The 71,402-nt window shown below is 52.4% G+C and overlaps 1 protein-coding gene across 1 annotated transcript; it reads right to left on the reverse strand.

Moving 5' to 3' along the window:
• Nucleotides 1–6,583: 6,583 nt before the first annotated feature.
• Nucleotides 6,584–48,202, reverse strand: LOC128627558 (protein TUNAR). Its single transcript, XM_053666075.1, has 3 exons — nt 47,777–48,202; nt 47,182–47,502; nt 6,584–8,904 (listed from the first exon to the last, which is right to left on the reverse strand). Exons 2-3 carry the CDS (start codon nt 47,191–47,193, stop codon nt 8,719–8,721), a joined length of 198 nt encoding a protein of 65 aa, XP_053522050.1. The 5' UTR covers nt 47,194–47,502; nt 47,777–48,202; the 3' UTR covers nt 6,584–8,718.
• Between the last annotated feature and the right edge of the window lie 23,200 nt (nt 48,203–71,402).

A 71,402-nucleotide genomic window follows, 5' to 3' on the forward strand; every position in this document is an offset into this window, starting at 1 on the left:
AGTCTTAGGAATAAGGCAGGCTTGGGCTCACGATCAGGTATTTCTTCTCACCGGACCTCATCTGAGGACGAAGGAGGACCTATTCCATACTATTAATTGAGCTGGCATGTGAAAAGGGTATGTGACTGTGCCTGGCATGTGGTCAATGCGATTTATGCTAGTAATTGGTCACTGCAGGGAGTTAGGATGCTGGCAGAGATGCGTGTAAAAGGTGTCACTCGGGCTGCTTATCGCTTGTGCTACAAGGCGCTCACTACCTTGCTACGAGCTGCTGTTTATGGAGTTGCCCCCCTGTGCCAGACACCACTCTAAAGGCCTGTAATACATCAATGGATTTAATCATCATGTTGACTCTGTTCTGCAGGTCAGGATGCCCAGATAATCTGAGTAACAACCGAGGTCCACATAGCTAGGGTATAAAATCACTGTCCTTCCTCTGAAGCTGAAGTTTTAACCACCATACTCATCTGCATCTTGCTGTTTAATACTAGTCACACTGTTGGGACATTGTTGTTATTATATTTTCTATCATTATTCTTACTGTGATGTTTCACATCAGTGAACATGAAACCAATGGTTGTAGGTTTTCCAAGAATCTTGTAACTGGTATTTCCCCCCACGGTTTTCTTCCTTCGGTCTGGGTGTCTTACCACCCTGTGAGCAGTGAGTAATGGGTGAGATCTGGAATGGATCGCCTTGTTGGGGAAACATGTGTGCTTCTTCTGACTGTAGATGCTTGCTGCAGGAATGCCTGTTCTTGACAGGGAACAGAGGCTCCCAGCTGCCGTAAAGCAATCAGCACCATGAAGAGCTCCTTCCAGTCGCCAAAATAGAAAAAGGGCTTGTGGTTAATGCAAGTAATTTTCTCAAAAAACTAAAAATGAAACTGCATTTTGACCCAGTGATTCCAGTGCTGGGGATATACCCTAAGAATCCCCAAATACCAATTCAAAAGAACTTACATACCCCTAGGTTCATAGTAGCGCTATTTACAATAGCCAAGGGCTGGAAACAGTCTAAGTGCCCATCAGTAAATGCGAGCATGAAAAAATGGTGGTACATTTACACGATGAAATACTACACAGAAGAAAGAAAAAAGAAACTCCTACCTTTTGCAACAGCATGGATGGACCTGGAGAGTATTATGCTAAGTGAAATAAGTCAGTTGGTGGAAGACAAATACCATATGATCTCACCTATAAGAGGAACAAAAATAAACTAGTGAGCAAAATAGAACCAGAGGCATGGAAACATGGAACAGCCTGACAGTGACCAGAGGAGAGGGGGAAGAGGAATAAGGGTGGAAAGAAGGGGAAGGGACTAGTCAAAGAACATGCTTTAAATGACCCATGGACATGAACAACAGAAGGGGGGAATGTCTTTGGGGGGCTTGGGCTGGGCAGAGGACAGCACAGTGGGAATGGGACAAGTGTAACAAGGTAACAACAATTTTTTTTTAAATGCAAGTGACATTAAAGCTATAGTTCTATCATGGTAAAAACTCCAATTTATAGGACGACTTCTATGTGCCACACACCTTGCATGGCTCATTTTTAAAAAATTCTTGCAACTACCCAGCACAGTAAGTGTTATTCCCATTTTCCTCATAAGAAAGACTGAATTTCAGAGGTGAAGCAACCTATTCTTGGTCACACAGCTAGTAAGAAAGGAAGCCAGGGTTAAATGGGGTCTCTTAGCCTCAAATCCCCTGCTTCTTACACTAGATCACAATGCTTCAAATTTCCCTGGGAAGCCAGTTGTAGGTTTCACCCTGGCCCCCAATCAAGAGCCACTTCCACAGGAAGCCCTTAGCTGTCCAGGCAAATAGGGGTTTGTACTGTTCTGCCACCCACATCTGGGCACTCGCCAGGGCTTATCCTCATGGATGTGGCCCTATATGAGAGTGGGCCAGTGTCTATACTGGTTCCTAGTATAGCTCTGGCCAGGTTTCAGCATCCAGCAAGCACTCAACAAGTATTTGTTGAAGGAGCAAATGAGCGAGTGGATGAATGAATGAATGCCTTGCCTCTGAATGCTTTTTTCCAAAGGCTTGGCCTCCATGCTCTTGCCACCCTCCTTCCGCTGCTCCCTGCAGCTTACAGACCTTGCTCTTTGTTTCTGGCCTTGTGGTAAAGACAGGGTGGGTGATGGACAGGAAGGAAGATGGGTCCCCAAGGGACACAGGGAGCTGTTTGTCTGAGGTGAACAACAGGACCCACTGAACCTGTGGGGAGACAGGGTGCTCCAGGTGGAGAGGACTGTCCTCCCTGAGCATGTGCGGCTGAACTGAGACTGTGACTTTTGTCCCCTCGCTGATTGCAGAGTTCCTGCTGTGTACCAGAGACCGACCTGGGCACCGAGGAGGTGCTCCAGGAGCCACACTCAACTCCTTTTACCGCCCTGTCTGTGCCATCCTCTCTCACTTCTTGGCTTTCTGACAGCCCGCTCCCTCTAAGGGAGTACTTTTCCCCCAGTCACCGACACCCTCTGCCTGGACAATCCTATTCCTCCTTGGGGTCAGAAGTCAGACAGCTCCTGAATCTGGGCTCAGTGCTCTCTGGAGCCCCATGTCCCCCTTGACTTTCCTCATCTTTGCATTTCTGAGTGTTTTACAATGTAATTTTCTGCATCCTTGTCCATTGATGGGGCTGGGGAGGAGGAGGGTCCCTGATACACTCCCTGTTATATTTCCACAGTGCCTGGCTCGGGTGCCCAGGGTTTGCAGACAAGCCTCGATGGACCTGGCCACTTCCCAGGTCAGAAGGTGAGGTGTGCTGACCCTTTATACCTCACTGTGGAGACGTCCAATCATGACTCTTACCTTTTTCTACAAATGTTTCCCTGTCATCCTCTTTCAGAAATAGAGAGAACACACAAGCATGCCTGTTATAGAGTCTCGTCAGAGAAAATTTACACGTTATGTGACCTTATTTGTCATGGCCGTATGTGGCCTTTCTTCTGCATAAAGCACACATGGTTCTGTGTGACTTGTTTACACAGCACAGAAAATATTCATAGTCTGTCCCTTCCATCTGCTTCCCTTGAGAGGGGACAGTCATCACACAGTGATGTCAGAGGGTCCTCCAGCCCTCGGGAGGATCCTCCTGGGGTGTCCCACACAACAGAGGTCCTGCCTCTAGGAAGGCGGCGACCACAGGGTCTTCTAGGAGAGCTCTCTCAGGACAGGAGTCCTGAATTTGGCTTCTGGAACTTTCTCTTCCCAACATGCGGCATTATCATAGCCAGTCTGGGCTCTGAGGTAGCTTTTAGGAAAGTACTAAAGTGACAATGAAATCATTTCTGTATAAGAATAATGACAAGAGGGGACGGGTCAGCTTCCTGATGTTCTGCAGGCAGTTGATGGGACAAAGGTGCCCTAGGACTAAGCATGAATAGTCAAAACATTCAAAGGAGAGGGAGCTGAGGCCCTGGTGCTTAGAGGAGAGAGAAGAGAAGAACGGAGGGAGGGGGAGAGGGGAAATGGGATGGGGGTCCTCACAGATAGCCCCTCCCCCACCCCCCAGGCATTCTGCCGGGGCCGTGCCTGCTTTGTCCCATGTGATGCTCATGCTGACCTGGCCCCAGGTGTTACTGTTAGGTTTTTACAAATGAGGAAATCCAGGTGAAAGAAGTGAATGGTCTTTCTAAGACCATTGCAGCCACCAGAGTCCCGGGGTCTGGGGATCAGGCTCCAGCTGGATCAGCCTTTCCAGATCTGCCCGACCCTCCCTCCCCTCAGAGCCACCACCCAGGGATATGGGGAGACACCTGGAAAAGTGTATTTTAAATAAGCATCCAGGAGATTCCCACCGTCAGCATGGGTGGGAGATAGTGGGTTAACTAGACGCTGTCCTCAAACTTGTTGTAAAGGACACCACCTGAGAGCACTTTAAGGGGTCGGGGGGCAGCAAAGAACAATTCCTGGGATGTTTTAAGAGCAAGGACCAGCTGTTCACAGCCAATGTTGACAAAGACCTAAAGGTCCAACAGTAAGGGCTGGGCAAAGGCCTGATGAGACGCAGTACCGAGTGCAGAACACGGAACAGCCATTATGTGTGTTTTGCCAACACAGGTTCATTGATATGGAAGCATAGTCATGACTGTTAATGAAAAAAATGCCTGTTCATAGCATGGATATTAGGATGGATACCATAATGTGTAAATTATAATATTCCTCCTGCAGTCTGTGGGGAAACGACTGAACGTCCCGTCGAGGGAGGGTGGTCACCAAGAATGTGGGGACAGTGACCTACAGAGTGTGCCCTGCCTGAAGGCAACAGAAATTTAAAATTTCAAGAAAACGATCCCACCAGATAGACAGATGGGCCACCTGGTGTACACACTTCACACCAAAAATTAACAGTGGTGGCTTCTGGGAGCTGTTGGGGACCATCTAGGTTAATTTACACTGTATACAGTGTGGTGAGGGCTGGTAGACAGTGTGGAGGGGATGTAGGGTGGTTACATGGTAATGGGGAAAATACAATAAAGATTAAATCAAAACATTAAAAAGTATATAAAAATTTTAGAAGATTGTAACTCTTTTGCCACTGTGACTGTGTGCATGTGATTTATGAAAAGACAATGAGAAGTCAGGACTCAGTTGCTGGGTCAATGGGGCCCCTTCTGTTATTGACAAGAAAATCCCCAAACCTCTGCCTGGCCCTGCCTGTGACAAAGGACTCCCCAAAGCCGTGATCTGTGGGGTTAGGGTCCCCCATTCCTGAGGGTAAGGCAGGGGCTAAGAAGGATGCTTTCAGAAGCTATTTGCTTTGCATAGAAGGCACAGAAACACACAGTGGGAGGGGCCTGGGGGTCCAGCCCCAGTGACCACCAGCCCTTAAAGAAATCTCCACCGGCTCCTTTCCCCAGACATCCCTGGAGGCATCTGCACTCGGTGAGACTTGGGGGCTGGAGCTGGGTGTCTCAGTTGGCTGACTGGTTAAGAAAATGAAACAAAAATATTAGGAGAAGGGTCTCTGAGCTGTCCCTACCCTACCCTGTAGCATCGGTGGGACCCCAACCTCTCCTTCGCCTTTGTAGGGTCTGCGTCCCTCCCATTGCACTTGAGTCTTCGAGGACCCTGACCCCTCCACTGAACCCCAGACCCCTGGGGCTCTTTACTGGGGGGCTTATATGTCATTCTCGGGCCACCAAGGTACAGGCAGTAGCACCTGGGCCCGACACTCCCCTGCAAGACTTCATGGCCATGGAGCCTTTGCTAATTTACTTTCCGCCTCAGGAAAGAGAGTAAAGTGCCCACCTGAGGTGAGTTAAGAGCATTCACAGTGGCCTGCTGTTACGGGTGCAGGAAGGTCAGGTTCTCAGAGTTGGTGTGACTTGCCCTGTGGTCGGTCACCCAGAGTGTGAGACACAGAAACTGGATTTGGGACCAGGCGTTTTCTGGTCCTTGACCAGCAGCCTGCAGCCCCAAACCAGCGGACCACACTGCCCTGGCACGCCGGCGCTCTGCTGCCAGGCCCAGCGTGCTGAGTCGATTTCCCAGGGCGGAGGTGAGATGCGCCCGCTCAGCCGTGCTCCTGGGCCGGCCGTGCTATAATCAAGGAGAGGCAGGGGTCGTGGGAAGCTGTGTGCTGTGTGTGCTGTGAGACCGAGCTCGCCACACGGCTGCAGCGGGGCTCATACCCACAGTCTGGGCCACGCAAGGCGCTGACGGCACATGGACACGCGGCCAGGGGCCATACTGGGCTGGTGTCCAGCTCCGAGGACTTGGGAAAGCCAGTTAGCCTTCTGGAGCTTTTTCCCTCGTACTGTAAAGTGGTGAGAGGGGTACAGGTCTCACAAGTTGTTGTAATGATCCCACCGGCTGTGCGGGAAATGCTGGTCCAATATATAGGCCTGGTGTCGCTCTGGTTCCCGCTGCTGTTGCCGAAGTGGGCCCAGCACACTTGGACTCCCGGGACCCAGGGCCCCCCGCAGCCTCTCCCTTCCCCTTCCCCCAAGACACCCCCAGACCCTGAGTGTGCCCAGAGCACGCTAAGTGAGCATGGGCGCAGGAGTCGTGCCGGAGCCACAGGACAGAGGGAGGCCACCAAACGGGCCGCGTCGTCTCCAGCCCTCGGATATGGACAATCCAGGAGGACCGGGGAGCCATTCGGAGCGCGGCAAAAACAGTTTTTCCCCTCAATAAATTTCAAATTAGTATTTGAGAAATCACTGGGGTTGCTACAGTCTAAATAAAATAGTCTCAGTTAAATTGAGTCACATTCTTTTACAAAAATTAAAAAAAAAATATATATATATAGACAGCCCTGGCTGGTGTAGCTCAGTGGATCAAGCTGGGGCCTGCGAACCAGAGGATTGTGATTCAATTCCCAGTCAGGGCACATGCCTGGGTTGCAGGCCAGTTCCCAGCAGGGGACGCATGAGAGGCAACCACACATTGATATTTCTCTCCCTCTCTCCTTCCCTTCCCCTCTAAAGATAAATAAATAAAATCTTTAATATATATATATATATATATATATATATATATATATATATAGACAAAGGAATGAGACGGAAGTTTAAAATACCCCATGGTTAAAAGAAGGACACCAACACTATTTTTCCATTGCACCTTTATTGTCTGCTCAGTTCACTGTTCAGAATTTTCATACAGTCACGGAATCACACAGAACCTGTTGGGTAGCCCTTCCCCCGACATTCCGTTTTATTTCTAACCAGCCTCCTCTTGTTCCTCACCCTTACTTGTATGATATTCTGCCAGTGTCTAAGGGGTTCCCAGGGGTTCTTTGTTTTTATGGGGAGAGGAGAAGAGAGGCGTGCAGAGCTGGCCTTCGGCGGAGCCATCGGGGGGCCCTTTTCTGTGACGGTCCCACGTGTCTACCTCCTCTCCTCCCAGCAGCCTCCAGGAGGCCCTCCTGGGCCCAGGAATCGGGCTGACTGAGGTTGGAGTCCTGACTCCCTACCAGGAGCCCTGCGATCCCTGGGGGGCTCTCTGAGCCCCCCCTTCTTCTACAATCTGGGACATGACTCCCTCTCACGGGTCACTGCGGGAATTCAATGACTTAAGGAATATAAAGTGCCTGGCACACAGCGCACCCTAAATTAAACGTCAGCTCCCTTCCTCCTGGTGGGGAAGACACCTGATGAACGGCTGTCAGAGCCAGGTGCTCGGGGGTGTTTGCTTTACAAAACAGCCTAGTCCCTTAAAGGAGCCCAAGAAATGACTCTCAAATAGTAGAGTTTCAGGCACCACACTTGGGTAGGGCCGGGCCTGGTGGCAGAGACCGCCAGGTATCCCTCGAATCCGACTAGGCAGGGTGCTGCCGCTTTTGCCCATGGGCAGGTCTGGCACCGGCCGCAGGAACTCTGACCCTCTTTTTAAGGCCACGCCGCTGAAGCCAGGCAGGAGCCAGGAGAACAGGGTCAGTTCGTATGTAGGTAGCCGTGCCTGCCAAAGGGCAAGGGACTGCACGTGGGTGCAAACCAGGGGCTTTAAGAAGCGCAGCAATCCTTTAGGGCAGTTCTTATGTCCCCTCTCGTGCCCTTGAAAAGTCACCCGTCCCGGGGGTGTCCTCACAGCCAAGGTGAGCTTTCCCAGTGGGAAGTCCACATGTCACTGACACCCACCTACTCTGAAAAGGATCCCAGGTGGCTGGCCAAGGAAGGGGCTGTGCACCTAACACTGAGCTTTTCTCTCATCCTGTCCATCTCTGATGGTACGTGGCCATTAAAATCAAAGTCGGATCTATGCGTGGTCACGAGAATGAAATGGGAATGCCGTTCACACGCTGACCCCCAGGTGCGGCTGCGCTCCTCCTCAGCGACCGTTCAAGCTGACCCGTCACTCAGCCTGTTCGTGCAAAATTCTCATTGAGGATACAGTGCACCTGTGCTCGCATGCCCACAGTCACTTTACATCCCCGAGAGAACAACAAGACGCTGCTCCACAGACAGTCTTACGACATGCACCAACCAAGACACCAGGGCTGGCATTATGGGAAAATGTCCTCCAGACCAAACAGAGACAGAGAGAGAAGGTCAAAGGTTCCAGGTCGCAGAAACAGGACGAGAATGACTACACAACAGAACATCTACACTGTAGGGGGCAAAGCAGATAAAACTGGAGAAAGCCCGAGGCCTCCAGGAGCGCCTCTCCAAGTGTTTGGTTCATGCTAAAAAATAGAGCACATTTATTAAAAATATATATTTATAAACCTTGATATGAACAGACACACATGTCAAGCCAATGGAAAAAAAAAAGAAAAATATGTCATCTTCCCCTGTATCAAATAGACACTTTGGATGGACGGGATGCCTGCCCACGGCCCCTGGGGTCTCTCATACTCAACACTCGTCTTGTGAAGATGAAATGCGTGTCCTGGGAGACACGCCAATGAGCCGCGTTAGTCCGCCCTGCTCCTCTTTTCGAACTCGTGATTATCTGTCAGCGATCCGGGGTGATGAATTTCTGTACCCATCTGCTCACTGACGGCGTCAAAGGCTGGTCTTCCGAGTGCTCCTCCAGGGCCCCTGCCAAAGACGTTGAGTTCCTTGGTGTGTGAATGAGTTTTGTTGGATTCATTGTGCTTTAGTGTCTGCTCCTTGCAGCAGGATCGGTTTAGTTTTGTGATCTTTTATAAAGTTCGAAGGTGCATTGGACTGAGCAGTGTGTGTAGGTCGAGCCTGCTTGTTCACACAATGTCTGGTCACTGACTGGCCGACACACAGCTTTTGGCCATCCCGAGCCATTCACAGAGTGGTGTATATGTAGACAAAGATGATAACGATTAGGTTCAGGATGGTTCCGATAATCCCCAGCATCGCCAAGACACTCTCCTCTTTACTCTCCTTCTCTTGGCCTCCTCTGTCCTCATCATTTCCGCTCGTGATTACCATCTTGGTTGCAAATGTCTTTATCTTCCTCCCCAGGCTAACCTGTAATTAGAAAGAGGCAGCGTAAAGATCATTTCTAAGCAACCACTCCACAGCTGGGCAGCTCTAGTGGGTGGTGTTTTCATGCCAAGGGACCAGGTCATGAGTGGAAGGAAAAACCACCCAGGGATCCAATCTTGGGACACACTGCTCTTGGTTGTGGAGAAAGAGCAGAACCTGGCTTATCAATTTTAAGGCCGAACGGTCCTGGCAGAGGCGTAAAGAGATCGGCCCAGGAATCTAGCTGGGGCGCCACCCACTCCACTGAGCTTGTTTATCCCTTTTCCTTGAATCGGAAACAAAGACAGCTGCATGGCAGTCAGACTAAAACACGTGTGCTCTCCCACCAGCAGCAAGGATCTTACACACAGCATGGACTGGCTCACACGCAGGCAACATGCCGTCTCATATGTGCACGAAGCATGTAAGAGGGCATCACGGTGGCATCTGTTCTGGGTGTTGGCTCTGACATGGGCAGGGCTAGACAGGACCCACACAAGGCCATTTACTGAGACCAGATAGGACCATGGGGGTGGAGGAGAGCACCACAGATTGACAGACATTGCTGAGCTCATTCTGGAGAGACCCTAGGTTTTGCCTAGAAAAACGAAGTGCATGTTTTACAATTGGGCTGGGCACCTGCTCTCCTAGACATAGGTCCTAGAAACCCTGCACCTGTGCACCTGCAGACATGGGCAGGATGCTTCTACAAGCTCTGTTTGTGACAGCAGAGGACTGGAGGGTACCCAATGTGCACCAAGAGGAGGACAGACGGACACGTGGTGGTCCACACCATGAACTCGCCCAACGATGGAATATAACACAGCGGTGAAGCAAACAGACTATTTTACTGCTGAGGAGCAGTGGCCGTGGCTCCAGCCTGAGGCCATTATCCTGCCATGACCATTCCTGTCCACATTCGCTGACAAACGGACCTATGCACTGCCCACCCCCAAGCTTCACAGGACTTTATTTTTAATATTGTTTTATTTCATTGATTATGCCTTTACATTTGTTCTGTTTCCCCTCCTCCATTCCCCTCCACCCTGCACACCCCTTCCCCACCATTCCCCCCCTTTAGTTCATGAACACGTGTCTCAAGTTCTTTGGATTCTATATTTCCCATACTATTCTTGCCCTCCCCCTATCTATTTTCTACCTACTGTCTATACTACTTATTTTCTGTACCTTCTCCCCCCTTCTCCTCCTCCCACTCCCCTGTTGCTAACCCTCCATGTGATCTTCATTTCTATGGTTCTGCTCCTGATCTAGCTGTCCTCTTAATTTGCTTTTGTTTTAGGTGTGGTTGTTAATAACTGTGAGTTTGCTGTCCTCTCACTGTTCATCTTTTTTATCTTCTTTTTCTTAGGTAAGTCCCTTTAACATTTCATATAATAAGGGCTTGGTGATGATGAAATCCTTGAATTTGATCTTATCTGAGAAGCACTTTATCTGTCCTTCCATTCTAAATGAAAAGGGGAAGTTCTCTTTTATTATTTGTTCAAAAGAGGTTTCCACTCGTAACTGTTCTTCTTCCCCTTCTGGTACCCCTATAATTCGGATGTTGGAGCGTTTAAAGATGTCCTGGAGGTTCCTAAGCCTGTCCTCATTTTTTCGAATTCTTGTTTCTTCATATTTTTCTGTTTGGTCATTTTTTCCTTCCTTCTGGTCTGCTCCCTTGATTTGAGTCCCAGTTTCCTTTTCATCACTATTGTTTTCCTGTGCATTACCATTCATTTCAATTAGTTTAGCCTTCATATATTCCTCTAATTTGTGACTAAAATCAACTAGTTCTGTGAGCACCCTGAAATAGACTTCCAGGAAATCCAGGAAGCTCAGAGAGTCCCAAAGAAGTTGGACCCAAGAAGGAACACACCAAGGCACATCATAATTACATTAGCCAAGATTAAAATGACAGGAGAGAATCCTAGAAGCAGCAAGAGATAAGGGGTGTCACCTACAAAGGAGTTCCCATCAGACTGTCAGCAGATTTCTCAAAAGGACTTTTTTTTAACATACAGTACAGTCGAAAAGTTTTCACAGTGAGCCCCCCCACACACATTCACGATCTAAATTCCACAATTAACATGCTAAATAACCATCCTTTTTTAAGATCAGATCTCTGTCCATCTTCTGTCTTGGGTACACTTCAAGGTAAACTGCAAATGTTATTACTTCCTAAATACTGCAGCATGCACAGAAGGTTCAACTAGGGTTCTATGCAGGTGTGCAGTTTTTTTGTTTTGAAGTACAATTTATATGGGTGCAATCTCCTGCAGGCTACATGCCCCCAGGAGAGGAACGACTAGGGTGTGGAACACACACGAGTTCGGCTTTTGCAGATTCTGCTAAATGGGTTTTTGAGTGGTTGTGTCTACCTCCGTGTCTGTGAGTACTGGGTCGCCTCCCTCTCTTATTTTGGCGACTCCATGGTCCAGTGTTCTCGGAAAGTCACAAAAAAGAGTAAGTGCTTTAGAAATCCACTCCCTCCTCCACTCTGGACAGATGCTATCTCTTTAATGGGTCTCTCGTTTCTTGTTTTCTTTCCTTCACTAGGCTTCAAGCCCTGAGAGGGCCAACTTCGGAATCTCACTTCCAATCCGAGAGCAGCATCTGCAATGGACTAGGCGCTCGGGGAAGGTGCGCAGAAGAAATGGACTGCAGAGGGAATCTGGCATCTCCCTGCTCCGCAGGGCTGGGAACAGATGACCAAGTTCGGTCTAAAGAGACACAATTAGTGCTGCCCTTAAAACACCCAAGCCCGTCATCGCAGTCACTCAAGCAAAACAAAGTGCTTGTCACGGAGGCAGCTTGGTTTCAAGGCTTAATGAGCCTCTTCTTGCAGTTAACCCCAGATAACGCGGGCTCAGAAGGAAATGCAAGGGAATGAGCAGGCCTCCTGGACTCACAAACGAGCTGCATTCCAAAAGTGTGTTTCTAAGGTGCTTGAGTCAACTTGAACTTCTCCAGAGAAACTGGTGGCCACTGAATATCAAAGGAGCTACCGAGGGCTTCCAGGGACAGATGTGGTTGGAACACAGTTGTGTTTGGAAAAAGTGGTGTGGCCAGGGTGTGGAGGATGAAGAGTGGAGAGGAGGAGAAAAGAGGCTGGGAGATCAGCGTGGAAACCAGAGCAGTAACCAGAGCAGGAGGGGAAAACGGAACCACAATAAAACAAAACAGCAGAGGCTGGGCAGGCAATGGCAGATGTGCAGCCCGCTGCACAGGTGCGCTGCCCAGGTGCGCTGCACTCGCTCCGTCCCTCCCTCCCTCGCTCCTCCCTGCCAGGGGCTGGCTGGAGAAGGGGGTGGGGAGTGACGGCTGGTTGGTGAAGGTGTTTCTTCAAGGGTGGTAAAAACTTTCTAAACTTAGATTTCGGTAATGGTTGCGCAACTCTGTGAATATACAAATCCACTTTAAATAAGTGGATTTTGTTGGTTTGTGGATTGTACCACAATAAAGATATTTACTTAAAAGAGGTAGGCTTTGTAATACTTTCCGAAATACAAAGTGAAATAAATCTAACAAAAGTGAGCAGAATCTTTATAAAGATCAGAAAACTTTACTAACAGACATAAAAGTAAGACCTCTGTAGAAAGGGAGAAATACCATCTTCATGGAATGCAAGCTTCAATACCTCAGAAACATCAGTCCTACCTATGGTGATCTACAGGTTCACTGCTGTCCCAGTCACAATTTCTACAGGCTAATTCTGAATTGGGTGTCAGGGGGTCAAAAGAATGGCAATGGTGGGGGACTCAACTTTGGGTGCTGAGCATACACCGCAAAATACAGATGATGTGTTACACAGCCATGCACCTGAAACGTATGTGCTGTTTATTAACCAGTGTTACCCCCACTACACTGAATACAAAATACAAATTAAGGTAAAATTAAAATGTACATCAAGGTGCAAAGGAGTAATAACAGCCAAGATATTTACTGAAGAAGAACAAGGCAGGGACTTGCCTTGTAAGACATTGAGAGTCATCATCCAGCTTCAGAAACAAAACCTTAGATGACTCAGTCAACAGAACAGACACAGAGAGCCCCCCACAGGGACACGGACGTCAATGTGGGGCGGGCCCTCTGGAGAAACAGTGCTGCAAGAACTGGGTCCGTGTGAAAACTTAGTGGAACCCAACCAGCATTTCATCAATTCCAGGTGGGCTGTACATGACCATGGAAAGGAAAACGTAAGGACTTTTAGAAGACAATGTAAATGAATATTTTTATAATGTTGGGGTAGAGGGTACCTTAATAAGACATAAAAGCTCAAACTCTAAGGGAACATTAATAATGTTAATAACACTAAGCTATATCTCTTTTTATAAAAATATTTTAAAAACTGAAGAGTTTGGCCAGAAACTGGTAGATTGCATACACACACACACACACACACACACACACACACACATTCATTCATTCATTAATCATGCAATCATGTTAGTATCAAGTCAATAAGAAAATAAATTTCTGGTAGAAAACTGGGCAAACACTATGCCCACGATCCTCTCAGAACAGTAAAAACCCAGGAAGAGGGGAAAGCTCAGTGATCAGAGAAAAACACAACGTGTCTGATCGGCAAGACCTAAACAATTCCACAAAACCAGCAAACGCTGACAAAGCTTGTGAAGCCACAGGGACTCAGGTCACAGTTGAAGGACCACAACTTGGTTACCGTCACTTTGGAAAATAGGATGACACCCTCCTGCAAAGCTGAGCACGCTCAGACCCTGGCGACCCACCACCACCGCCGGCTACAAGCCCTAAACACACCTGCACTTATGCGGGTTCAGGCTGGGTAGTGGGTACGTGGGTGCTTGTCCTCTGTATGTTACATAGGAAATGTAACATATTTCTGTTGTCTATCCAATAATTAATTAATCAGTTAATGAGTTAACCATTATTCCGACTGGTGGTTTCCTTTGCTGTGCAGGGGCTTTCGCTGTCCCAGGGCCCATACCCTTCTGTTGGTATCAGTGTCTTGATTTCCTCCGAAAATTACTCGGCCCCATGGACGCTGTCAATCAAGGCATCAAGGGGTGGACCTGGGTGGCAGCTAAGCCCATCAGATGCTCTCTCCTGAGCTGTCTGGGGTGGGAGTGGGGTGATGGGCAGTAAACGCCGGTGTGCGCTGGCCGTGGTGCTGAAGTGAGATTAACTGCCGCCGTCCAGATTTCTGCCCCTTCTAAAGCCCAAGTCACCATTTCCTTCTACCCCACAGGCTACCCCATGTCCCTACAAAAACGGTGCATTTTGTGTAAGGCGGTCAGAACCTATTTCTCATCAATATCTGCTCCTTGCAAGCAAAGAACCTTTATTCGAACAGAAGGGGTATTCAAGACTCTTTCCTTTGCTTCCTCATTTGACCTCTGAGTCCCTCCAGAGGAGCTCCACTTTGCTTCATTTGACCTCTGAATCCCCCCTGAAAAGACCCTCCAGCCTCATGAACACCTCCCATCCGTCACTCTGCAACCTGTCACCTGTGAGGACAGCTTTATGCTACCAGCCAACAGCCGTGGCAGGAAAGGTCTCCTCTGCTTTAAAACAAAGTGTCCTCACTATGGCTTGCACCCACCGCCACCGCTTCTGTAACCAGGAACTGAATGAGCCCCTTCATCCTCTGTGAGGCAATGCCTCAGTTGAAAATCTGATGCTCAGCGAGAAGAAATTGGCAACGCTGGCCTCCAATGCCCCCAGGGTCCAGCTGTGGCTCTGTGGTCTACCAGCTGTGTGACCTGGGCAGGCGGCTTCTTCTCTCTGAGACTCAGTTTCCTCACTTGTAACGTGGGGGTGATACTGAGCTTGTAGGATTAAAAGTACTGGCTGTGTGTTATCTACCTCAATGACTCACAGCCACTACGATTAGATGATGATGATGATGACGACGACGATGATGACTGAGGCTCATTATCAAGGCCCCATGAGCCCACTTTTCTCCACCTAAGCACCCATTCCTTATTGTCTCTTAGGCCCCTCCTACACAGGGCCCCACTCCTGAAAAGGGTCCCCCTCAAATCACAGTATACCTGAGGAAAAGGTTGCTCCAAGCAAGTCTTCCCCAGCCCAAATGGGGCAGGGCTGTGAGAGCCCCCTCCCCGACCCCGGTTCTGATGAAGCACACTCTCTAGAGCCACTGAGAACCACAGCACCCTTGGGGCCGCCACACTGTGTTGCAGATTCGAGATGCTGCCAGGCCGCCTTGCCCCCTTCTCATCAGGGGGACGGAGTGTGCTGAACCCAAGGACAGGACTGTATATTCAGGTCAAATCAGCTGGCTGACTTCTGCTCAGTCCCAGGTTCAGAGAACCCACAGCCTGAATGTGCACACACTCCCCACTGCTGTCCAGGTGACCCGCTTACCAACTTTTGACCAGCTTTCCAGGTTAACGCTAGCTCGTTAATCAGCACTCTTCCAACACCATCATTCTGTTGCTTGCCTCCTCCTCCTGCCCACACCTCTGTCATTTTTTTTGTTATGAAGTCTTTTTTTAAATTTATTTATCTTTTAGAAGGGAAGGGAAGGGAAGGAGAGAGGGAGAGAAATATCAATGTATGGTTGCTTCTCGTGCATTCCCTGCTGGGAACTGGCCTGCAACCCAGGCATGTGCCCTGGATGGAAATCGAACAGCGATCTTTTGGTTCGCAGGCCCGCGTTCAATCCACTGAGCTACACCAGCCAGGCACAGCTCTGTCTTTTCTACAAGGTGCCATCAGGTCCAGCTAGGACTTCTAGGTCTGCTGGACAGTGACCTTGCCACAGAAGGACATGGTGGAGAGACGCCTAGTCTCAGGGACCCTCACTGGGTCCTGGTGCTCTCTGCCCCCCACTCACTTGCCGAGTGTCCTCTTTGCTACTCCTCCACCCCAATGTCTCCGAGCCACTGACCAAGAGTCAGAAATCTCCCTCCAACAAGCCATTCGGCAAGTGATCAATAATAATCAGGGAATGAAAAATCACTGGGTTAGGACCCACTGAGTCACTGCAAGCAGTTAAGGATGATGGGGACAAAGTGACATGAAGGAAGATGCCCCCACTCTGACAAGAGGAGACAGCACAACATATTAAAATTCAGGCCCACTCAGGGGTGCAAATAATATTTTCAAAGCCTTGCTTGTTCAGGGAAAAAAAGTGCCTGGGGAGGACATTCAGAGATTTTCTGTAATGTCCTCGGTTACGTTATTTTACTTTTATCACGTTCGAAGCGCACATACATGGGAATGAAACTAGAAAGACTCCAAGTGCTCCTGCCTTCCTAAAATCCTGGGAGGACCTCCCCACTCAGGGGGTGAGAACAAAGCCTTCGGTGCCAGCTGTGCCAGGGGCATCTTGAGACAGTGTCTGTGTGGCAGAGAGGCTGGGGTCCAAGACGGAAAAGGGCCATTGCTCCGCGTGGGAATGGCACACAGCGACAGTCTCTCTGCCGCACAACAAGGCTGTTTAGGCTGCACGAAGTCGGCTTCGGTGTCATTTAATTCCAGCAGAAACTTGTTTTTCTCCATAACACCAGACTTGGAACTAAACCCGGGCTACTACTGATAGGCAGAAAGGTACCACACGGTCCAGACAAGGGGGAGGGACCACTGCACCCAAAACCTTCCCATGACTCGCTGACTGCGTTCTCGGGAATGGCTCTGGCTCCTTGTGATTCCAAGGGCTTCTCCGTCTCGAGAACGCTTCTGTGTTTGGGTGAAAAGGGTTCATTCTGACCTCACTTATGAGGATGAAGCCTGGAAACTCAGAAACGCCAGGTGACACGTGGAGGAGATGCTGAGGGAGCAGCAACTTCTCCCTGGAGCAGACACCCTGCTGGTCCTCGAAAACCCAGCACACCCTAGAGACCCCGAGCGAAGAAGCCCAGGCTTCCAGGGAACACCCTGCCTGAGCGAGCACCCACACTGAGCGGAGTCCCGTGCTCAGCACTGAGAAGACCGTCAGTCCCCAGGGACCTCGTGGCCCAGTAAAGGGAAAACACAAACAGGTCACTGTGGTCATGTGAGCCCAGAGCATTGTGGGAGTCCCCCCCTGCCCGGGAGGCCACACAGGCAGCTGTCCCTGGAGGATGGGGAAGGGGAGGATCTAAGCTGGGACCTCAAGGGCTAGCAGGACCAGCACGGCTGATGCTGACCGAAGAAGGGCACCCGAATTGGGTGACAGGCACAGAGGCCATGACTGTGCAGAGGGCTGCTGCAGGCCTGGGCCATGAAGTTGCGCGGTGGGTGTGGTAGGAGCCGAGGCCGCAGAGGCTCACGGACGCTGTGCAGAAGAGTTCTGGAATTTACTCCTGTTTATTCTGTAGATGCCATGGGTACGCCGATGTTCGTTTCCTACTTATTTTCCCAACCGTACAGGCATCCTGTTTATACTCTTTGATATGCATGAGATATACTTCATCATACATTAAAAAACCCCACTGAGCTCCTCACACCAGACCGTAGTAAGTAACCATCGGTAGCTTTCTCTCCAAGATGGATGTTTGAACTGGGTGCCCTCAGCTCTGTGCCAATCCACAGGGAGGCCTCAGGAAGCCGCGGGAGGGCTTCTCTGCAGTGAAGGGCACCTTGCACCCAGGGAGGTCCTTGGCAGAGGCTGGGCAAGAGTTCCCTCAGGGCCCAACTGCCCCACACATGCTCATGCCCAGCCCAGCCCGGGGGCCACAGAACAGCCCAGCCCTCACTGGGAGACTGTTGAAGGGAGACAGAGCCGGGACATGCCGGTAACTGGGACTCACTCCTGGGAGTTCCCAAGAGCCTCTGAAGAGAGGATGCTGGAAAAGCACTTAGCCTGATCGCCAAACACTCACAGTTGTCATGACGAATAACAAGTGGAGCGCTGTCTCTCACTAATCATCAACAGGTGCTGGCTGCAGCTCTGCGCACAGCGCCAGTCCCGACGTGGCCAGTAGCTGCCTCTCCAGCTACAGAGACGATCACAGCAGCTAATTGGTGAGGACGTCCAAGCACTGCAGCATCGGCCAGCAACCACTTGGGTAATATTTATTGAGCACCTACTATATGACTGGTCCTAGTGGAGAATACTGGGATATGGCAGCAGCAGCAGAGACAAAAACAAAAAGTGCTACTCCCATTTTAGAGACAAGGAACTGAGACACAAAATAGTCACCGAGCACCTACAGTGTACCGGGCACCATTGCAGGTACCAGGGACAGAGCGGTGAATAGAACCAAGGACTCATCAAAAACTGCATCAGGATTTAACCCAGCGGCCGGTTCCACTCCCTGACATCGCCCGTCTCCTGCCTCCCCACACAGCCCCCTGCCCCACGCTCTCCGACCCCAGTGCCTTTGCTCACACTCTCTTCTGGGCTTCGACAGCTGCTGCGCATCCTTCCAGGCTCTGCTTGTTTGGCAGCATCTCCAGAGACCACCTCTTGAGGTCAGAGGCCTGCTGCAGACCACACCTAGGTATCTTCTTCCCTATTCTGTAAATATTCCTTTGCCTGGGCCCTTCCCCACTGAAGTATGAGCTCCTTAGGCGGCATAGGCCTGGTCAGATTCATGTCCATGTCCCCCAGACCCTGTGCTGGGCCTGGAGCACCAGAGGCACTCAGGGCACTGAGTGAGTGAGTGAGTGAGTGATGAAACTCACGAGAGCCAGCGGGGGGCGGGGGGAAGCAGAAGTCCTGGCCAGCCGCTGGACCAGTGATAGGAGCGGCTCAGCTGGCCCCACCTAGCTGGACCTCGCTGTATAGAGGCAGGCAGAACTGTGTCAGACATGCATGCCATTTTTCTTGACTATCTGAGCAGGAGTCAGCCAGGGTGGGCTGGTTGGGCCAGTTTGTGTGTGATGGGGAGCAATGCACAGTGGGGACAGAGAGGGGTCATCCACCCCAGGGCAGGTCCAAGAGTCCACTCCTCCTGCTCCAGCAGCTCCTGGAATCTTCCTTCTCTTGTCCACCACCATCTACAAACACTGACCCTTCTAAGGGTTGTGCACACAGCACTGAAGAGACTGGCACCCACCCCGTGCCCTCCTCCCACCTGGGGGAGCGCCGGGGCAGTCTCCCTGCGCTCGGCCTGGACAGCATGGACCCACGTGCTAAAGGCTGTTGGCAGACTCGCTCACTGTCTCTCCCACCTTGAAGTCTGATGAAAAGGAGGCGTCGTTTACTGAGTGTGGAATAAGAAAAGCTTAAAAGCTGATAGAGAAAAAACAGCTCCTTGTACCAACACTTAAGAGTAAATTCATCGGTCTTCCCTCTGATCGGATGAGAGCACGTTTCTGAGTGGTGGGAAAAATTAATCATGCCAGCCCAGCCTTCCCTGAGGAACACACGTCCCCAGTAGCCCTGTGTCCCAGCTGCTGGAACGGGCAGTGGGAATGCCCGCAGGCCCGGGGCACAGCCCTCCGCCCCCACCAGCACCGTGTCCCACCTGCCAGCTGCTTCTGCGGGGCTGTGCACCTGCCAGTACACCTGCCCCCAACCCCCAGGACCAGCGGGAGGGAGTGAGGGAGGGAGCCTGGGACTTTTAAGAGCTGGACTTGGGTTTGGGCTTGGCCCCCAGTGGGTCGTGTGGCCTTAAACGCATCCCCCTCCCTCCCCAGTCTGGGTCTGTAACTGACTCACCACGGACGCCAACCCCCCGATGCTCAACAGGAAACAGAAGTTGCCCCACAGCTGAGGGCAGAGCTGACTGCAGGGAGGCTGGGCCGCACTGACAACACCGGGAGCACGTACACTCCGACCCCGCGACACCCTCCTCGGACTGTCCTCAGGAGAGAGCCTCCAGCTCTCGTACACACGTGCACGCCTGTTCACTGCAGCATCCCCTGTAAGTGCAAAACCAAGGGAAGCAACCCGAAGGCCCAGACCGCGGAGGGGGGGCTGAACAGGCTCCAGCACAGACACAACGGGGGCGGGGGGGGGAGGGTGTGATGTGGCTGCAAAGAAGGAAGCGGAAGAGCGTGAGGGGCTGGTTTGGGGGGACTTCCAGGACACACTGAGAAAGTAGAGAAGTGACGAGTGAAGAGTTCGCTCGTGAGCGTTAAAGAACCCAACAGTTCACGTAAGAAAGGGGCCATGAAATACATAATCCCCTCGTCGGGTGCCAAAGGAACACGGAGAGACTGGGTGAGAAATTACAGGGCCTGGGAACCTGGGGGAGGTGAGCAGAGAGAGGAAGGGACAGGGGACCAGGACGAGGAGGGAGTGACACAGCTCTGAGTCCCTCTTTTGGTCCAAATCTGGCTTAGAAGCTTTGTAATGACCTTCATATACCCACAAAAATATGAGTCAACCCAACCCTGGGTGGAAGATAACGAGTAACAAATGCACCAAAGTATTACAAGCAGCATAACCACACAGAGGGGGCGGGAAAGAACAGGCCTGGCCTAAAGGGCTCTGGAAAACAGATTTTGGCCGGGTGGCCTAAGTCTGGGACAAAAGGCTGTACCGAGAGGCTGGCATCTGCTCTGCACAGGTGTCTGTCACAGGCGGAATGAGCTGAAGGACCCGCGGTTGATGGTTCTTCCGTCCGTCACCTGTGCTCCATGTGTGGGAACAATGTGGGGGGAGGGGTTCACTGTAGGATCCTCGTCCCTCGGTTCTGAGTTCTCACAGATCCATGAACCCACAGGGACTCTGAGAGTGGAGTCTGGTTGTCCTTCTCCGGATGATCCTGCTGGGCTATGCCATCACCTCACATCCTGGCAGCCCAGTGACCTGGGACACATGGAGAGCAATCAGCAGGGACCCCGGGTTACCGAGCACATTCTAGGGACCAGGCAGAGTCCTGAGCTCTTCATATCCCTGACAGTCTTCATTCTCCCGACAGCCAAACGGGGAGGGGTTCCCACCACATTCGTAAATGAGCAAAGTGGGGCCAAGTGAGAAGAAGGGACATCGATGGCGGGTCCCACAGCCGGCAGGGTAAGAGAGCCAGGACTCGGACCCACAGGTCAGGCCCCACGCTCCCCAGTACCCCTTCCACTGCACCTTGGCAAGCAGCCACCAACCTCCCTCCTCTCCCCTCTCAGCTTCTGTTTCCTCGTCTACCCAACAGAGAGGTAACGCCCCGGAGAGACGCTGTAAACGAAGTCAGTGCACATCCTCAGCACACGCACGTTCTCCCCGCTCCACAGCTCCTCTTTATGGCTCAAAGGCGCACATAAAGGACTTTTACAGAGACGTGGACATTCTTTTACGCCCTGCCCCCAAGACCCACAAGGAAAAAGGATAATCTCTTTAAGGAGCTCCACCTCGAAGACCTTGATCGGATCAGAAACAGAGGCTGACGTGGGTGTGAAGGCACGTGGACATATGGACACCCCTGGTCCATGGTGAGAGGTCCCGCCAAAATATGACAGGGAGGTGGCCAGAACCATCTCACGGTCCCCCGGCACTCGGGTGTGACAGTCCTAAATGCCCGGTGCGGGTGCCAGGTTTCCGGAGGGCACAGCGCACAGAGGCCCCTGAGATTTCTCAGTGCTCTGTCTCTGTGATCCACTCGGCACGGTTCTCAGCACCGGGGCTCTGGCGAGGACAGGGGCGTCACCATGGGGTCTAGCTTCCAGGTGGGGAGGAAGAATGAAAGGAAAGAAACGTTCTAGGGCCTGGCTGAGCAAATGCTGGGCCAGCTAGCTGTGGGCCCACGGCCTGTATCTCATGAATATTGTGTTTTCGAGGGTTGTAACCACCAATATTTCACTTATTTGGGAGCATTTGCATTTTAATTTGACTTTTTTTGCCCCTCGCTCAGACAGCTGGGTGGGCTTACCATCCTGGGAGACGCAAACCACTCCTCCCTGCACGCGGCTCTGTCCCAGCGCCCCCGTGGCGGTGGCGGTGCTGGGAACAGCACAGCCCTGGTGACAGCTTTTTTGAAGAGACTGCAACTGACAATGCTGAGAAAAGTAGGATTCCAATTTTGATCCAATATGTGTCCAAAACAATTGGAAAACACTTTTAATGGATTTAAAAATATACACAGTGCAGGCCCTGCTGACTGGCCCGAATTCCTCCTCTTCTCCCCTTAGTCATTCCCGCACTGACTATTCTGACACCTTTTCTGAACATGCCGCCCCAGGGCCTTTGCACTTCCTGCTTCCTCTGTCGGAACTCGCTTCCCCCAAACTTTTGTGCTGACTTACTCTCTTACTGAGTTCAGGTTTCATTCGGGTACCACGTCACCAGAGAAGTCCCTAGACCACCCTGTCTCTCTCAGTACCTCCCTTGTCCGTGTGCCCTACTTTATTTTCCTCAAAGCTGCTCACTCCTAGAACGTTTTTTTTCTTTCATTCTTCCTCCCCACCTGGAAGCCATGGTGACACCCCTGTCCTCGCTAGAGCCCCAGTGCTGAGAACCGTGCCGAGTGTATCGCAGAGACAGTAAGTCCTCCTTGGATGAATGCGCATGCGCCCATCTTCCAGAAGAGGAAGTTGTGGCTCACTGGGGGTGAACTGTGAAGAGAGGAGGTGGGGGGGGGCAGCCCTCTGGTTGTCACGAGTCCAAATCTGGCAGATTAACTCCTCTGTTCTACATTTGCATGGTGTACGTGGCCTGACTCAGGCCCGTGTGCTGGCCCCCCGATGTGTCTGCTACCACCTACATGGGACCTGGAGCTCAGAAGACGCCCAGCAAATGCTTGCGGGGGGGTGGTCTGAATGCACCGGCAGAATCCCCTGCCCCCGACTCAGTGGGGGACTGGAATATGAAGGCTCTTCCCATCTAACCTCTTCCTCAGGGACCACACAATCCCTTTTCTCCTAATTTCACTGCCCGGTTGCCCGGTTTTGTGTTGGAGAACCTCAGGTTGCAAGACCCACCACCTCTCACAAGTGATCGCTCGTGTCAGGGCCGATGGTCGGAAAGTTCCTAACTGAGCCAGACAGCAGCAGACTCGCTTATTTCTCTGCTAAGTACGTGCCTTCTGGAGCTATTTCTTGGGTCACTGCCTACCCCTCTGATACATCATATTAACAAATGAAGGACAGAATCATTCAATAGTCTCTGAAAATGAAAAGCAAAGAAAAATATGACCTTAAAAGATTGGTAAAGAAGGCAAAAAAAAAAAAAAGGAATCAAAAAGTACCTGAAAAACAAATGTCCTTAGTCTTGCCACATGTGAATGGGCTACACCTTCCCTCCACGAGCCTCTGGTTGCCCGTCCACCCAATGGGGACTCGGGCCAGTGGGGTCACCCCATGGCTTTCTCCCTTCTGCTACTTACTACTTGTGAATGCAGACAGTACTCGGAAACGCAGCAGCCCTCACCTGCCCCGATACTCACCACCTGGAGTCCTTAGGCACCTCGTCATACGTGGATTAAGTGCTTCCTGTCCACCCAAGCCCAGGCCCGATGTCTGTCCTGCTGGCTCAGTTACTCCCCAGCACAGGTCTGCGCAGGAGGTGGGTGCGGCGCCTTCATCAGACAGGGCTCAGACCCCGAGGGGCAGGGTCCTCTGCTGCCCGCTGGGGCCCCACAGCCCTGGAGCTCCTGTCCCCAGCTGCGCCCACCGTCCCCACAGGCTACCTCTGGCACCAGTGAGTCACGTTTCACGCGGGGACCAAGACTCAGAGAGGGCACAGACCGAGTCCCTGCTCTCTCCACACCCCTGGTATTTAGCAGCTTTATGCTTACAGATTTTATATGCATTTGCTGAATCGACAAAAAAAAATGCAGGAGTGGATAGAAGCTCCCTGTAAACGGCTGCGTCTCGATGGGCACAGCTGGAGGCTCCTGGAGCCGGAGAAGTGCCGCCAGCGTCCTTTCCAGTGACTCCATCGTTTCTTCTCTGCAAGTCGGACGGACACTCAAAGGAGAAAGTTCTCAGTGGCGGAAAATGAGGGCAAAATGAGCTCAAGTACCTGTGGTTGATGTTTATTCCACATTTCCCTAATCCTGCATCCTAGCTGGGTCCGGAGGCCCCTCGCAGACCGGGGGCTGCGAGGACCCTGGGTGTGGACTCTGCAGGCCTTGCCCTTGACAAAGGACACAGGGCCAGGGAGAAGCAGCCAGCTGGGATGGGTCTGCACATTCCCCGACAACCACAGGACTTAGAAGAAAGGCCAGCACACCTCCCGCTGGGGCGGCCAAGGCCAGGGGCTAGGCAATGAGACACCAGTCAGAAGAAAAATTAGAGGAATGGAAGAAAAGAAAAGAAAGAGCAAGAGCCTGCACCTGCCCAGCTGTGGGAAGGGTGCCTGCGGCCTGCACACCTGGGCTCGCCACCGGCCAGCTGGGTGGCTTCGGATAGGCCGCTTCCCCTTTGTGGTCTCACGGTCCCCATCTTTAAACTGGGTTGGGGGAGGCAAGATACCAGACAATCTCCAGGGCTGCTTCCAGCTCCTACATCCCGTTAATCAATAGCCTCGGTTGAGAAATACTGGTGAGTGGGATGGGACCAGAAAGCCGGGCGTCTATCGAAGCCACCAGGATCTGCCTGCAGAAATAACCCCTCCTCCTTTGCTGGGGTGTTGGGCCCCTGCTTCCTCCTGGTGCTGCACAGAGCCCCTGCCTCCCGGTGATGCTCTCTGACCCCCCTTGGCCTTGGTTGCTACCGTGGGGAGGGCGAGAGGTGTGCCTGCCTCCTCTCTGTGTTCCCAGCCCCCAGCACGGGACTTGGCACCCGGTGGGTGCACCGTGATACACGCTTGCAGGGTGGTGGGCGGGACTCTGGCAGATGTCTCCAGGGTGGCTCCCCACACTCTCTCCGGTGGAGACAGCTCCCTGCCGCCCCGAATCCACACTCCACTTCTCCCTGGCACGCAGCCGGATTGCATTCCCATCTGCCCCACAGTTAGTGTGGCCACGTGACTGACGTCCTGCCAAAGGATGTGAGCAAAGTGACATGTGCCAGTGTTCGGGAGGGAGGGCGGCCAGGCGGCGCTCTGTGCCTTTCCCCCAGCCTGCTACAGATGACAACGAGGTCCCAGAGGATGGCGGAGCCCCAGGATGGGGATGCCGGGTCCCCAAACCACTGCATAGAGGGCGGTGGTCCACCCACCCGGGACACCCACCAGGACTATTTACAAGCGAGAAATAAACCTCTACCGTGTCTGAGCCAGTACACTTTTGGGTCATTGGTTAACAGTCATTCAGTTTGCCTTAACTAATATATGATCTTTGCCCTTGAAAAAATTTAAAAAACAGATCTGTTCAATGGTGAAAGTGGAAGGTAGCAAAAGCTGAAAGAGGTATTTGTAATTCTTCCTTTGGAACTGGTGTTCACCGGGCTCTGAGGACCAAACTTTTGTCTTTTTACTGATGCAGTTATTCCACGACCTGCTACAAGCAAAACATTTCAGCCTTCGTACAGCCAGCCAAGTGGATGAACTGGGGCCTAATTGACCTATGATCCCTCGAGTCTGTTGGGGAGCATGGGCTCGGGGGGAAGGGCGTTCGGACAGGACAGATGCAGGTCTGCTTCCAGGGCACAGAGCCATTGGCAAGAGTGAAACGTACGCCACACCTGCCACCTGGAGGTGCGGCTGCAGGGTGGGGAGGGAGGAGCAGATCGGGGAGCAGGGGCTGGGCGGGATGACCAGCTGTGGGACATTTCTATCGGCAATGACCTTGGCCAATTAGTCAACTCTTCTAAGCCTGTTTGCTTATTAGCTAAGGAACAAACTCACAATGGCCGCCAGACTTATCTCGGCTGTGGGTTGGCAGACACATGCAACGAGCAGCAATAAGAAAGAGAAAGGTCAAGATAAACATAAAAACTGACCTTAAAGGAGAGAGAAATACGGACTAAAGCAAGCAAACAAAAAAGCTAATATCTCACTACTGAGTGTGTTGATAGCTATAAAAAAATCAGTTCTGGGAAGAAGAGCAGTCAGATAATGAGAAAAAGCTTTGAGAAATTAAAAATATTAATTCTAAAATGTTTTTAAAAAGTAAAACAGAAAGATAAACTGGAAAATGGAGTCAACAAAATCTAGAATAAACAGCAAAAAGGCAAAGGGATACAATAATATGAGAAAAATGTGGAAGACTACACACCCATTCTGGAAGGTTTAAGAGCCAACAAATGAGAGTTTCAGAAATGCTAAATGGGGACAAAAAAGGAGATTTTAAAAAATCAAATACAACAGTCCCCTCCCAGAGCTGAGGGGCGTGTCTTCAGGTTAAAGGGTCCACTGAGTGCAGACAAAGGAGTGAATGCGAGTAGCCTCCTGTACAATACAAATGCAAGGGATGAGGAAAATTTCCTAAAATCTTTCAGGAACGAAACATGGAATATAGGGAATCTGCCAAAGACCTAGATAGAATCAGACTTCTCGTCGGCAACGTGAAAAGTTCTAAAGTCTTTGGAATCCTGGAGGAAAACGGCTTTGAACCTGGAATTCTGCCTCTGGTGTGAGGCGACACAGACATTTTCAGTTCGCTTTCGGTGCTTGTTTTCCCAGGAGGCTCCGCGCCAGGGGAGGCACAGAGTGGAGCCCAGGACGACCTCCTGCGTGGAGGGAACAGCACCGCTTCGTGCGGGAACAGAGAGGCTGCTGAGAGGACAACGAACCAAAACCAACCAACCAGCCAGCCAGGGAGGGCTCGACGGGACAGGTGGCGTGAAAGAAGGAGAGACGAAAAAAGGAAGCAACGATGAAGGCAGGTAAAGCAAGAAGAAAACATGAGAGACAATGAGATATTCCGGGAAAGAAAAAGCGCAGGAAACCGAATCCTGCAAAATAAAGCTGTGACCCAAACACAATGCAAACAAAAAGAGGGCATGATTTTAAGCAACGGATGGAGTTTGAGGGAAGGGAGTCCATTTGATTCTCTCGAGGGTCAGGTCGTTCTGCCCTTGGCAATCCCGGGAGCGTGATGCTGGCCCCTGGCCAAGGAAATGGAACCCCAGCATGGGGTTCAACCTGGCATCCGACACATCCAATGAGGCAACACTTGTATCAATGTTGCCTACTGTTTTTGATGATCAAAGTCAAGCCGTGGACCAAGCATATGGATGGTGTGTAAACGTAAAGAACCCCGATGTAACGTCAATCCTAACGTAGAAGGTGTGGACCGAAGGCCAGGGGAAAGGCAGGGAAGATGGGAGGATGCTGATAACCTCACCTTACAAAGTGAGGAGACAGGAGAGCATCGTGAAAGGATGGTGGAGACGGGCATTTACTTGAAGATTAAAAAGTAACTGATAAAGCCCTGGCTGGTGTAGCTCAGTGGATTGAGCGCTGGCCTGCGAACCAGACAATCGAGGTTCAATTCCAAGTCAGGGCACATACCAGCGTTGCAGGCCGGTTCCCTGCAGGCCAGTTCCCAGCAGGGGATGCATGAAAGGCAACCATTCATTGATGTTTCTTTCCCTCTCTCCTTCCCTTCCCCTCTAAAAATAAATAAATTTTAAAAAATCTTTAAAAAAAAAGAAAAGAAAATTTCATTAAAAAAGTAACTGATAGAAGCACTTTAATAAAAATAGGTGAGGATGCACAGAAGGGAAGTCAAATCCTTGTCTTAGAACATCCACAGCCTGACAGTGATAAACCCACGGCCTGGATGCAAATCTTGGCCCTTCCAGGACGTGGAAAGCATCCTGGTGGGGATGGAACGACCTTACAGAAGGAATGTCCCCAGGACAGTGCCTGGCACGGGGTAAGCACTCAAAATATACCAGGTATTTTATTATACGACTGCCTAAACATTTCACTTGTTACAATGTTCCTGTGCAGATTTAAAAAAAGAACCCTCGTATTAAACAAAAAGGTATGCCGAGCGGAACTATTTGAAGGAACACATCAAACCTGACCTCAAATCAGAGCGGGAAGGGTACAGCAGTATTTCGGAGACCGCGAAGCAGGGCGAGGCAGTCCGTGCTGGGGGCAGGCGAGTGGTCTGGAAAATCCGGGGGTGCTGGGAGGGGATTTGGCCAGGAGGGCGTCTCGCAGAGAAGCCCAGAGACTCAGCTCTCTGTGCTCCCCAACTGCCTGCCAGCTGCCGAGCTCGCGACTGCTGCAGTGTATCAGCAGAACAAAGCCTTATTTCTTTACACACAGGAAATTAGTCTATACTCCTTCTGGGGAGCCTGGACACTCTATACAAAACTGCCTGCAAGCGGGAGTCAGGCGGCTACTGTGCCGCCTGCCCTGTTTGCAGAGTACGGCGAATGCTGGACAGGCTTTCTTCCCGTTTTCATGAAGAGGAACAAGGAGGCTCGGACCGGTCTCCAGAGTGTGGGAGCGTGTGGAGCGGTTCTGTTCTGAGCCCAACAAGGCAGGCGGTGCCTCGTCCCAGAAGGGGGGGCTGGAACGAACCTTGTTGCAGAGGACAGTGTGCGGTGGGCCCTGCACACTCCCCCCACCTTAGCTGGACCACCCCGATCTCTACTTCTGCACAAACCTCGGTCTCCCCACGGAGCCTGAGAACCGAGGCACTGACCTTGCTTGGCTCTCTCCAGTGCCCTCCTCCTGGGAGACTGGACCCTCAGACCCTTTTCTCAGGCCACCTGGTCAGAATAGTCCCAGATGCAGAGGCAGGGCGGGGCCAGAGAGAAGACCTGTAGGAGTGCCAACTCTGCCCCAGGCTGCCACAGTGACCTTGGAAGCGTCACTGACCTTTGGTATTCTCAAGAATTCATTCACTGGCCTAACAAGTACTTCACTAAGCACCTCCCTGGGGCCAGGGTCAAGGCTTGCTATAGCTGTAGGTTTGCAAGGAACTTAGCCCAAAAAAGGCCACCGGGCAGTGCATGCTGCAAATGGGCAAGCACTGGGTGCTACAGAAGCCCGGCCTGCGGTGGGAGGGGCTGCCTCAGGAGGAAGGGTTACCTGAGGAGGTGATGTCTGAGCTAAGAGCTGAAGCGGCACAGAAGTAAGAAAGTCTTCCAGGCTCCGTCTGCCCCTGACCGTATCTTATATTCTGCATCATTGGGAAAATTCGGGTGATAATTCCCACTTTGTAGAAATGTTGTGAGGGTTAGTGAAGCATGACCCTGGGGCAGGGGCCTGACCCCTGGGGCCCATATCATAACGTACAGAGAACCACCCTGCAAAGCACAGCTATGTGACGTGACCACCCCACTACCCGGATTTTAATTTGCCTCATCCTATAACTCCCCGCTCCCCCGCGCTCACACACACACTCCTACGCACACGCAGCATGAACATGCACCATGCACCCCCGTGCTTTGCTGGAACTACGCCCTCTGGACACCGAGTGAGCCTGAGGTCCCAGCACTCTGCCCCCCAAATCAGCCTGTGTGCAGATCCATCTGTCTGGTCCTGGCTGAGTGTCCCAACCGCCCACTGGCTCAGGCTATGCCTTCCTCCCGGGATGAGACACAGGTCTGTTCTTCCCCACTGGACGGCCCTCCTCACGGCCGGACAACTCTGACACGCAGCTGGGAGGGGCCCTCGAAGGAACCCTTCTGGGAACCTCGTTTGGTTTCAATGCCGGTTTTGGTTTCAATGCCAGTTTTGGTTTCAATGCTGGTTCTGGGCTCCCTGCATTTGCCTTAGTCCCTAGACGCTGCTGTCTGAGTCGACCTCCTCTCTGAATGAGGATGCCTCGGTCCGGGTCTCACACCATGGACACCGTAACCACATCCAGACCTTTACAGCACGCATTTCCAGTCCCATCTGAGGTTGCCGAGGGGCCGGCGGGCTCCTCCTTCAAGATCTCCCGAAGCTCCACCGTGGAGCAAAGACAAGCAGGCCAGCTGGTGGAGGGCCTTGTTCTTCAGGGCAGGCCTTCGGGATTTTCCAAACATGTTTTTCCCAGCAATCTCTAGACCCACGGCTCAGCACCCACAGGAGGTCACGGGCTGGATTCCAAATCTGCTCCGTCAGCTGGCCGGGGACAGGGCACACCGGTGATTGTCAGCCGCTGTGCTGCAGGAGTTTTGAAAACACGCGGTACCTGATGCAAGTCCCAGTGCAGTCAGGGGCACTGACCTCTTTGCCCTTAGACTGTCCAATAAAAAAATGACAACAGCCAACACAACAATAGCCATTTGATGTGAACAAATCAAAATTATACCTTTTGGGGGTCACATCGGCAAAAATTGCATTTTTTGGTGTGCTGTGAAATTTTGGTTTATGTGTGCCATGTGATGTAAAAGGCTGAAAATCGCAGGTTTATACCAAGAAAAATAAGTTTCTGAGGGCATGGCCGGTAGCCCTGCAAACCCTGTCCCGGTCCACATCGAGCTCCAACCCACTCCTGCCGCCCGGGTCAGCGCGCGCCAGGCTCCACAGGGCGTGACTTCTTCTCATCAGTCTGAGTCCCTTAGGGGTCCCCAACCCCTTGCACAGACGTGACTGGGACTGCGTGTCCAACAAGAGCTCATTAACAGGAATGGCACTACCTCGTCCCCAAGGAGAGAGGACTTCTGGCAAAATGGCTTTTGTTTCAACAAAAGGAGACATCGTGCGAGGAGGTGAGCTTTCTTCCTCTAACACTTCAATGTCACTCTGGCCCTTTAACCAGCAAGCACAGCTGTCTAACCCAGCTGGGGGCCTCCCGGCACCTGCTGCGGCTCCTCCCTTTCCCTAAAATCCGCCCTTTCCCTGAGCTAAGACGGCTGTCCACCCAAACATGGCAAATCGCTTTCCCCTTTAAACCGAGAGTTGCAAGGGTATCTGTGTGCCAGGCCAGGTGCCACTTACCAGTGACGACCCCCACACAGGTGGGCAGGGCCCGGGCCTGGGAGGGGAGCCTCAGTCCAGCCCCAGGGTGCCTCCTGGCCCAGGGTGCAGTTGCAGTGGGAAGCTTTTACGAAGTACCGGTGCCCGGCCCCACTCAGACGGGCTACGTCGCAGTGCAAAGCGAGGGGGCCAGGCTTTGGCATTTTCTAAATGCCTGGGCAGAATATTCTCCCAGGCAGCCGGGGCTGAGAGCTCCAGCAGGCAGCACAGCCCCGGGCAGCAGGTCCTGTCTTGCTTCCTTAACTGGTCTGCCTCCTTTGCCCCTGGCACCCTGCTGGCTGCAGGAAGGAACCTGTGGTCTTTTAGAAGCAGCCCCTCTCCTTGGGGAACATTCAAGCAGCTTTGGGAATCAGGGCTACACACGGGGGGGTGCAGACAGATCGAACCCTCAGAACTGTAAGGAGTTAGCCGAGGATGGCCCCTTCCTGGTTGGCCCTAGGCCACTTTGAATTTTTCTTTGCAGGAAACTTTTCTTAAAGGGCCAGGCAACCAATACTTTCAGGCATGCTGGCCTCCCCGGTCACCCAGTATGCCCCGGACTCCCGTGTCCTAAGACCCTGAATTCCCATCCTTTCCAGGCTGCCTTCTGTGCTACAAGGGGACAGACCGGCTCCCTGGCTGCCTCCAGCCCCTTCTCCTGTCCGCTCTTGACAGAGGGCTCCTAACAGAACTCTCTGGAGGGTCCCTGTTCCCCTCTTTGGTCCCACCCCATGGGCCACCGTCCTGCAGTCTTGACAAATCTAGAACAGAGCTCATCTTCTTGCTTTCACTTTCAGTGCAGTTTTTACAGGGGGAGGTCTTCCCAGTCCAAAGCCACCGCACTTTGCCGTGAGCTGCTCCCCCTGGGGCCGCATTGCCCCCCAGCCCTGCACGAGACAGCGAGGCGCCATCTGTCACTACGCTGTGATCTGAAATCAAGTCCTCCTTCTGAACCATCTCCCAGATTATAACCAGAGCTGGTGTCTCTCCAGTGCATGGTTTTAATGAATATACATGATCCCATCGACTCTCCCGGCAGCCCTGCAGGATGCTTAGAAAGTGAGGAACCTCGCCCAGGAGTCTCCGAGAGGCCAGCACCGCCACATGGTGACCGCATCTGCAAACATGTGGCAGCTCCCACGCACCTGACCCAGTGCTGGCGGGAAGGCAGAGGGGGCCCGGTGTCCCTGCCCTGGGGATGTGGGCGACCTGGTGGGGAAAAGAACCAGACAAGCTCGAATGTCTAAGCTCTGTGCCGCCTCCCTAACCACAGCTGCCCCGATGGCCCAGAAGTCAGAATGATGCCCCGAGTGAGCAAGGCACCAGGTGCTGCCTGCAGCCCTGAGAAAGGGTGTCACCGCCAGCCGGGGGCAGCCTGCTTCCCAGAACACGCAGTGTGCCCAAGCTGCCACCCACTCGCTGCATCCAGGCATTGGCAGCATCCCAAACAGATGCCACGGCAGCACAGCCTGTCCCCATGAGCTCCACGCTGCAGCAGCCAGCTCCATGCCCACCCTGGCAGAGGACCTGGAGGACTCAGGGGCCACTGGAGGCACGTGCAAGGGACAGGTGACTCGCAGAGCCTTCGGACTGAGGGTACGGCCCACTGGAGAGCCACCCCTCCTCCTGGCAGTGTCCCCCCAAAGGGTATATTCCTGTCCCAGCTCTGGGACCCGTGACTTTCTTTGTGTCTTTATAGACGTTATAAGTTAAGAGGAGTCCTGTGGGATTATGGTGACTCTAAACTCAATGACTGATGTCCTTATAAGAGAAAGGAGAGGGAGATTTTGAGACAGAGACACAAGGCTGTGTGATGACAAAGGTGGCCACAAGCCAAGGGACACCAAGGGTGGCCAGCCACCACCAGAAACTAGGAAGAGGACAGGAAAGATCCTGCCCTAGAACCTTCAGAGGGAGCAAGGCCCTGCTGACCTTGACTTTGGACTTCTGGCCTCCAGAATATGTTTCTGTTGTTTTAGGCCACCAACTTGTGATACTGTTACAGTGGCCTCATGGGACTAAACAAGGCCACAGGACAACAGGGCCGAGACCAGAACTGCCCCCCAGCCCCACCTGCGTGGGTGTGTATAGCAGGTCTGTGACCTCGGCAGGAAATCGCTGGGGTTAGAACTTGGCAGTGGAGGCCCTGGTCCACACTGCTGGTCCACCCACGTGACCCTGGGTGCACTCCCTCGGCAGCCCGGGCCTCTTCTTCACGTGTCATTTCAGGCCACGGAGCCCTGCACCCTCCCCACAGAGCTGCCACTCTGTGCCCACGAAGGCACTTTATAAACACAGCTCCATGCATGAGTTAGTCTTTGAGGGTGAGAGTCCTTCTGAAAGCCAGTGGTTTTCCCCAAGAACAGAATCAGCACTCTAAGTCAGGGTTGCCTTCACAGCCACAGACGGGAGTGGTGAGGGAAGGCGGTGGGGGGCGTGGTGTAGCCAGCAGCTTGCAACCCAGAATGTGTTTTCAGAAATCAGTCGAGGTGAGCACATCTGCCGAACACTTGCCCTATTTAAAAGGGTTTGCCGGCACAGATTTCCAGCGTGTACATGTTGGCCCAATCCTCACGCTGTCAGTAGGGCTATCTTTCTAATCACAGACTAGGCCCAGTTGCTTCCCTTCCCTCCAGCCTTGGCTGGCTCCCCACACGCTCCCAGACCTCTGTCCAGGCCACGGGGTCTGCCCCGCATCTGCTGTGCCTCCTTCCCTTCTCTGGCTGATGCCTCCCTTCCTGGGCTTCAGGCCTAAGGCAACCCCTATCGGGAAACCCCCCAAGCCCCTTTCTCATGGGCTAAACAGCTTGTTCACTGCGCCTTTGGCACACCAGCGAGGGGCTTGGCTCTGCCAGAGATGGAACCCATCCCATCTGGGGTCGCAAAAGGGTCCCCAGAAAGGACCCTTCTCCAGGAGTCAACAACCCGAGGTTGTTGTGCATGAACAACACAACAACACAACAACCTCGGACAGGGTGCATGAACCGTCTCCACTTCATAAAGTGGAGCCGTAGGAGTGGCCTCTAGGAGTCTGGGGGTTGAACAGCATCGCCAGGCTCGCCTGGTGCTGGCTTAGAGCGCAGCTTTCCCTGCTGCTGGACTGTTGCGACTGCATTAAGGGGCCTCCCCTGGCTCCACAATGCCCGGGTCCCTCGGGCAGGCCCTCAGGCTGGGTCAGGTCACGAACCAAGGTCTTAGTTGTCTTCGGCAAAATGAAAAATCCAAGAACAACACGTGTGGACTGGTTCATTATTAAATCTAATTAAATGAACTACTTAAAAATAATTTATTTTTGAAAATCCTGATATTTGGGTCTTCCTAGTTCTCTTATCCTCTATCCTAAGATGGTGGTAACAGAGGGAAGATTAAAATGGGGCTTTGTCACGCCAACTCCTCGACCGAGCAGCTTCCTCACCTTTGCGCATCAGAGGACTTGCACCCGAAGCCCCACACCGTGAGCTCATTAGCGGGCGAGGTGCAGTGAGGGTGCTAGTTTTTTCTCCCAGCCCCACATGCCCTTCCTGGGGACCATCCCAATTATAGCTGGTGAGAGCCCCTTCCACGGAACCCCGCTTGCCTAGCCACAGCCCAGAGGGGCCCCCCCACCCAGGCCACTCGGCTTGGCTCCTGGGAATCTAGGCCCCCGAGGAGACGGTGTGAGCTGTGGGTTCACGCTGATGTAGGCCCAGGATGCCATTCTGTGGAGCCCAACAGCTGGCCGTGTGCGCAGAGGCACGGGAGGAAAGTGCCAACGCTGAGACTGGTGGGTGGTGCCCACACGGTGAGAGGAAGGGAGCCATCCTAGTTGCTGGTCATTCTTAGTGACCGTTTCTCCTTCCTGAAGCCAGACTGCCTTCACTCTGGTTTCCGTGGAATGCCGGTTCCACCTCCAGCACAGCCCGCTGCTTATTCCTGTGTCCATTTTTTCTGTCCCTGTGCCCCTCCAAGCTCCGTGAGGACAGAGATCGGGCGGGTCTGGCTGGCACAGAGCAGCGGCTCCATAAAACGTTTCTAGACGGGTGAGGGGATGATCGGACGCTGGCCGGGAGGGGGTGACTGGTTCTTGCCACCCCAGTGCCAGTCAAGGTGCACACCTCAGGGTCCGTACGAGCCCAGGGGATGGAGACAAGACCTGGGGGTTCGGTCCAGGAGAGGAGTGCGGCCTGCAAAGCGGGGGCCGGAATGAAGCGTGGAGCCGTGTGGGCGAGGGGAGGGGAGGGAGCAGAGGTGGGGGGCGGGGAGCCAGGCCGGACGTCTCTGTCAGGGGCAGCAGACACAGTGCCCAGGCCCACAGAGATGCTTCCATTTCTTTTATAATCAGAACAGGGAATAAAATAACTCTTACTCAGAAGAGAATTTTTTAATCCTCACCTGAGAACATGCTTATTGATTTTAGAGAGAGAGTGAGAGAGGAAGGGAGAGAAACATCAATCAGCTGCCTCTCATAAGCACCCCTCCCTGGGTACTGAACCTGCAACCTAGATGTGTTCCCGGACTGGGAATTGAACCTACGACCTTCTGTTTCAAAGGATGATGTTCCAACCAACTGAGCCACACTGGCCAGGACAGAAGAGAATTTTTTATACATTTTTTAGTGGAGGAAATGGACCATAGAGGCAAAGTGCCTAGGGCCCCAGAAAGCAAGACTGGGGCCCCGGGGAAAGGAAGGGAAGCGAGGGGAAGCAAGGAGAGGTGGGGAGGGGCAGCCCCACTGAGGTCTGCATCAAAAGTGCTTTGAGCTAGGCACGGCTTGCACACGCTTCTCTTGCTTCTCCAGGGAGGATGGCTGAGAGGTGAACGAGGTGGGGTGCAGGTGTTTACGGAACTCTGGTTTCCGCAGTGCAGGGTGGTCAGTGTCTAAAAACGTCAGGCGGGGACAGGATGCGCTCGGGACCTGACCACCGAGACACGTCCCACTCTACAGCCTACTGACGCCTCTCTTGTGCCATCCCCCAAACTCTCCGTGGTGGCTTAGAACGTGCCCCAAATTCTCCCATGCTCCTCCCACCCATCCTGGCCGCAGTGTGGGTGGCCTTAATGACTTGCTTCTATGGAACAAAATACACTTGAAGTGACCCCTCTCGATTTCTGAGTCTCGGCCACAAAAGGAAACACAAACATACGCACCCTCCCCAGCTCACTTTTTCTTGGGGCACAGACACGAGAGCCCTGAGCCACAGTGTGGGGCGTCTGCTAGCCTGGCCCCCCTGGGGGAGGGACCACGCAGAGAGACCTAGGGCACCCCAGCTGTGCCAGCCACCCCCGGCCCCAGGCTGTGTGCGTGTTCCCAGCCGGGTGCCAGACGTGTGAGAAATCCTTCCAGATGATTCCAGCCACAGCCACTGCCACCCCACACGAGGCCTCTAGAGAGGACCACTCAGCTGTGCCTAGGCAGCCCTGGACTTGGGAGCCAAATAAAGGATGTGTCTGAAGTCACCATTTGGAGGTGTTTTATACGCAGCAATAAATACTCTCTGTGCCTTAGGTTCCTCATCTGTGAAATGGGAATAATAACAGCACCTTTTTTATTAAGCCATTGCTCGGAGTAAATGAACTAGTCTGTGGTAAGTACTGCTGTGGCTCAGGGCCTCCACCTGCAGGAAGCACCGAGTCCATAAAAGCTACGGTTATCATTGATTATTATGGCCTTCGCACACGAAACCAAAGCGTCCAAGAGCCACACAGTGTATTGGGTGCTCCACGGTTTGACCCCGAGAACAGCTTCAAATAAAACACACGCGCCCCCTGGAAGTGGCTGGGACAGCCACCAAAATCGCCTGCAGTAACTGCCTCTCCAATCCGAGACGTGCTAGGTCCCCGAGCAGAAGAACAAGAGGGACTAGGTCGGACGCACCAAATGTCTTCACGGTGACCACTGCAGGCCCCCCACGTGGCCCAAACATCCAGCATCGCACCCGTGCGGGTCCTTATCACGGTGTGGGACACTCTCCTCACTCGTTAAAATAAGGGTCAAGGATGTGGGGGAACCTGTGAAATCTGCCAGCGGGGTGATCACCTCTGGCCCAAACTGGCCCATGCAATCACGTGTGAGCCTCTCAAGATTCCTCGTCAAATACAGACATCTACCAAGTTGGGGAGATGTCTGCCTGGGGAAGTTTGCAAACAATTCTTATGTGTTGCACAGGGCTGTCGGATGCATTTTATGAATGGGAACTGTACTTTCATATCTGCCTAATAAAGCCTTGGAATGCTGTTTGAAGTCAGCCAGCAGGACTGCCAACAGCTTTTCATGCAGTTGGGAGAACCCACTTAAAAAGGCAAAAATATAGCCAGGAGAGCCAGGTGTCTCCAGAAGCCAGGCTAGGTCACCTTCCACACTGCCCAGGCCTGGGGCACCAGAGCTAAGCCAGCTCTGCCCATGGTGCTGAGATCCAGGGACTGTGCAGTTGAGAGAAGGCAGGGACACCCATGCTGATGCCACAGGGCAGTTTGGGCTAAACCACAGGTATAAACAAGAAGCGCCAAGCACCAGGGCAACAGGCTTTCCTGGGACAGCTGATGGGACTTTTCACAACACCTCAGCTCCAAACAGAGACCCCAGCCTCATTTATCTCCATGTCTAGACCTGGAGAACTATTCTGATTTTCTGTTACTGCTCTCTCCTTGCATTAAACAGCCACATAAGCTTCAGAGATCAAAGAAATGACAAGAAAGGCCAGAGAGCTCACGCCAGGGGTCATATCCAGCCCCCTCCAACTCTGGTGTCCCAGGACCCTGGCTCTGGAACTGGCTTCCAAGAGGAAAGGCAGCAGGACAAGGAGAAAGCCTCATCCTCCATGCCTGCTCAGTGTCAAGGTAGTATGAGTACAAACTGTCCATTTCCACGTGGACTTCTGCCAACATGGCGCTGGCCCGCCTCAGAAATCATGACCAGCTGCAGAATGATTTGATGCCCCCCTCAGCTGCTTGCCCACTGTATGACCTTGGGCCGGTTGCTTCGCCTCTCTGGGCCTCTGTTTGCTGACCTACAATGGGACAGGGAGGGAGTGGAGATGCATTCCTCTCTGGCCCACATACCGGGGCAGTGAACTCCTCAAACCTCCCAGGCTGCTTTGCCCTTGGCACAATTTGGCAGGCAGCCCGGCAGTCGAGGACAGAGGTGGCATAACCAGTAGTAACCCCTGGGACATTCTGCCCCATGTCCCACGTGCCCTGCTGGCTCTGCAGAAGTCACCCACCACGCGGAGCATGTTGATTTCAAAGCCAGTGGTGCCAGCGAGGCACACACACATTGGCTCCCAACACGGACCCCCTCTCCCCACCCCTGAAGCCAGCTGCTGGGGGAAACTCAGGGAAGCCACCGGCAAATGTGCGCCCTGGATTTTCTCAGCTGTGGATGTAGGTCTGAGAGCATCGTTTTTAGGCCAGGAGCAGCCCAAATGCATCCGCAGAGGCGCAGGGAGACCCACGGCTCGGTGAATCAAGCTGGGACACTGCCTGCTCCATTTCCTATTGGCCGGAGTCCATGACGGCTGGGCAACAAGTGCCAGGGCCAGCGGCTACCTTGCTTTCCCTCCCAGCCCCCGCAGGCCAGTGCAGCCAGGGACTGGATGGCAGCGCTGGCAGGCCACTCCCAGACTGTAAAGCTCATTCCTGCACAGTGTGTCTTCCTGGACATTTGACACGACCTCACTCTGACACGGAGCTTACGGGGGACCGGGCTATAGGGTCTTCTTTTTAAAACCCACACCCTGCTTCAAACCCCGCCTACATCTGCTGCAAGACACGAAAGACTCCCTAACTGGGCATTCGAGACCCGCTCCGGTCACAGCAGGACAGATGCACAAGGGCTTCCACAGCTGAGGCACGGTTACCACGCCGCCTACTCCCCTCTCCCCCATGGTCCAGCCTCTGCACCCTTGCTCACGCTCTTCCTCACTTGAAAAATTCCTTACTCACCTCTCAGGGCTCCTGTCAGATGCCTGCAACTCCCCGCCCCCCGAACCCCTCCTTCCCTCCTCTGCCTTCTTCGGGTACATCCACCACTCGGATTAGCTACAGGTAGTTACATAACACGTTCCTCGGACTGGCCCAGTCCACCGAAGACAGTGGGGAACATCGTGTGTGCCTTCACCCGCCATACCACCCTGCCTGCCTCTCGACAAAGACTTGGTCAAGATGCCCACGGCAGGAATCCTCATGAAGACGGATGCTGAGTGAGCATGTTCCTTCTGTAAGGCTCGGGCAGAAGCATGTGAAGTTCTCCAGGTTTTCCTCATGCTGATGGATTGCGGGGCAGGTCGGCTTCAAAGTAGCGTGATGTGTGATCCTTGTAGCCTGTCTGCCAGACTCCTCCTGTCTTATGTGTCTCCACCAGTGGTGCACTCGGCTGGTCTCAGAGGTAAATCTTACGAGACGGTCCCTCTTTCCCTCCGACTCACCGTGAGATCCACAGTTCTAAGTGCAGCTTGCTTAACCCAGGCTGCAGGAGAGTCACCCCTGATTAATGGGCCAGGGCTCCCCCTTGTCGGTGGGAGACAAGTGAAAGACGAAAATCACTGTCCAGGCCCCGCAGTCCATCTGCACGAAAGCAGGAGCTGGAGCAGGACATGACACCAAGCAGACTCCCCGGAGCCGTGCCATCCCTCGTGTATCGAGGGGCCCGGAACTCTGCCTGGGTGTGCCCACTGCTCTACAAACATTTGTGGAGGAAGCAGAAGGAAGGATGGCAGGGGCGTTGGGACGAACAGCGGCTGAGGGACTGTGCAGCCCATGGCATGGGGCGGGATGGGGGGTGGTTCAGTCTACTTCTAGAAACTTCCTCTGAAAGAGAGTTCTAGACCCATGTTGACAAGCCAGTCCAGGGACGAGTCACCCAGAGTTCAAGGGCGACTCTGGAAATAATCTGTGCTGTGGTGCAGGGCCTGGACGCTGAGACTCGCCCCTGTAAGCTTAAGGGCATTGTCTGCTTCTGTCTGCACGGGTGGGCCAAGCAGTGGAGGGCCAGACAAGGGCAGCTCCCCAGGCTGCCTGCCCTGAGCACCCGCCTGGTCAGTCGCCGGCCCAGGATCTTGGCCGAGGTACGGGTTATAGGAACGACACACAGGCCAGTGTGGCCAGGAGGGGACAAGCAAGGGGCAGGTGGTAACACGGTGGTCGGGCCCACACCAGATTGTGCGGGGCTCCAGGGACCTTCTCACAAAGTCCTTGGCTGTTGCTCTCGGGGGTCAGGGAGCTCCGGTGAGCTCTGAGCGGAGGGGGTGTCGCGATCTTTTGGAATGTTCCCTCTTGGGGCCCCTGGAAAGCAGACTGTGGAGGGCAGAGGGGAAGCAGAAACAGTGGAGGGAGGCGCGGCTGGCCTGTTGTGAGTGGAGGTGCAGGGTGGCCAGTGTGGGAAGGGGGCTACCTTCTGAGTATTTTGGAGCAGGAAGGGGCATTCTCAGCCAACTGTGAGATTCGGTGGTCCTCAAACCTCAGAGATGAGAACAACCTGGGAGGATGTTAGAAGAAATGGAGATTCTGGGTCCCGGCCCCAGAGGCTCTGATTCAGAGGTCTGCGGCAGGGCCCAGCACTGTGTATTCCAGAAAGCCTGCCCCCTGGGCCCTTTTGTGGGAGCAGTCCTCAGGGTGTCCTTTGGAAAAACACAGCAGTGGCCCAGACCTTGTACTTGACAGCCAGGGAAACCAGTGAGGGCCAGGGTAGGGCAGAAGCTTGTCCCCAGGCACCCAGGTGTCAGGGGAGAGAAGGCACAGTGACAGACAGGGCCCTGGCTCCCAGCCTGGCACCAGCCTCCTTATTCCACTGCAATGGGCACGTCCTCCAGCTTTTTAACGGACCCTTAAAGGGCAGGGGGGATGCCCCCGGTCTACAGGAACAGCAGCCATGCATGGACACACCGCATCTACGAGGGGGAACCTGCCCCAAAACCCAGAATTATCTTCTGGAGGGCGGGCCCCTAGCAGTGCAGGCCTCCGCAGCCAGGTGAGTGTTCTGGGAGCCCATCTGTATCAGTGCACCAGCTGGTGTTATTGGGAGAGGCTGTGTTCGGCTTCAGTGTGTTAGTTTGAAGACTCTTTCAGCGCGTTTGCCCCTTTCCTGATGGTTGATTTACGAGCACTCCTGTGCACATGGTGCTGCGTGTTCAGCAGTTTCTGACCAAAACCGCCGTGACCCTCGCTCACCATCCCCCACCCTGCCCATTCACCCGATCTCGCCCTGAGCAACTTATTTCTGTATCCCCAGATGAAAAGTCCTCAGAGAGAAATATCTTGCCGATGTGGAAGAGACGAAACAAAAATGCCAGAAGCACTAAAAGGCATCAAAATTAACAAGTTCAAAAACTGTTCTGAGCAATGGGAAAAAAGTCTTGATAGGTGGATTGTACCACACGGGCAGTGTTCTGAAGGTGACTGAGTTTAAATGTGTCAGAATCAATACACAATATCTGTGCATACATCCCAGGTTTTTTGGCCCCTCCCTCCTATCTTTTGTCCACCACCGTGGCCCCAGTGCCCAGCAGTGCCCACAACAGAACTGGCGGCCCACACATATTGGTGACACTGCTGCCAGCCACCCCTGTTGATGGAAGGACGCTGGGACTGGATCCAGTGATCAGGCAGGACCAGAGGGAGGTGCACCCCTGGTGGAGGAGTTGGCCCCTCACCTGCACAGGGGGACAGAGCAGCTCTCAAACGCCACGGGGATGCCCTGAAGAAGGAGGTCTGAGGAGAACCAGCCCTGGAGTAGAAGGGGCATCAGCATCTACGGGGAACTTTCGGACCAGGGCAATGCTGGCCTTGCCAGGGAAAGCGGCCGAGGCGAGTCTCCACGTGCCCTTCAGAAAACAAGTGCATTGCCTCCACTCCTGCGTTCGGTACGGAGAACACAAGATGCGGGCTTCCAGGTCCACCTCTGGGTCTGAATACTGCAGAGCTGGCCTGGCTGTGATGGGAGCATTCAGTACACCCCTCTCAGCAAGTTAATGGGACGGCCTGCAGCCATAAATCAGTGCTGCAGGATGCTCTCGGGACACTTTCACTTTTACTTAAAAACATAAGACCGGCTGGTATTGTTCATTAAAAGACGGTTGTCATTATCACCCATTTTCTGTATCAAATGAATCAAGAATCTTTAGGGGCACACACGTTCACGGCCAATATGGGTCTGAGCGGTTTCCCTGCGGCAGAACGACGTGGTGTGTTGTTGTTCAGGGTCTCTGACTATGTTAACCTATATAGGCTGAACACCCGCGCTGGCAGGGGAATGAGAGGCACGGGCACGCCCTGTGTGCCCTTCTGCTTCGGGGTGTCAAATGGGGCGCTCACAACAGCTCGCCCCAGCCTGTTAAGAACCTGAGCGGACTGCGAGGCTGGTGACCCCCTCAACCCCGCCGTCTGGCCTGGCGAGCCAGGCTCGGTGAGGCTCGTCCGCGAAGCAGTTAGCTCCACAAGTTCCGAGACACGCCGCCCTCGGTCCACCAGGAGGGCTTTCCCAGGGGTCGGTTTTTAACCCTGTGTCTGCTGGCATGTATACTCGTCAGAAACCACATAGGAAGACAGAACAGACACACCTAGAATTCAGATTCCTGACATGGGAAACATGTTAAATCATTTCTCCTTCCCATGTCCAAATAGTGGTTCACAGAAATCACAAATCCAAGAAATCACAAAGCTATGACTTCACTTCACTGCCCTCTGGCCTCCACCCCCAACTCCCAGGCCTCTGGGTGGCTACTTAGACATTTTCCGCCACTCAGTGACCGTATGAACCGGAAATCTGCTCCAGAGCCGAAGCTACTGGGCATCTAGCTCCTCGGGACTGGGGGCAAAAGATCCAGACTCCCTGGGCTTCACTGGGGACATGCAAAGTTATCTCTGATTCACCAAATCAAAAAAACTGAGCTGGCTGCCAGGATGTTTTGGTATTTTTAGAGATGAGAGGTGAATCACAATTGAGTTTTCCAACTCATTCTGTCTGCTTTTTCTTGGTAATCACTTATCATAAAACCCGAAGCTCTTGGCAGATAGGCAATTTAGTAATCCAAGGCAGGTGGGGGCAGGGGGCGCGGCGGGAGGGTCGTGCTCCTCAGAACCTCACTCCCGTGTCCGGGCTGGAAGGACTGTAAACTGCCAGCGAGGAGAACGAGCTGGGGCGTCAGCACCAGAACACAAGGGCGAGGGGTTCGGGCGACCTCCCCGCACGGTCGGTAAGGTGTGTGCCACAGATGGGATCTTGGAGCCGCCAGTCCTGGCTTCCAGGTGTGTGGGCCTGTGGGCAAAGGTCAGCAGCCACGGTGCTCACGACTTGCCTGATGGGACGGCCTCTCCATGCGCTGACTCAAAACCTGCATTTCCTAACTCCTGAAAATTCTTAGGAGCCATAGCTAAACCTTCAAGTTCTTAAATAGGTGCTTCCTGCTTCCTTCTCCAGTCTGTTGTATTGGGGACAATTAACCCATGTGACATCCTGGAGAAGTCAACGCCCTTTCCAGAAGCTCCTGTTATGTAACTTCGGTTCTGTGGCCCTTTTGGGGATGTTCAGGCTAGCGACGAATTCTAGAACGACCCACATGCCAGCTGCACACAGGAGTGACACGGGACCCACAGGGGTGATGATTTCAGCTCCCCGACATGCACCACCAACACCGGCCCTTTGGGGGTAATAGTTGGCTTTTCCGAATGTCTTTCATCAAATACACTTGACATAGAGTTAAAAGAAATCCAACGTCTTAACCAAGATCCCACTGAATTTAGAAGCCGACAGCCAAATGACCCTCGTGGGTGACCCACACTAACTCTGCATGTTTCCTTTGGGTGCCATTGGTGTCATCTAGAAATGCAGGACAAAAGACACACTGGCTGCCGGACACACCACCGTGGCAGTGGGAGTGCGGTGCCAGGGGCGAGTGAAGCCCCAACTTGAAATCGTGTCTGAGCAACACACTTCTGTACTCTGAGCCCAGGTTCCTCACCCAGAGCCGGGGCTTCAGGATCTGTATTTGGCAGAGTCCTGGGGACAGGACGTTTGAGGACTACAGGTTCCTCCCCCCACTGCTCCCTCTCTGCCCTCCGTGTCTGACAAGGACTGCAGCTTCGCTAGCAAGCCTCACAGACTACTTCAGTGCTACCAGCAGCCGGCACTGAGAACCCAGCAAAAAACGCCGCTGCCAAATCCACATGCTTCCCGTCGTTTTTCAGCGTCAGGCCTCTGAATTAGTTCAAGCCTCTAATTACAGTACTTTCCATTTTCAAAACAACTGCAAATAGTAATTACATACTCTCCCCCTTACCTTCCAGGAATGGCCTGAGAGAGGCAAAAACTCTGAGTCCCCTGCACCTCGAGCTGCACGGTGAGGACATCGTGTTTCTCCTGGCCTGTTGACCCACATTGCATAATGGCTCCTGCCGCTCCTGCCACCCGGACCCTGGAGGGTCACGGCTCATCCCAGCCCTCTCACACGTGTGCCCAAGACTCCACGTGCAAGGGACTTCCCCTGACAGGGCAGCTGGCATAATCATTCGCCTTCGAGATAAAACTTCTACAGTCACACTTTCAGAATCTTCACTTAGGGCAATAAGTAGCGTCTTTTACAGTGACCTGTTCCTTACTGTTTGTGTGGATGTCTAATTGAAAACGTTATGTAACCTTAAAGTACAGAGCATTCTGGAGCTATTAATAACAAGCTGCATCCAAATTCTGAGGACTCTTTGAGCTTACAGTGGGAGGGGACTGCCTGGCACTAATTTATGCACATGCACGTGGACACGGTGACACTCATAAACCCACACACACGTGGGTTTATGTAACCCACTGCATGTATGTAAACTGAGACCTGCAGAATGGGAATAACTTGTCCTGGGTCTCAAAGCCAATTGACAACTGAGTCAGGAACACATGCCAGGTTTTCCGGCCTCTGGAGGAGGCTATTTTCCTCTACACCCCGCTAGGTACCTGCGTACACCCTGAACGCTGCACAAGTGTCCTCACACTCGAGCTGGGTTCTCACAGTGCTGGCACACCAACTCCCATCAAGAGTTTCCGATCTAGACTACCGAGTTAGAAACGAGACACCGACCACAGTAACGTCTTGTCATTCACTTGCAATACATACCCCTCCTGTCCTCTCCAAAGAAATTGAAGGCACCTAAAACATACTTTAACAGGAGGCCATTTGATGTTTGGGGTGGAGGAGCTTAGCATTTGAGATCTTCCAGGAAAGAAGTGGGTCTGAGACAAAGCAACATGGAAGAGGAAGATTGATTCTCGATTGCACATCTGTATGCCAGTGCAGGGGTCAGAATAAATGGACTAGAACTGATAAATTACAAACCGGTGTCAGGCATGGGAATGGTGTTTTACTGTGCAACCTCGTTCCAGGTATCAGTAGCATGATACATGGCATAAAAACCATCCTTCCACAATTACGTTGCCCTTTTCAAAAGTAACTTAATGAAGACTGTTTCTCCACAGTCATTTTTATTCAAAACCTCGCCAGTTCGTCACGAGGAGCTGAGACACATGATGTTGAGAAATTAATACGGCCACACAAGATGCATGACTTGCCACTTGCAGACCCTACGAGCTTGTCAAAAATGAAAGCCCTGCTCTGGTGTGGTGGACTTCAAACGGTCACGAAGCCTGCCGAGAGCTTAGTTTCCGCGAAATAGGTGAAATATGTCCATTTCATCTGGGCCTCAGGAGCACTTTAAAAAGTTCATTAATCCACATCTGTAAAAGACCTATGACAACCCCATTAAGGGCCCACAGGTCAAGGTGATGAATTTAACTGCTGTCAACAGGCAAAGACTGAGTCAGGGCGTGAACATCCTGCAGCCCACCTTTCTGGTCACAGTCCCTCTGTCCCTGCTCTGGCAGGCTTTGCCTGTCATTAATATGACCAGCAAACAACAGAGGGTGGAGGGTCTAAAAGTCACTTTATTTACAGGCTCTAATTGTTTAGGCTGAGGTTTTACCTGTCAACTCTGATGGGTTCTTTCTGGAAGGGCCAGGCAGGCTCACAAGCTTGCAGCTTCCTAGCCGGCTGGGCTTCCAGCCGATGCATTGCACTTTGTTGGTTCTGGGGGGGCCAATGTCATCTCTCCAAATGAAACGCCTACCCTAGTCCATAATCCCCTTCTGGCACCTTGGGACATTCTGTAGCCACCATGCTTCAGCCCAGTAAACAACCCCCAGAGAACTTGGGGAGGAATCTGAATCCTGCAACTCCCCCCCGCCCGCCCCAATATCCTCCTCGGGAAATCAGCAGCCTATTCAGTGCAGAGCTTTTCGTTCGAACGTGCATGTCTGACCCGCTCACACACCCCAGCTCACACACTGTGACCCACGCTTCTCCCACTGCAGAACCATTCAGCTGGAGGCACCTGAAAACTCCCCAGTCCAACTCTGCTCTTACGAACAAGAAGATGGAGGTTCCTTATCGCTGAGGGACTTTCCCGCACCGACGCTAACACAGCACAAGTTGTGCAGACAACAAAGCCCCATGCTTGGTGACTCAACCCACCAGCCGCTCAGACCAGGTCCAAACGATTCTGCGTGGTCCAACCCAAATGCACCTCACAAACAGTCCAAAGCTGCAAACCAGAGAACTGGGGACCAGCAGAAGGCTCCCGTCCCCACCAGCACCCCTCCCCTTTCCTTCTGGGTTGTGTGAGGTCCTGCTGACAGGGAGGGCTGTCAGATGTGAACCAAGATGAAATTTCCAGCGAGGTCGGCCCCTGCCTGGTGGCCACCTGGGATCAGCCCCTGCGCCTGTTAAGTAACCATCTCCGAGACGTACACAAGCAGGGGCAGGTGGCCTTGATTAGCCCTCACCCCATGGAAAGGTTTAGGACACGGTTCTAAGGCTGAGCATGTGCTGGGCAGCCACAGCCTGGGAGGAGCACACGGCAGGAGCCAGACGCTGCCCTTTCCATCCTGTAGGAGGCCTGGGAGGAGAGGATCCCAGGAGACACAGCACGCAGGGGAACATGCTACCCTCCCATCAAAACGGAGGCAGACTTACAGTCCACATCAGGTAGGGGGGAGATGGACAAAGGATGCACGCTACCAGCAATGTATTTCCCCTCAGCAGGTACTCATCGCACAAGCATTTTCTCACACACACGCAATGAATCCAGAAGGAAGCAGTCAGTGAAAGAAATGGGACAGGCGCGTGTGCTACACGGTGGCTGGGCTGGAGAAGTAGAAGGAGCACCCTGGCTTCCCAGCCTGGCCTCCCACTTCCTGGCCTTGTGACCTTGATTGAGTCATTCCATCAGCCTCTCTGCACCTCAGTTTCCAAATCTGAGCCGCCACGGAAGGAGGAGACCTACTTCTTTGGGTTGTTTCTGAGGAACACCACCCAGCAGGGCCTGGACCCCCATGACGTGGTCACTATGTACGAGTCATCCCCACCCCACCCCAACACACGCACACAAATGGACCTGACCCCAGGATGCACGTCTCCTCACCCAGACCAAACAGGTACACCTTCTGCCAAGCCCGCATCTGCCTCCGGATGGCAGAGGAAAGCACCAGATCTAGAAGGTGCCCAGGCAGTTCAGCCCCCAGGCAGGGCTTGGGGAATGGGGAAACGGAGGAGCTCCATGAGAAGCTCCGTGGGCTTCCAGGCTCCGGGTGGGCGCGGGGCAGGGATCTCGGAGGCGGCCTCCGGCCAGGGGGAAGGGGCTTTGTTCCCGAGGCGGAGGGCCTGGCTTACCGAGCAGCGCATCCGGAGGCGAGCGGGGGCCGCGCGGGGCAGGCAGCAGAGCCTCGGCCCGGCCCCGGCCCGGGGCGCCGGAGTCGGAGGAAGGCGAGGAGGAGGAGGAGAAAGACGAGGCTGCGGCCGGCTCCTGCCTCATTCTCCCGGGCAACGCTGACCCGCTGGCGGTCGCCGGCTGGGGCTGGCCGCAGGGCGCGGGACCCGGTTCGCGCGGCTCATGTCCCGGTCCGCCTCTGGCGAGCCGTGAGCGAAACCTGGTGGTCTCCAGGCGGCACCCCAGGGCTCCTCATGCCCCGCTCGGGGGCTCGGAGGGAGGACCTCGGGGAGGTAGCGCGGAAGGAAAGAGAAAGAGAGATCGTGAGAGCGCGCGGAGCTGTGCACCGCGGGGTCCCGCGACGCTAGGCACCCAGCAGGACCGCACCGCCCCACCCACAGCGCCTCCGTGCCCGGCGCTGTGCGCCCGGGAGGGAGCCGAGCCCCACAAACTTTAGCACATGTCCGGTCCCGCGGCCGCCGTGGCGGGAGCTGCCCCGCTCACCGAGCGCCCCCTGCTCGCGCCCAGCCACAGCCGTGGCCCCAGAGCGCAGCTTACCGGCCGCGACGGCGATCCCGGCGGTGGGGCGCCCACCCAGTCTCGCGCAGAGAAGTGCGCACCGCTGGGGAAGAAGGAGGGGGCTGGCGGCGTCCGGGTCCTCGCAAGGGAGGGGCACCCCGACAGCGACGGTGGAGGCTGAGCCCCAGCCGAGATCTGCAGTCCGCGAGGGAGGAGGGTCCGTGCGCCCCCCGCGCCCGCCCCAAGACGGCGCCGCTGCTGACGCCGCGCGCGGGCTTCCCCGGCTCCGAGTCTGCGGAGCCAGCCCCGTTACCTAGCGACTCGCTCCGGGGAGCCCACGCTGACGCCAGCGACGAGCCGGGCTGCGGCACGGAGAGGAGAGGAAGGGGAGCTTTGGAGGGAGGAGCGCGGGCCGCTGCGGCCTGAACTCCTCCCTCCACTGCCTCCGCGGCACTGGGGAGGGGGCCCGGGGAAGATTTGGCCTCAGCCTGGTCCGGAAGGGCCGGGAGGCCGGATGTGGGGAGGCACGAAGATGCGCCTCCCCCCTCGCTAGGGCTGCAGCAGCAGGTGGCGGCGATGTGGCCGGTGGAGGGCCGGCGCCCGCAGGCACGGAGATGGGCACGGCCCGAGCGAGAGCGCGTCAAAGGTGGTTGCGGGAGCGTGTGACACGTTCCCACCCACGTGGCGAACATGGGGACCTGAGGACTCCGGTGAAGGAGGACCCTCCTCCTTCCTCTGGTCTCGCTCCCTCCTTCCTGGACATTTTGCTTCTGGGCCGTCTCTTCATCACGGAAGCTCAGGTCGCTCAGCTCCCTGCTCTGAGCCCCTCCCACTTCCCTGAGAAGGGAAGAAAGGCCTAGGCTGTGGGGGTAGCAGTGTGTCGACCAACCCTCCAAACCCCCTCTCACCCCCCTGCCCCGTCCCTTGGCAGCGCCTACCTGCCCTACCTCCGTGTCCTGTTGCCTACACATGGGGACCCCCATAACCTGCTTCCAGGAGCCATCCTGTTCCTGGATTGGGGGCCTCTCAGACCACAATTCAAATCTGCACCCTTCCAGTCGCCTGCCTATGTAGAATGGTCCCTAAATTACCTAACACCTCCAATAACATGGATCAGTTGTCCCCAAAGCTCACAGCTAAGTGCTGGCACATAAGGCACTCCATGTGTGTGCACGTGCATTTGCTGTAAGGCCTGAAGCTTGTCTCCCGTCTGGGTCCTCACCAAACAAACCCTAGCAAGACAGGGGCGAGGGGGGTGGACCCTCCTCACAGCAGGAGATGACCACTGCTTTTCCCTACCAACAAGATAACCTGCCTCAAGGCAGAACTGGGTCCAGAACCAGGCCTCCTGGTTCTCACCCCCCATCCCACCACTGTCCCCCGACAAAAGCTGGGTGCAGGGGTCCCACTTCCCCACTGCTCGGCAGAGCCCCCCAATTCCCGCTACAGAATAGGAACCGCCTGTCTCCTCTCCCTTGGGACCAACCCCGCAGCTCTCTTCTCTCTTCTTCTCTGGTGAAAGTGTGGGGAGAAAAAGGCAGAAGACAGAGCCTATGAGAAGGGGGACCATGCCTTCCCTAGACCACCCATGTTTTTGGTGGGTCTCCACAGTGCTGATTCCATCCCTGGGGGGCTTTGGAAGTATCACACCCTGAGTGGATTTGGGTGTCCCAGTGATGGGACAAATTCTCCGATCATTATCACATTTTCAAGATGCCAGTAACTTCTGTTGAAAACTCCTGCAAACCCATTCAAACAGAAACCCGTGTCTTAAGAAACTGAGGCCCAAAGACAGCACTTTTCTGGGAAAAAGACTTTGGGCCTCAGCCCAGGTTCAGGATTTGAGATCCAATGTTTCCCAGAGAAATTAGGAGCAAAACCTCTGAATTTCCCCACCCATGTTTATGGTCTGTGGCCGCCAGGCAGCTGGTCCACAGAAGGACTGCTTCCTGGGGCCACCTCGGCCGGTAGGTAGCCCTTCTTCAGCCTAGACTTCCCGTGTGCAGGTGTCATTGAACACCGAAGTGAACACGGGAACCCTGTGCTTACACCGAACGGAACCCCAGAGCTGGTGCTCCACACCGACCAGTGTCTGGGGCCCCCTGTTCCAGGAAGCAAGGCGGCATGTGGGGAGGTGTTCACAGCTCACGGAGACCTGGAAACGTTGGCTGTGCCATATCCAAACCACATGTTCATCCCGTACCGAGTGTGTGTGGTGGGGGCGGGGCCAAGAGGACACGTGGCATTGTCATCCCTCGTTCCATACAGGTGGGGGGTGCATGAGCAGCTCAGGATTAAGGTAACCCACAACCCAGAATGTCCACCTGCAAGACAGTGGAGGAACATGGCCCCACTGTAAGGAGCAGCCACGGATTCAGGCTTGGTGCTGGGATCTGGGGAGGCAAAGGTGGATGAGATCAGCTCTCTACTCTCTAGACCCTCCTGGGGACACTTCTGAGGACGCTTAACTGGTGCTGGGGACCCCAGCTCAGAAGGGTTTTACCCAAGAGCGCATCGTAACCTCCCCAAAGCCTATAAGGTGGGGTCCATATCCCTTCTTACAGGGAAGCTCACAGGGGCACCCTCAGTTCCCCCAAGCCACAGAGCTGGCCAATGACAAGGTTGGGAGTCACAGCCTGGCCTCCCTGACCTCAAGGCCCACACTCGTAACCATCGTTCTATTCTGTCCACCAAGGTTAAGGAAAATGGAGATGACGGTCCTCTAGAAAGTGCCTACCTGACATGCAGGAGAGCGAGTGAGGTGGGTGTGCAGAGACCCCAGGCTGGCACCTGGGACGGAGTAAATGCTCAGTGCGAGGCAGCCATTGCTGTCATCACTAGGCCCTGGGTTTTGTGTTGAATCGACAAGCTCTATCTCATAAGGCAGTGATTTTCAACCTTTTTATATCTCATGGCACATGTGAACTAATCACTAAAATTCTGTGGCACACCAGAAAGTATATTTTCTGCTGATCTGACCAAAAAGGTATAATTTTGATTGATTTACAGAAATAAGAACAGCAATTACTACCTTCTTTGACTCAACGTGACTTTTTAAAAAATCGGGTGCCTATACTTGTATATAAAGAGGTCTGGTACCAAAAGGTAACCAATCAGATGCAGCCTTGTTATGTGACATGACCAATAAGATGCAACCCTATTATGTGACCTATATTTTTATGGTTTAAGACAGAGCATCCATGGTGGACAGCTATTATTGTGTTGGCCATTGTCATTTATTTTACTTTGACAATCTAAGGAAAAAGAGGTCAGTGCCCCTGAGTAAATTGTCAGGTATTGCACGTTTGAAATATTCTTACCACACACTGGTTGAAAGTTGCTGTTACAGGGGTTACCAAGCCCTACTCCTGGTGGCATAAGCAACGGTGACCGCGTCTGTCTGCGGGGCTGCAGCCCTCTGCACCGAGGAGGCACATTCGAGTTGGGTCTCCAGGCAGGGGTAGATGTTGAGTGGGTGGAGCGAGCATAAGGACCAGGCTGATCAGGAAAAGCACTCAGGGACATGCACAGAGCTGTGAACAAACATCTCTTCTGGGTGGGAACCAAGAGACCCAAGACGGGAAAGCGAGAGGACGGGCAGGAGCCTGTGGCCTCTGTTAGTGACAGACCATCCCTGAAGGTGCAGACAAGGCTGTCTGTTGAGCCTCTGGGGTGCTGTGGGGGAGGGGACAGTGGGATAGGGGGCTAGGGGAGAGGACCCAGCCTCCACTCGGCCACTCAAAGATTTACTGTTTGAACCACTTGCATTTGTGCTGGACTGGGACACCTCCCATCACCCACAGGGACAGCGGGCTCGTGATCCCTGCCCACCTCGGCACTTCGCAGGGCCACTGTGTGAGACAAGGCTTGGCCACCTGTCGTGGGTGCATCAATTGCCAGGTATGACCAGTTCACCCATTCTCAGGGTTTTCCCCAACTCTTTCATTCATGTGTGCACCTACTGTGTGCCCAGCACTGCTGGCTCCAGGCACTTGGCCCCTGGCCCCGAGTTACTCAGTGTGTGAGGGAGGCCGCCAGTCTTTGGCACAGTGTGGAAACACCTGCAGTCAGTGCCATGTACCGGCAGGCTGTGTGGCTGCAGAGAGGGGCTCCTCCCTGGGTGTGGGGGACGGAGGAGACTACCTGGTAGAGAGGTTGTCTAGGAGGAGTGGGAGTCAGCTGAGTGGAAGGGAATGGGATGGGGGAGAGGGGAGAATGTTCCACGCACAGAGATAGCGCTTGCCGGGTCCTCGAGGTGAATCAAGGGGAACCTTAAACACTAAGAAGCTTAGCCCCCTGTGAAAAGGCAGAGCTAGCTTTGACTTTTAGGGAACACATCTGTGTAGCACAGCCAGGTAAGTGCTGGCTGTGGGGTTGGGGCCCCCGGGCCTGGGAGGCGGGGAGAGAGACAGTCCTATAGAAATGGTTCAGGAAAAGCTGGAAGCGGTCCCCTTTTTTAGAAAGCAGTGCCTCTACTGTTAACGACTTTCCAGTTTTTTGTGTGCTTTGCAGAGTTCAAAGCCTTTCACTGGCCCTCATTACATACGTGGGAGGGTTAGGGGGAGGACCCTCAGCCTCATAGCCAGCTCTTGGTAGACCCCACAACTTGAGCCCGGGGCTGCCTTCTAGGTGGTCCGGTCCTGATCATCTCTAATAATTTCGCTCTGCTCTTCATGGTTGGCCAAGCACATCCACCTGTCTGAGTCTGTTCACCTGGCTGTGCCAACACCCCCAGCGTCAAAGGGAGAAATGCCGACCCAGGGAGGGGTGGCATCTCCCTGGCCGGCCAGGGACCTGGAGGAGTCACTGAGGTCCAGACAGGCCTGGGCCTCCGGGAAAGGCAGCAGTTTGAACCGCTTGCATTTGCGCGAACAGCATGGCCTGGGCCTGGGCGGAGGGGACCTAAGGGACAGGTGAAATGAGGTAAAGAGGACGCCAACACTGGTTTGGTGTAGGAAAGGGGGTTTTAGGGTCTGCAGTTTTCCTTTGCTGCACCCATAATAAAGTGGTTCTCACAATAAAATACTCCCCCCAACCACACTGAGGAGGGGACAAGAAATTTGGAGTCAGGACACTTGGGGACAGGGGAGGGAAATAGAGAAAAGAAAACAGATGACTTGGAAAGAGGGTATTGTCAACTTCAGATAAGTCTCTGAAATGACAGGAGAGAGTTTGGTTAGCTCTCGTGCGTGGCCCCACAGGGCAGAAGGAGGCCACCGGGGAGACCATGGCTCTTTCAGGACGAGGAAGAGTAACAGAGCAATCATCAGCCAACTCGTGGGCCAAACAGGCCCAATGACAACTTCTGTAAACAAAGTTTTGTGGGAGCACAGCCTGCCCTTTCATTCATGTATCGTCCATGGGGCCTGTGTGCTACAGGAGCAGACAGGAGTATTTGCTACAGAGACTCTATAGCCCACAAAACCTAAAGTATTTAGTATCTGCCTCTTTGGAAAACAGTTGGCCAACCCCTGCATTATACCATGCAAATACCAAATGGGCTGCCTTGTCAGGTAGTGAGTTTCCCATCCCTTGTGGCATTCAAGCAAAATCTGGGCCCCTGTTAAGCAGTGCTGTTTCAAAGTGCCTGACTGACCTTTAAGGTTCTTTGGAGATCCTAAGAGTGCAGCAGTTAACAGTTCCTCAATTTTTTTTTACTGCCTGCCAGTCACTGTTGTCACAGCTATTGATAAAAAATCCATTCATCTAGAGAGCAGCTTCCTCAGGTCCACACTTTTTCATCACCGAACCTGAAGTCCATCCAAGAAAGCAATGGCATTCTCAGCCTCTTTAATATAAGACAGCTGACGTACAAATACAGGCAAGCTCAAGGGTGAACATCTGCTGGAAATCTTTTTGCATCCAAGCCCCTGACCTGGGGAAGATGCACTCACACATAAACCCCTTGGCGACTGACTGTGAAGACCCTCTCAGGACCACCAACATGCCCACGAGTCTCATACATTCCAGTGTCTTTAAAAGGGATCAGCAATAGTCTAAGCTATTTAGCTTCATTGGGCTTCTTTTGGGGTCTTTGGGGACATCATTTAGACCTTGAACTTGGCAGAGCGCCTGCCCTTGAAGAGCTGGTCACCTAGGCCCAGCTCACCTGGCTGGAATGAGATGCAGGTCTGGCAGATCCCAAAGGCGGGGAGGGACTGACTCAGCCAGGTGCATTTATCCAGCAAAGCAACACTGCTGCGCAGCACCAGAAAAAGAGATTTGCTTTTTTTTTTCTTTTTCTGAGTGGGATCACAAAGAAAAGCAAAATGGTCTCTTTAAAGGAAAAAAATCTCTGGCCATTTCACTCCCTTTCTCTCAGCTAAAGTGCCTACACACAGGTTTGACTTCCTCATCACAGACCACCTGGCAAACACCCTGGCGGAACAAAAGAAAATTTTCTCATGCAGTAATCCACAGGCTGCGTGCAGAAGCCAAGATCTTCCAACCCAGAAAGGAGCATCGGCAAACCGATAGAATACTGTTCCTGGGGTCGGCATGAAGAAGGCCTGTCTCCCTGACCCGAGGTGGCCCGTCCGGTTCCCACCGCAGTGACTTCCAGGGACCGATGTGGCTGAAGCCAGCGCTGCTCTGGGCATTTATTCCTTTTCCCAACAGCAGTAAAAAGACGGCAGCAACCAACTCATTTCACATTTTTACATTCCATATTTTTCTGGCTGCTGCTTTTTGTTCTCAGGTGACAGATAATCAAGGTATTCGGTGGCAGGTCGCCACTGGCAGGGTTCCCCAGCTGAGAGAGAGAGACACCCCTAACGGCCCTTCTCTTGAGAACCGTTCGATACCATTCAGGCCCTGACGCAGCCATCCCGAGGCACTTAATCATGATCGAAACCCATCTGAGCCGAAGTTATGCCAGCTCTCCACTCGGGGAAATCTGAGTGCTTCTCCGTGTTCACGGAGAATTTAAAAAGACCACAGAGAACGCCGGGGACTTCCTCCTGGCCATAAACAAAAGGCCGCAGACATTCCAGGCTTCTCAGAGATCCCCGCAGGCAGGTGCCCCTCTGTCTTCCCTTGCTCTGCATCTGCTGCCTGGGCCGTCTCATCTCAGGGCTGTGGCCTCGGGTCCGGCCTCACCTCTCCTCCGAGCCACAGAACACATGGCCTTTTTATGTTCGCTGTCTCTCTTAGCTATAGCTTGTGCTGTATTCTTTTTTAACATAGTTTTTGAAAAGATTTTATTTATTTATCTTTAGAGGGGAAGAGAAGGAGAGAGGGAGAGAAATATCAATGCATGGTTGCCTCTTGTGCGTTCCCTGCTGGGAACTCGCCCGCAACCCAGGCATGTGCCCTGACTGGGAATCGAACTGCGATCATTTGTTCGCAGGCTGGTGCTCCATCCACTGAGCTGTACAAGCCAGGGCTGCTGTATTCTTAAATGAGAGTTGATTCGTGTGTGTATGTGTGTGTGTGTGTGTTTACAACAACTCACAATGCAGGGGGTGAAGTAATAACAGCCTGTTTAATTACAAATAAAATGATTCCTAGATATTTTATTGATAATTACCGGGAGCCAGCTTGCTTGGATTTGGCACCCAACATGAAATTGGAAAATATCATTAAATTGATCTCTCTTTGTATATTCAAACACAGATTACCTTATTCTATGGATTAATATTAACATCATAATTTACCTCTGCTGAGGAGATCTTCCCATAAAAGAGATATTTTCATAAAATTACTAAGAATATGAAGTTTGGTTGAAGTCATTCATTTTTCCTTAGTCTCCACTATTCATGACGTTAATTGCTCCACCAGCTGACAAACACTCTCAATGACAGGGAGGTCGTGGGAATGAAGCAATAACATGCCACAGAGCTGATGTGTGGTCAGAGCAGGTCTCTGGAACCGGCCCCCCCACACACATGCAGTTGACCGTGTCCTCCGCCAATGCCGAGTGCTCCATCCCTCTGTCACCTCAGTCAAGTGTAAGGAACGAGTCTCTCTTGACTACAGACAAGACACAAGTCTCCCCACCTTGTCTTTCCAATCAAATCCTTGCTCAGATTTTCATTTGTTTCAACAAGCTGCCCAGAGGCAGATTTGGCCTGTTTGAGTCTCTGTAGAAAGCCAAGTTCAGTTTGAGGAAGCTGGCTGCCTCACACTGGATTCCTCTAAATAAATAAATGCACAAAAAAGGAGGGGCTTTGGATCAATTATGGAAAAGTAATCATCTTATCAAACTTATGGATGTTCAGTTGCTAGGGTGACTGATTACCCAAAGAAGCCATGTAGGAAGATTTCCAATGACATCTCACTGAGTTAAGAAAACTTGCAATAGGGACAATCAGGATATGCCAATCCCTGCTGTTTTCTTCATCAGTCATCATCATCATCATCATTACTACCACCAGCATCTAATGGACCCCTCGTCTGTGCCAGGCACTGTCACATGTCAATCTGAAGTTCACGGAAACACTACATGTCCGAGTCATTCACCCCCCACTGAACATATAACAAAGCAATCAGTGGTACCAAAGACCCAGGGTTCTTTTTAAGCTTTAAAAATCTGAGTGTAGTTGGTGAATATTTCAAATTGTAAAAAGTCATGAATTTAACCGTGACAGTGAAGCATGTTTCTCTCTGACCAGCCAAAAGCTAGAGCTAATAAAACACAATGCATTCGGTCACGTCAGGGGCCGGAAACGCAGAACTCCCACAAAATATTCTCAAAGCAACACAAGCCACACCAGGAAGCCTTACCTCTTCACCTTGCTCACAGCAAGGATTTCAAACTACCGTTATTTGCAGAGTTTACCCACTCAAACCAGTCACTGTACCTACTTTTGAGCAAAGGAAAAAATGTCTTTCCATCTCTTATCTGTTTTTTCTAAACCATTAAGATTTAAGTATCAGCAGCCTCATTAACATTACACATCATTGCAATTCGTTAGGTTTTCGGAGATCATTGAATATTCGAGCCAAGAGGGTACCTCTCTGTGAGCAGGTCCGTCTTCTTAAGGCCTTGCAAAGACCACTCAGCTGTGATTCGTCGCTGTGATTATGTTAAAAGGGCAGGTCCTGCTGCTGGCTTGAGCAGAATGGAAAAGGTAGAGGCCAGTGTAATCAGGAACAATGAAAATGCGTTTACGCTCTCTCCACCTACCCGGCAAATTGTTGCCCTTTCGGAAGTGGGTGGCCTCCTGCAAGTGTGAGAGAGAGAGTGGGTAGGAGCTGAATGGCGCGCTGGAGAAGTTCTGAGAGGAGAGATGCAGTGATAGAACGGACAGCAGCAGGCAGCGAGGGGCTCTTGTGAGGACTCTGAGCTCAGACTTCCCCGGGGGAGACGGGACGAAAAAAAGGAAAGCACCAGAACAGCAGAATCTGCCCCACGGAGTTAAAATCTGTTGGATCAGCCAAGCTTTTCTGGCAAAGCGGCACAGAATATATGTTTATCCTGCTCATTTTAACTGTGACCGCTGCACTTGTAGCCAGAGGTTATCATCCACACTGGGTTAAAGTGGGATGGGGGCTGATGAAGAAAATGCAGACTTATTTTTTTATACAGTAACCTGGAAAATGCTGCCTTGAAAGGCTAGCACGACTTTGCTCTTCTCCCCGGACCGTAAGATCAATGAATTACTACATATGGTGGGTCCAGCCACAGGACCGAGCCCCGGGGTCTCTTTGGTGCAGCGTTACTGAGAATCTCACACAGTCAGGAGCAACCCCAGGAACCGAAGAGTTGAAGGCAACTAGAGGTTTGTGGGGGGGGTGGTGCCCTTTTTCTGGGGATAAACTTCTGGGAGCAGTTTTGGGGGCTAAAATAATTCTCCCTCTAAATGGCAAACTTGAAGAGCTCGTGCAAATGTTTTGAGAGTTATTTCCCCTTCAGGCAAGGTTGAAGGTGATGGTTGGTCAGCCCAGTCCCTCCGTTTATTGAACCCTACCACTAACCTTGCAAAACGCTGCCTCTCACCTCTTGCTTTATTTAATCCTCCTATTAAACCTTGAGAGGGAGTCAGGTATTACCATCCCTTCTAGAGAAGAAAGTCGAGGGTCAGAGATATAAAGAACATGCCTGAGGCCATGTCATTGGTTATCCACTGCTGAGTTACGAGTTATCAGAACACCCCATGACTTACAACAACACGCGTGTATTATTTAACAGTTATCGTGGGTCAGAAATATGGGCTTGGCTTGGCTGGTCTCTCCCGAAGGGCTGAGGTCTCATTTGAAGGCTCATCTGAGGAAGTATCTGCTTCAGGCTTCTTCTCACATCATCGTTGTCAGAACTAGTTCCTGGAGGGGAACTGGACTGAAGGTCTCCCTTCCTAGTTGCCCACAGGCCAGAGGCCAGCCTGCGTCCCTGGCCACACACACCTCTTCAACACCGCAATGTGCTTCATAAATGTGCACGTGTGAGGATGGCAAATAGAGCGAGTCTGCTGGAAAGATGGGGACCACATTCTTATGTAACCTAATCACGGAGGTGACACCCCATTACCTTTGCTGTATTCTGTGGGTTAAAAGCAAATCACAGGTCCTGCCCAGGCTGCAGACAAGGGGATTATTCAAGGGAACTATTCAGCCCCAGTGGGGGGGTTATGGGGGCAGCGTGTCTGAGTCTGCCCACCACACCCGCCCACCCAGTCCTTGTTCCCTTGCTGGAGTCCAGGCTCCAGGCGTCTGCTCCCTGTGCTTCCATCTCCTCACCAGGCCGTTCTGGTCCAGCGAGGCTCTGGGGAAGTCACACCTTCCTCCAAGCAAACATCTCTGGAAACTCAAGCCTTCCTTTTTTCTCTCTCACCCCCATGAGTTCCTCTAGCATTGATAGTGGCAGACACAATACCGTCCTTCTGCAAACCATTTTTTGGGGTGTGAACTGTGTGATGGACCCAAAGGGGTCCATCCTGAAGGTTTCAAGGGGCTCATATCCTGAAGCTGCCAGGCACCACGCAATGCCAGGCTCTGGCAGAGCCTCTGCAGGGATGGTGTTTGGAGGAGAGAAGGAGGAAAGGGTTCTGAATCCAAAGTCCCCCCCAACCAAACTTCCATCTTCCTAAAGTTCATGTCAGATTTCATTTGAAGAAAGATTTTAGGCTCAGTGTAGATTTGGAAGCCAATTGGTCATAGAAATGTCACAGATGTGAGTCAGGTTCCCCAGCTAGTCCATCACTTCTAACCTTGTTTCTCCAGGAGCATAGGTTTAAAAATGCAAATCTGGCTCCATTCAAAGAGGAGCGTCCTCAGTAGCCGCTAAGATGGGAGGCAGGAAGGGCAGGGTCATATCTTGAGCGCTTTCTTCCACATAAGAGAGAGCATTTCTCTACACGCCCTCTGAGACCCGCCCCAGGCACACCCTGCCCGTCGCCACTGCACAAGCTTTACCCGAGGCGCCCAGACTCCCTTGCCTGGGTGACTACAGCAGGCTCCCCCCTGGCCTTCTTGCCTCCAATCCACCCTCCACCCGTGAGCCTGGTGAGCCTCCCTAAACTGGCCTGGAAACCAGACCATTCCCCTATTTAACCCCTTCAGTGACATTTCCCAGGACACGGACAGCTGTCATTCATGGATGTCTAGCATCTTTTGAGCTACCTTTCTATAGTTCGACAGTTCCCACCCACGATTCCACCTCCCCGTGGCTCAATGAAAACCAGCACCAACAGCAACATTTCCCAGGCTCCTTGAAGGTAGGATGCAGGCACGTGACCTGGGTCCTTCCAGTTCGATCCTCACCCTGCCACTGTGAGAACTGGGTGTGAAAGTGTTACAGGAAGCAGTGAGTGGGCCTGATTGGAAACCTCGAGAAGATGGTCTTTGTCAGGCAAACAGTGGAGGAACCTGGTTCCTCCGGGGCAGCTTCTGGCATCCGGCCCAGCATTGGCTGGTGCGGCGTGATGAGTACGGACAACCATGGCGTCCCGGCGCGCTCAGCATTAGCCATGGCCACCTTGTTTCTGACTGCACGATTTCCCAGCTCCGGGAGCTACCAGATGGGGGAAGCCTTTGATCCGTTCATACAAATCCAGACCAACACAAGGCCTTTGAGGTCCCAGCCCCGGCACATTTCTTCAGTCTCCCTTTCTCCTTCTGCAAATAAAATCTGACATGCGTTATAGGACTTCCCCCACACCCTCCTGGCTGTCATCTGACGGCTTTAAAAGTACTGGGAGCCCACCAAATACTTCATTATGTCTCAGACACAGGAAGTTCAAGTCTGCGTTACGGGTCCCTCTTTGACCTGGACTTCTGTACTGCAGCATGTGAACAATGGCATGTTTACAGGCTGTTAACTCATTGACTTTTACCTTTAGAGGATGGGCATAGAGTATGTTTACGGCACTGACCCTGTGCAGAGCATTGCTACTGTTCCGCCTGCCCAGAATGCCACTTTCTGGGGAACATTCTAACTCAGTTTTTTAGAACGGGGAGGCCATCCCCCAGCTGATTCCAACCTCCCCGGCCACAGTGGTTAGTAGAGCAGACATCTGACACAGGCTGGGCCGATCAGAGGCCTTCATTAGGATTTTAAACATGAAAGAAGAAAGAGTGATCTTTAGGTCCATCCAAGTTCTCAAGCTTGAGATGTAGGTCTGAGGATTTGAGGAGCCAGGCCCCTTGTATGATTTATCTATTACATAACAAAAGGCCACAGACCCAGTGGTTTAAAACAGCACACAGGGACTATCTCATAGTTTCTGTGGGTCAGGAGTCTGGGAACAACTTTGCTGGATCTCAGCTGGAAGCTTTAATGGAGGTTGGCTGGCACTCCTGTCTCGTCTCAAGGTTTAAGTAGGGAAGGCTCTCCCCCAGAGTCAGTATGGTTGTTGGCAGAACTCAGGTCCTCATAACCCATAGGACAGGGGGTCTTGGTTTGTAGGCTGTTGGTGGCCAAAGGCCACCTTGAGCTTCTGCCTGGTTGCTGGCTGGGGGCTGTGCCACATGAGCCTCCCACATGTCCGCTGCCTTCCACCAAGCCAAAGAGAGGAAACACACAGTTAAGAAAGGTGCTACAGCCTTCCATAACATCATCACAGAAGTGGCTCCCATCACCTTTGTCACAGTCTGTGGCTTAGAGGCAAGTCTTGGGGCCTCTCCACATTCACAGGGAGGGGATTGCACAAGGTTATGATGAGTGGTAGGAGGTTCAGATCACTGAGGTTCATCTCAGACTCTGACTACCACACACCTTCTGAGCAGAAAACCTCATGTAGGATAAAGCAGACGGCATGCAGAAAGATGGCCGGAGGGTTCACAGGTCCACACCCAGTGGTACCTTTGTCCTGGCTGTGATCCTGCCAGTTACTCATCACCGTTACTCTGTCCCCACACAAGCAGCGTGTTTCGTGTCTGTTTCAGTGGAAAAGATTCCAATATATCACGGTTTTGTTAGCGCCTAGCACTGTATATGATTTAGAAGACATGACCCTTAATAATATTTTGCCGAATCCTACTGAGAACCCTGGGACTCGATCAACTATTTTGTCAATTTTGGGTCACCACATCCTAGGATGCTGAGGCTTAAAGTCGTCTTGTTCAACCTGTTCATTTTACATTATGAAGAAATTGAGGTTGATTGAGAGAGACAAGTGGGAAATCTGCATGATCAAACAGCTAGCATGTATTAGAGCCAGGACAGGGTCGTAAATCCCCAGCCTGAGTCTGGCCCTCCCAGGACAATGAAGAACAAGAAGACTCTGGGACGGCGGCTCAGCCAAGCTGGCTGCCCCCTGCCCCGCCCCCATGTACTCCACCCTCAACCCTCCATGGTTTCCCGAATCCATGAATTAAGGATGGAAATAAAAGCATCTGGTGTACTGAGTAAGAATTTAGCGGAGTGAAATTATTAGCCTTAATGTGATTACATATATATTTATGAATCATATAGCATATCCCTCTAACAGTTATGGGTACATAATTTTTCTTAATGCTTGTCAGATAAGGAATTTAGATGAGTTGCTATTTTTAACAGAGTTTTGGTAATTTTTGATAATCAATTTGTTTCAGAAAGAAATCCACCTTCTTGCGATTCAGTGATCTAAAAATACGCTCTAGGAAAAATTATCGTATAGCCTTATGCAGAAGGCACGTCTGTTTTGCTGAATAATGTTCTTTGTTTCTGGAGAGTTGTGTGCATTCCCCACTGGTTCAGTTCGCATAGTCAAAAGAGTCAAAATGTTTGGCTTGCTCTTTTTAGTACTTGAACGGTGTCAGCATGCATCTTGGCAGAGCCGGGAATGGCCCGCAAGGGGTTCTCTTCACAATATTTGAAAGAGTAATCCTTCAAATTTGCTAGTTGTGAAAATAAGATGAACATAAATGCTTTCAACTGAAAAAAATATTGCCTGCCTTAAATATCCCTGAGTCTGTGGTTTTAAGGCCCAGCGAGTGGGAAAGTGTTTGTCAAGTTCAAAGCACAATACAAATTCTTGTTACCCTTGTTAGAAATCATACCATTGTGGTGGAATTTGCAATTAGCCAAGGTAGGTGGAAGAGATACCTTTTCTACTTGACATACACACGGAAGGTAGCTGCCAGGAGGGTTAAATCATTGGGCATGAGTACAAGAAGCTGAGAGAGGACTGTTCTAGAACTTGCTCTGTAGGGCTCACATCCAAGTCAGCGGTGGTTGGGTCCACCTACTGCAGCAGATGTCGAACTCCTTGAAGTCGAGAACAGTGCTATTCATCTTTCTGTCAGCCCCTCCACTGTGCCAAGTACCGGACTTCCAACAAATATTCCTTGCTTTGCAGTGAACGCCTGACTAGGCCAAGTCACTCAGGCTAAGCCGCAATGTGTGCTGTGTAGGGACTGAATTTGCTTTCTCCACTAGATCAAGTCTTGGGCCCTCCCTCCCTTTTCTTTTGGCTCATTGGAACTTAGTGTAGCTCATGGCAGCAGCGTTGACGAAACATATAATAAGAGCATTTGCAAAATGGGTGGTTGTTTTACTATGCCATGTAGCATTAAATTAAATGCTGTTAATGGAAGCATGTCTTCCAAAAGCCAAGAGGCACTGCTAAACGTTTCTGTAAATTGAGATGGTTGACCCCTATTGCTGTTACAAGGCAGGCTCGACTGCTTTTCGTTGCGAAGGGGAGAAATAGTCTGCGTATATTTACTGCCCTGGGTTTTTATTCCTTCTCTCTCCCATCCTGTTGTCGGTGCTGTAAAACAAAATCTCAAGATGACCATGAGATTCGTTGGCTGGGTTCTTTACTAGTAGTGTGCACTTGGGCAAGAGATTGCTCTAAGTTTCAGTTTTTTCATTTGTGAAGTGGGAGTCATAGGTGGACTTCAACCTGTGGGGCTTGGTGGAGACCAGGCGGATGGACTGCAACCCTGACCACCTGTGAGACCTTGGGCAAGTCACTTCCTCTCTCTGAGCCTTGGCTTCTTCACCTGCAAAACAGAGCTAATAATTGCTCCTCACAGCACCTGAGATAATGGACAGAAAAGTCTTGTATAAACCATAAAACTCTACAGAAGTACAGTAATTATTTTATTGTTGGTTAGTAGTGAATCGAAAAGCATTTGGAAAACTTAAATCTTATACTCCCAAATGAATATGATCAAGTTAATCCTTTCTTTTTATAGGTGCATAAATGTGGGGTACCAGTACAGTGCTAAAAGAGGTCTGTTGTCAGGTCATTGGAAAGGGCTGTCATTGAATGTCATCATTAATGAAACCAGTGATTAGGAATGTGAGTTCCACTTTTGTCTCTTAAAGCTATAGTGTTGCACTTCTATGGCCTGGAATTGGGGCTCGTCAGGCCTTAGCCTCCCCTCCCCCCTCCCCTCAGTTTAGTGGAAGAGTGTTTCCAGCAGAGGAGGAGACAGGGGTCAATAGCAGCAGAGGACTCCTAGTGGCTTTGTGAATGATGGGTGGACTATGGCCAGGACTGTACTTGTAAGTGAATTAATTCTGTGTTGAATCTAATAGCTGTGTTTCCGGGAAACCTTTTGGGTTTTGTCTTTTTCTAATTTTGACTATGTTTGCTATTGATCATTGAACACTGATACAATAAACCTGCTACTTACCACTTTCCTGGAAAAGTTCTGTCTTCGTTATTAACCTCGGAGTCCTCCACGTCTCTCCGAATGAACTCACCAGATACCAGCCACAGAACCTGAGAACGGGAAAAGGCCTCAGAGAAAGTAGGTTCCAGTCCCCCCACTGGGTAAAGATGTGAGCCGGGACCCTGAGAGACCAGGGGACTTGCTCAAGGTCACACAGTAACAGGGTCGGCAACACAATCCAAGGTCCTCTCTAGGGCTCTTCCCAGCTCTGAAACGTGCTCTCACCATCCATGCTGCTGACCCTCTGCTCCCGCACCGAGTCACTGTTTGGTGAACTAACCGTTCAGGACACGAGGTTGAACCAGTGGCTGCCCAGCTTCCCTGCTTCAGAGGGAGAACACTGCCGAGGAGAGGTTGAGTCTGGCTTGGTTACTTTGGGACGACTCCTCACTCTTTGTCAGCACTCCACGGCCCTGGAGAACATTCTGAAACTGTTGAAATCTCCAGATTCGTATGTATACTGGGTAATCTCAGCAAGTCCTAGAACTGAAACCCTGAACGCCAGGATCTGGCCCCAGCCCTTCCCCTAATTCTCCAAATGGTCACGGTCACATGACGTTGCATTTTCTCACAGAGTTGAACACACAGATAGTTCATTTGGTCATTAAAGATTAGGGCCTCCTGCTAGGCAATAGAAAGACGCTCCCCTTAAAACACGGTCTCTGTCCTTGGTTGGGACAGTCTAGCAGGGCAGCAGACACACAGAAAGTGTACACTGTGCTGGGGTCCCTGGGCTCACCCGAGGCTTGAGGACACTGCACCTGACGCAGACGGGGTGAGGTCCAGGGCGGACTGGACGAAAGGGGAGGTTGAACACCAAAGATTATTAGGTAGCAGGCAGATTCTGGAGGTAGAACGCAGTATTCATTCACTTACCATTCATCCATCTGTTTGTTTCTTTACAGGTGGGAGGTATCCCTATACCCCCAGGGAAATGACCGGGTCTCTGACCCCAGGGAGCTCCAAAGACTCCGGGAGAGTGTCAGGTTTCAGGGAACAGCTAGTAACTGGCTCTGGGTGGAGACCCCGTGAAGGGGCAGAGGGAGAGGGGAGACGGGGGACATGGGTAGGACCTTGTACACCAGGACGGCCTTAGGGACCGTCACAGGAGCTTTGCCGGTTACCTGGACAACCAGAAGGAAGGTTCACGGGAAGGTAAGGATGGGGTCGACATCACCCAATCTGAACTTTTAGAAGATCTCTCTGGTTGAAAAGTGAAAAATGAATGGAAATGGGGTAGGAGAGAGCAGGGCAAAGGAGACAAAGTCGGAGACTGTTGCTGACATTCGAGGAGCTGCTGTGCAAGCACAGAGACGGGGAGGCCATCGCTGATCAAGAACCACAAAGTCCTGTGTTACATGCTGTCTGTGGGTAGAGAGAAAGTTAAGAGAGGACAGGTCTTGCCTGTGATCACGACCCTGCTCAGAATCACCCTACGTAACCCACGACACCTTGTCTCTGGAAAGCCAGATCCCACCCAGAGGCCACCGCTGCCTGGAGAAGCATGTCCCTCTGGGCTGGGCCTGTGTCATCACCGTCACAGCAGGGGTTTGAGCCGAGGGTCCTCTGGCTTCGGCTCTGGGACTGCCTAGGCCTGCGCTCTGGGTGCTGACAACTGACACCTGCAGCTTCTCCTTCTACAAGGATGTGGAGGCTCCTACACGTTGGGTGATTTTAATGACCTGGGCCTCCAGGGAGACAGGGTGGGGGCACAGATGCCAGACAGTGGCCAGCACCAGAGTAATCGGGGAAGCCATCTGCAGAGGAGCTGGGTGCCTGGGGCTCAGAAATGGGGAGGGATCTAGCTAGGAGAAAGAGAAGCCACCCCGTGGGGGCAGACAGAACAAGACGGCACTTGGTGGCCAACCACTGCCCTGATCACTCAGGCTGGGTGGCAGCACTGAGGAAGGCCTCCCTCTCCGAGAGGTATCCTCTGAGAGGGAGGAAGGAGCAGACGTTAGAAATAGAAGGAAGCAGTCCTGCAGCACAGGTCAGAGGGTGTGAGATTGTGGAGGCCTCGGAAGTCAGATGGGAAGGCATGAACGTGGGGGTCCCCTGCCCACCTCTCCCCACGCCCTGAAACCATGATGCTGACGGTGTGGCGCTTGAGGGTGCTGGCTCCCCCTCCCTTCCCAGGTCTAGCCCGACCCTTGGCCAAATTACTCAGCCTTGCTGGTTATTACTCAGTTTGCCCATCTGTAATATGGGGTCGGTCATAATAGCACCACCATGTTGCACTCTGCTGAGATAATCAAAGAGAATGACGCACTGAAGTCCCTAACATCGTGCCTGGTATGCAGTGAGTCCCCGGTGCAGGTTGGCTGATGTTCCTGTTCCTGAGGGGCACCCCGGTTTTCTGGCCTGTCTGGTGTGTTTCACGCCGAACACCTGTGCCTGGTTGGTTCATTCTCCCCACCTCAGAATGCTGAGGCACCCACAACCACTGGCGTGATTCTTTCCATTTAAAAGACTCCTCTCAGTTCCATGCATAATCCCCTCCCACAGACAGTGGGTTTTCAAAAATAAACACAATTTAGAATCAGCCAGGGGTTCCCCTTGGGCTGTAAATAGCATGTGTGTGTGCGCACGTGTGTTTAATATGATGGACTCATTTTCTCTGATCATAAAATCCATGTCTTCTATTTATAGCCACAATGCTGCTCACTACTACTGAAGGATTTTAGAAATAGGCTTTGGGAAGAGAGATGTGCTTGGCCAGCTCTCTCAGGATGGAGGCAGCAGAAGGGGCCTGGAGACTTGGGACCAGGACTTAGGGTCTTCGCCTTCGCCCTGTGGTGGCTCCGAGTTGCCCTCAGTCTGAGTGGCCCTCAGCTCCAGGTTCCCTCAGGTCTCGTGTCTTCAACATGCATTATGTTCACTCCAGTGAAGAGATTCATCCCTTCATTCATTCATTCATTGAGAATCTACTCTGGGCCCCGTGACGCTGTGCTTTCGGGAAATAAATAGAATTCCGCTAGTGCCACAGCCCAGTGGGGGGACTGTCCTGTAAATCTATCCAGGGGCCCATGATGAGGCTGACAGATGCCATAGTGCAGGTGTGAACAAAGGCTCGGGAAGCACGGAGAAGGTGCATTCGATTCTGCCCAAGGCGGCAGGAGGGCCACCTCACGTAGGTAGAGTAATGGCCCCCAAACATACCCAGGCCCTGGTCCTTGGAATGTGTGAGTGCTACCTTATGTGGCAAAAGAGCCTTTGCAGATGTGATTAAGTCAAGGACATTGAGATGGGGAAATTATTCTGGTTTCTAGGTGGGCTCCTCCTTATAAGGAGGAGGCAGGAGGGTCAGATGAGAGCCAGGGAGAGAGGAGGTCACATGACCACAGAAGCAGGGAGAGATTTCGGAGATGCTGCACTGTGGGCCCTGAGGACCGAGGAAGAACCGCGAGCCCAGGAGTGCAGCTCTGGAAAGAAAGGGATTCTTTTCAAGAGCTTCCAGAGGGCATGGGGCGCTGCCCCGTACCTTGGTTTCGACGCACTGAAACTGGTTTCAGACCATGGTCTCCAGGACTGGAAGAGAATAAATTAGTCTTCTTTCAAGCCATCAGGGTTGTGGGGATTTATTTCAGCAGCCATCAGAAACTAGTGTACCACCCGAGGGAACACGTTAGCTGGGCCACTGTACTGAGCACCGGTTGCCTGAGGCCACCCCACTTCCAATTGGTCCTGTTCGTACCTGTGCCCAGTTTCCTTGCTGTCTCCCGCGTTGGCTCAGCTCCGCTGCATCGATGCCAGCTCAGCTCCAGCTCTGGAGCGAGCCCCTGGCATAGACCCAGCTCATTAGCATAATCCATCCCCCAGGACAAGTAACAGGCTCAAGGCTGAGCATGTCACCCCTTTTAATGTTGAAAGAATTGATTTCCAGTCACAGCCCAGCTCTGGGATGAACGAGGAAACCTGTATCCCCAGAGTATGGGGCAATTTTGGCGCCTTGAGGAAGAATCCTGCTGGAAGGATGCGACCCCCAAGCAAGTGTGTCCTGGAGATGTTGAGGACACGCGGGGCCCTGGTCACGTCCTCTGAGCTGCTGGACTTTTCATCTGTACAACCCAATTCCATTTCTGTGATGGCCAATTCTGTGTGTCAACCTGACTGGGCAGCAGAGTGCCCAGACAAGGGGGGGTTAAACGGGATTTCCAGGTGTGGCTGTGAGGGTGTTTCTGTAAGAGAACAGTGTGTGAATTGGAGGACTGAGCCAGGCAGAGGGCCCTTCTGCAAGGTGGGTAGTCAGCATCCAGTCCACTGGAGGCCTAACTGGAACAAAAAGGCTGAGTAAGGGATAATTTGCTCTTTCTGCCTGACAGTCTTCGAGCTGGGACTTTGATCCTGACGACGTCTTCTGCCTTTGGACTTGGACCCAGGCTGGAGCTGACACCACAGCTTTCATGGGTCTCCAGCTTGCCAACAACAGATCTTGGACTTCTCAGTGTCCACACCATGTGAGCCAATTCCTGGCAGTAAATCTCTTTAAATATACCTCCTGTTCGTTCTGTTTCTTTGGAAAATCCAAACTAATACTATTTTATTATTGAGAATAGTTGGAGCAGGGTTTCCTGTCCCTGGCTGCTAAAGTACCAAATAAATAACAGACGAAGAGTGGCTCTGCGGTGAGCAGAGGGAAGGAAGGAGACCGGACGGGAGGTCAGAAGCAGGCACTGTGACTGCAGTCTCTGTTTGGTGTAGAGGAAACACAATGCCGGAGACATGAAGGCCAAGGTCATGTTGCCCATTGAGAGCCCACTAAAGATGAGATGACAGTGCCGTGGGTGTCGGAGCCAAAGACAGCTTGGCCCGTGTTGATTCCCTACCCTTCATCTTACAGACGAGGAGACTGAGGCACAGTGGGAGGGAGAGCTTCTTCAAAGTCACCCAGGAGCTAGTGGCTGATGCAGGACTGGAGGCCACCTCTCTCCTGTCTCCCTGCCTGGGCCACCCGGGCTCTGCTCTGCTCCAGCTCTGCGGTTGTGCGGGTGAAGGGGCTGCCAAAGGATGGGGAGAAGACGAATGTGGGGTGGTTCCGTGGGTATAAAGTTGCAGTTATGCAGGAGGACAGGATCTCGAGATCTGCTGGGCGGCATAGTGCCTGTGGGCAATGATACGGTGTGGTGTGCTTAAACACTTGTGAAGCAGCTAGACCTTAAGTTAAGTGTTCTTAACACACACACACATACAAACAAATGAAAAGGACCACAAAGAGACTTTTGGAGGTGATGAATATAGAGGTGTGTACAGAAAGTATCCAAACATGTACTATGAAAGATAGACATTTATTAAAGCAGATACGAGATACAAGAAACATTGTACATAGGACAATGACAACTCAGTTCCCTTCAAAGTGGGTACCCTGGGACCTCATACAATCCTCCCAACTGCTATCAGCTGACCCATTGTATTTTCCTGAATCTCATCAATGGTCTGAAATCTCTTCCTTTTCAAAGGTGATTTTAGTTTTGGGAAAAGCCAGAAATCACAGGGCACCAAATCTGGGCTGTAGGGGGGCTGAGTCACCTGGTGATTTGATGTTTCACCAAGAAACTCTGCATGAGACGTGATGCATGAGTGGGTGCATTGTCATGATGAAGCTGCCAATCACCAGATGCCTACAGCTGCGGCCTCTGAATCATCCCAATAGTTTCCACAGAGGAATGTTCAAGCTTAACGCAAAATCTGATGCAGATTTGTTGCTCTACTTACTCAGTATTGTTGCTCTACTCACTCAGTCATTTTGAATGTGACAGTCACACTGTGCACATGTTCACTCAGTGATGTTAACGGCCTCCACTGACTAGTACAGTGAAGTCGTCATGGTTTGCACATGCGCATTCCAGTTCCCTTTCCCTGGCTGCCAGGTTACATCGCTGTTGTGTACACAGTTCCCATTATGTTAACAATGGCTGGACTTTTTCTGGACAGACCTCACATTTATAACCCTGACTGTGGTAATAGCATCAGGCTGTGTGTTTATGTCCAAACCCATCAAACTGTATATGTTAAACATGTGCAGTGGTGATTCGTAAATTATTTATATCCCAATAAAGTTGGAAGAAGAAAATAAACACCAAATTATGTCCACACACAGAGCAGCCCATTAGGTTGTGGACGTGCGCTTCCTCTACCTGAATACTGCAAACACTGGGCGTTGCTTTTCAGGACAACGAGGTATCGTGGGGCCCCCCCAGCCCCTCCCAGCCGCAAACGCCTGCTGCACTAGTGGGACACCCACCTCCCACAGCTCTACTCTCCGCCTCTTCCGCCTGTGCCGACTTTTGTTTTAACATTGCACCAGAACGTAATCTTCTTGAAGACATGCCAAGTGACAATTAGGGATTCAATTTAAGGGAGACTCTAACTCTGTGTGTTGCTGCCAAGTCCAGTAACTCAGATTAGGTAACAGCGCCTGACAGGCAGAGGCAACATTTTCACAGAAGGCGAGTTCTTTTTAAAGCCAGTCGTGAGCTGCACCCCGATTCCAGGCCCATCAGCATCTGAAAAGTCCTGGTCTTATAACTGAGGAAACGCAATATAATGACGGTCATATGGAATTTACCAAAATGAATTTTTTAGTAAAGTCCATAACAAATGCCATGCTCCGGGTGCAGGTTAAATCAGTGATTTTCTTACATCCCCATCTAACAGTCAGAGGTGAAAGAACGCTTTTGGGTATCATTAGAGTCATCTTAGTTTTGCGAGACTTCCAGCTCCATTGGACAGAGACAGGGCAAGTTCTGTGGTCACTGCTGTCCCAGTGCTGAGTCAGACACATAACTGGGCATCAGTCATACCTGATTGTTGAGTGACCTGCCCGGACTATTGTCATCAGTATTCTACTGTCAACAGCTGTCAGAAGAGCTTTTCCCCTGAACAACAACCTTTGAGCTTGGCCATCCTTGGAAGATGGGGACCAGTCATATTAGTCCCTTTAAGGGCCTGGAACAGAAGACCATAGACTGGGAGGCTGAAAGGCAACAGACATTTACTTCTCACAGTCCGGAAGCTGGAAGTTCAAGGTCAGGGTTCCAGCTTGTTGGATTCTGGCGAAGACTCTCTTCTGGATTAGACAGTGATTTTTCACTGTATCGTCACATGGGGAGCAGAGCGGGCAATAGCTCTCTGGCCTTTTCTTAGAAGGGCACTAATCCCGCTCATGACCTAATCACCTTCCAACGGCCCCTACCTCCTAAATCATCACATCAGAATTAAGGTTTCGACACAGGAGTTTGGGGGACACAGACATTCGGTGTTGCAGTTGGGAAGGGGGGTGGTCAGCAGTGAAGGAATTTACTGGGAAAGAGGATGGAGTTCTAGCTGCGGAACAAAGAACAAAAGACAAAGATGAGGAAGTGCCCACGAGGCCAAGCCATGACAAGGGGTCCTGCTGGGACAGGAATGAGATGTGGGCGACAGAGGTCTTGGCTCAGGAGGCTGGGGCGTGGGCGGGGCGGGGACTTGTCACTAGAGCGCCCGGGCCCTGGCCGCCCTGCCAGAGGATCACACATTTTGGCAATGGCCTTTGACAAAAGTTAGAGAGTTGCGAGGCATTTGACCTTTATTTATGCCTCTTAAAAATGCTTTTGAACAACCAGGTCTGCATTAGCACTTGAGC

Source organism: Artibeus jamaicensis, unplaced genomic scaffold (genome assembly GCF_021234435.1).
Source record: "Artibeus jamaicensis isolate MK-2021 breed Jamaican fruit bat unplaced genomic scaffold, CSHL_Jam_final contig_444, whole genome shotgun sequence".
NCBI classification, from domain to species: domain Eukaryota; kingdom Metazoa; phylum Chordata; class Mammalia; order Chiroptera; family Phyllostomidae; genus Artibeus; species Artibeus jamaicensis.